The sequence below is a fragment of the Arachis stenosperma genome, chromosome 5 (genome assembly GCF_014773155.1).
Source record: "Arachis stenosperma cultivar V10309 chromosome 5, arast.V10309.gnm1.PFL2, whole genome shotgun sequence".
NCBI classification, from domain to species: Eukaryota; Viridiplantae; Streptophyta; class Magnoliopsida; order Fabales; family Fabaceae; genus Arachis; species Arachis stenosperma.
This window is the reverse complement of record NC_080381.1, coordinates 37,419,925-37,492,013: the sequence shown is the minus strand read 5'-3', so window position 1 is coordinate 37,492,013 and position 72,089 is coordinate 37,419,925. Positions and strand designations below refer to the sequence as shown.

Genomic DNA, 72,089 nt, shown 5'->3' with positions numbered 1-72,089 from the left:
CAATGTTTTCTGTTTTGTATTTTTCTATTTAATTTTGTCATGTCTTGAGTCTCATGGAAAAAGGCAAACAGTGAGGTTTGTATGAAAAAGCCATAGAGCGGAAAAAGGCAGAGAGTGCAAAATTAAAAGAAAAAGCCATAGATGTCTTAGAGTTCCTTTGTACATCTGTGTTGTGTTTCATGATTCTATGGGAATCCCCTTGTAAGTTGGGTTAGCACTTTACAGGTTGTAATCTGGATGATTATAGTGAAATTCCATCATTGTTGTGATGGAGACTGGATGTAGGCTGCACTGCACTTAGCAGTTGAACCAGGATATATCTGGGTGTTATCTTCTCTCTCTTCCTACTTCAATTCTGTTTTTTTTCTGTTCAGATGAAAAATCAAAAATGTCTCGTGTCAAGTGACGAGACAAAATGAAAATGTCTCGTGGCTAGGAACGAGCTAAAAACAGAAAAGCTTCCTCTAAGTCTAAGCAAGCGTCAGCAAGCAAAAAGGGGCTAAGATTCAACCCCCCCTTCTCTTAGCCACTGAAATCATCAATTGGTATCAGAGCTTGTTCTCAAAGAGATCAAGCTTTGCAGCTTGGAGTAAAGATCCTCATGGCAGAAAACAGTGGCGCAAACGTGGTGTCTTACAATCTGGTTGAAGGTCAATCAAGCAACAGACCTCCTCTTTTCAATGGGAAAAACTATACCTATTGGAAGGAGAGGATGAAGATATTTGTACAAGCCGTGGATTACAGACTTTGGAAGATCATCTTGGAAGGTCCTAAATTTTCAACTACCACAAATGCTCAAGGAGTAACCTCTCTTAAACCAGAAGCAAGCTGGACCGAGGAAGATAGGAAGAAGGTGGAGTTAAATGCCAAGGCAACCAATCTGCTCAATTGTGCTATCAGCTTTGAGGAGTACCGACGAGTATCACGATGCACAACGGCAAAGGAAATCTGGGACAAGTTGCAAATCACTCATGAAGGAACCACCCTTGTAAAGAAAACTCGGACTGACATGTTAAACAGGGAATATGAGATGTTTGCAATGAAGGAAGGAGAGTCCATTGATGAACTGTTTGAACGGTTCAATATCATCACTGTTGGCTTAGATGCTCTTGGAATCACACATTCAGAATCTGTGCTAGTGAGAAGAGTGTTGAGATGTCTCACAAAAGAGTGGGAAACAAAAGCTTTAATTATTTCTGAGAGTAGCAACTTAGATTCCATGACACTTGATGATTTGAGAGGAAATTTACTTGCTTTTGAAAACTCCTATTTGAAAAAAGATTCAAAAAAGAAAGGAATTGCCTTTTCTTCTGTAACTAACCCTCTGGATGATGAATCCAGTGATAACTCTTCTGAAAATGAGTTTGTGTTATTTGCAAAAAAATTCAGGAAAATGGCAAAGCTCAAAGGCAAAGGCGGCAGCTCAAGGAGGATAAAGAAAGATCTTAGCAAAGTAACCTGTTTCAATTGCAAGGAAATGGGGCATTTCAAATCTGATTGTCCCAAGTTGAAGAAGGAAGAAAAGCCGAGAAAAGGAAAGAAGAAAGGACTAATGGCTTCATGGGAAGAATTGGAAAATGATTCAGATGATGATGAAGAATCAGAAACCAAGTCTCAACAATGCCTTATGGCAGATCATGTAAATCAGGTAGTCTTTCATAACCCTAACACTGAAGATCTTCATCTTATGATAGACCACCTTTCTGAAAAAATAAGATGCTTTCTGCTGGAAAATTAAGAACTTGAACAACAAATCACCATTCTTCAAGCTGAAAACAGTTTTCTAAAAGAAAAAGTAAGAGAGGCCGAAACTGCTTGTGATCTTATTGAAGAGAATAAGCAGTTAAGAGCCCAAGTTAGAAGTTGTGAAAGTGACCATTCTGTCGTTGCATATGTAAATTGTTTTAAGCAAAATGAAGAGTTGCTTAAAGAGGTTAAAAGACTTAAGGAAGACTTAGCCAAGTTCACCCAAAGTTCTGAAAATTTGAATCAAATCTTGGCTAGTCAAAAACCTCTTTATGATAAAGCTGGGTTGGGTTTTTATAAATCTAAAAAATCACATTTTGAAAACATTGCCTCATCTTCAAATGATACAAAGTATCAAGACCCAACTCACTTTAACAAAACAGCAACTCCAAGATTTTGTAGGCTATGCAATCGAAGTGGACACCTTCCTATCCAATGTTTCTTTGGTGAAAGAATGATTGGTGATAAAGTTTGTAAAGTTGTTTTTGACTACAATGATTTGGGACATAAGAGATGGTTTAACGTGAAAGGATCCAAAAAAATTTGGATACCTAAGGTCACTTGAGCTTATTGTGTAGGTATGCCTAGCATCCAAGAAGAAAGAAAATATGTGGTACATGGATAGCGGATGCTCTAGGCATATGACCGGGAAGACAACCTTCTTCATAAAGCTTGATGAGTATGATGGAGGATTTGTCACGTTCGGTGATGATGCAAAAAGAAAAATAGTGGCTGTTGGGAAAGTGGGTAAAAATCTCTCATCTTGTATAAATGATGTCCTTCTTGTACATGGATTGAAACATAACTTGCTTAGTGTTAGTCAATTGTGTGATTTAGGTTTTGATGTTATCTTTAAGAAGTTTGTTTGCTTGGTTGTTTGTGAGAAAACTGGGGATATTTTATTTGAAGCTAAAAGATGCAACAATGTGTATGGATTAACTCTTGAGGATTTAAAAGAACAAAATGTAACATGCTTTACATCTTTTGAATCTGAAAAATGGCTTTGGCATAGAAAGTTGGGACATGCTAGCATGTACCAAATTTCTAAGCTAGTCAAAAAGAATTTGGTTAGAGGAATTCCAAATATCAAGTTTGACAAGGATCTTACTTGTGATGCATGTCAATTGGGCAAGCAAGTAAAATCCTCTTTTAAATCAAAAGATGGAATCTCAACCAAAAGGCCATTAGAAATGTTGCATATTGATCTTTTTGGTCCTACTAGAACTCAAAGTTTAGGAGGTAAACACTATGGTCTTGTGGTGGTAGATGATTACTCTAGATTTGGTTGGGTACTTTTCCTTGCTCATAAGAATGATGCATTTTCTGCCTTCTCCACCCTTTGTAAGAAAATTCAAAATGAAAAGGATTTGAAAATTGCCCATTTGAGAAGTGATCACGGAAGAGAATTTGAAAATCAAGATTTTGAAAAATTCTGTGATGACTTAGGGATTTCTCATAATTTTTCATGCCCTAGAACCCCCCAACAAAATGGGGTGGTTGAAAGAAGGAATCGAAGCCTTCAAGAAATGACTAGGGTCATGCTATGTGAGAATGAAATTCCCAAATTCTTATGGGCTGAAGCTGTGAACACAGCATGTTATATTTTGAATAGAACAATCATTAGAAAAGGGTTAAAGAAAACTCCTTATGAGCTATGGAAAGGAACCCCTCCAAATCTTAAGTACTTTCATATTTTTGGATGTAAATGCTTTGTACTTAACAATAAAGAAAATCTTGGAAATTTTGATCCAAAATCATATGAAGGAATGTTTGTTGGATATTCCACCACAAGCAAGGCTTATAGAATTTATCTCAAAGAGCATAGGACCATAGAGGAATCCATACACGTCACTTTTTGTGATTCTAACTTAATTCCCAGTACTGTAAAGGATAATGAATCAGATTATGAAGAAGATGGAACAAATAAAGAAAATCCCAAATCTGTGCAAAATAAAGATTCTGTCAGCCCAATTTTGTCTCGTCAGATCGAAGGAGAAACTTCCATTTTGTCTCCTGAGCAGGCACGAGCAACTGAAACAGTGAGACCACCAGAAGATCATCAAAGCTCAACACCTGTCCGAAAGCCTAGAGAATGGAAATCCATGAGGGGTTATCCTCATGATTTCATCATTGGTGATCCCTCTCAAGGTGTAACCACAAGATCTTCCACCAAAAGGCAAACCGAACCTAGCAACTTTGCTCTCTTGTCACAAATGGAGCCCAACAACGTCAAATAAGCTCTTGAAGATCCATCATGGGTCAAGGCCATGCAAGAGGAACTAGCTCAATTTGACAAGAATGGGGTTTGGACATTAGTACCTCATCCGGATGGTAAGAAGGTAACGGGTACTAAGTGGGTATTTAAAAATAAACTTGGTGAGGATGGACAAGTTGTTCGTAACAAGGCTAGATTAGTGGCCCAAGGTTACGATCAAGAAGAGGGAATTGATTTTGATGAGTCTTTTGCTCCGGTAGCTAGAATGGAAGCAATTAGGTTGCTTCTTGCCTATGCTGCCCATAAGGGTTTTAAAATGTTTCAAATGGATGTTAAATGTGCTTTCCTTAATGGCTTTATTGATAGAGAAGTGTATGTGGCTCAACCCCCCGGTTTTGAACATAAAGATTTTCCTAATCATGTGTTTAAACTTTCAAAGGCTCTTTATGGCCTTAGACAAGCTCCAAGAGCTTGGTATGAAAGGCTTAGTGCCTTCTTGTTAGAAAATCATTTTCAAAGGGGAACCACCGACACTACTTTGTTCATTAAAGTTTCTAATGATGACATCCTTCTTGTTCAAGTTTATGTGGATGATATTGTGTTTGGATCAGCCAATGAGACCTTGTGTGAAGAGTTTGGAAAACTCATGACTAGCGAGTTTGAAATGAGTTTAATGGGAGAGCTAACTTTCTTTCTTGGCCTCCAAATTAAGCAAACTCCTAGTGGTACATTTATTCACCAAGGCAAGTATGCAAAAGAATTGATAAAGAAATTTGGCTTAGAGAATTCCAAACCAATGGGAACACCAATGCATCCTAAGACTAAACTTGAAAAGGATGATGATGGCCTTGATGTGGATGAGACACGGTATAGAGGAATGATTGGTTCACTAATGTATCTTACATCCTCTAGACCGGATATTGTTCAAAGTGTGGGTGTATGTTCAAGATTTCAATCTCACCCAAAAGAATCCCATTTAACGGCTGTTAAACGCATCATTAGGTACATTAAGGGAACTTGTAATTATGGATTATGGTATCTGGTGCACGAAATTGTGATCAATACTTTTCCAAACATAAACAATCCCTAGTAATGGCTCCAAAGACTTGGTGCTCAATACCATGGCATAAACACAACTTCGCACAACTAACCAGCAAGTGCACTGGGTCGTCCAAGTAATAAACCTTACGCGAGTAAGGGTCGATCCCACGGAGATTGGTGGTATGAAGCAAGCTATGGTCATCTTGTAAATCTCAGTCAGGCAGACTCAAATGGGTATAGTGATAAGCGAATAAGGCATAAAGATAAAGATAGAGATACTTATGTATATCATTGGTGTAAGAGCTTCAGACAAGTGTATGAAGATGCCTTCCCTTCCGTCTCTCTGCTTTCCTACTGCCTTCATCCAATCCTTCTTACTCCTTTCCATGGCAAGCTCGTGTAAGGTTTCACTGTTGTCAGCAGCTACCTCCCATCCTCTCAGTGAAAATACGTCCCTGATGCTCTGTCACAGCATAGGCTAATCATCTGTCGGTTCTCGTTCAGGCCGGAATAGAATCCATTGATTCTTTTGCGTCTGTCACTAACGCCCTAGCCTGCTAGGAGTTTGAAGCACGTCACAGTCATTCAATCATTGAATCCTACTCAGAATACCACAGACAAGGTTAGACCTTCCGGATTCTCTTGAATGCCGCCATCAGTTCTTGCCTATACCACGAAGACTCTGATCTCACGGAATGGCTGGCTCGTTTGTCAGGCGAGCACTCGGTTGTCAGGCGATCAACCATGCATCGTGTTATCAGGAATCCAAGAGATATTCACTAAGCCTCAGATGCTTGTAGAACAAGAATGGTTGTCAGTCACCTTGTTCATGGGTGAGAATGGTGATGATTCGTGACAATCATCACCTTCATTAAGTTGAAGAACAAGTGATATCTTGGACAAAGAACAAGCGGAATTGAATAGAAGAACAATAGTAATTGCATTAATACTCGAGGTACAGCAGAGCTCCACACCTTAATCTATGGTGTGTAGAAACTCCACCGTTGAAAATACATAAGCATAAGGTCTAGACATGGCCGAATGGCCAGCCTCCCAATGATCTAAGATAGCATAAAATGAAGATAGCTACCAAGATATCTCAATACAATAGTAAAAGGTCCTACTTATAGAAAACTAGTAGCCTAGGGTGTACAGAGATGAGTAAATGACATAAAAATCTACTTCCGGGCCCACTTGGTGTGTGCTTGGGCTGAGCAATGAAGCATTTTCGTGTAGAGACTCTTCTTGGAGTTAAACGCCAGCTTTAGTGCCAGTTTGGGCGTTTAACTCCCAATTAGGTGCCAGTTCCGGCGTTTAACGCTGGAATTTCTGTAGGTGACTTTGAACGCCGGTTTGGGCCATCAAATCTTGGGCAAAGTATGGACTATCATATATTGCTGGAAAGCCCAGGATGTCTACTTTCCAACGCCGTTGAGAGCGCGCCAATTGGGCTTCTGTAGCTCCAGAAAATCCACTTCGAGTGCAGGGAGGTCAGAATCCAACAGCATCTGCAGTCCTTTTGAGTCTCTGGATCAGATTTTTGCTCAGGTCCCTCAATTTCAGCCAGAAAATACCTGAAATCACAGAAAAACACACAAAATCATAGTAAAGTCCAGAAAAGTGAATTTTACTTAAAAACTAATAAAAATATACTAAAAACTCAACTAAAACTACTAAAAACATACTCAAAACAATGCCAAAAAGCATACAAATTATCCGCTCATCACAACACCAAACTTAAATTGTTGCTTGTCCCCAAGCAACTGAAGATAAAATGAGATAAAAAGAAGAGAATATGCAATGAACTCCAAAAACATCTATGAAGATCAGTATTAATTAGATGAGCGGGGCTTTTAGCTTTTTGCCTCTGAATAGTTTTGGCATCTCACTCTATCCTTTGGAATTCAGAATGATTGGCTTCTTTAGGAACTCAGAATCCAGATAGTGTTATTGATTCTCCTAGTTAAGTATGATGATTCTTGAACACAGCTACTTATTGAGTCTTGGCCGTGGCCCAAAGCACTCTGTCTTCCAGTATTACCACCGGATACATACATGCCACAGGCACATAATTGGGTGAACCTTTTCAGATTGTGACTCAGCTTTGCTAAAGTCCCCAAATAGAGGTGTCCAGGGTTCTTAAGCACACTCTTATTGCCTTGGATCACAACTTTATTTCTTTCTTTTTCTCTCTTTTTTTTTCGATTTTTCTCTTTTTTTTTTCGCTTGCTTCCTCTCTTTTTCTTTTTTTTTTTTTTGTATTCACTGCTTTTTCTTGCTTCAATAATCATTTTTAATGATTTTTCAGATCATCAGTAACATGTCTCCTTTTTCATCATTCTTTCAAGAGCCAACATTCATGAACCACAAATTCAAAAGACATATGCACTGTTCAAGCATACATTCAGAGAACAAAAGTGTTGCCACCACATCAAAATAATTAAACTGTTATAAAATTTAAAATTCATGCAATTCTTTTCCTTTTTCAATTAAGAACGATTTTTATTCAAGAAAGGTGATGGATTCATAGGACATTCATAACTTTAGGGCATAGACACTAAGACACTAATGATCATAAGACACAAACATGGATAAACATAAGCACTAAAATTCGAAAAACAGAAGAATAAAGAACAAGGAAATCAAGGAACGGGTCCACCTTAGTGATGGTGGCTCTTCCTTCCTCTTGAAGGTCCTATGGAGTGCTTGAGCTCCTCAATGTCTCTTCCTTGTCTTTGTTGCTCCTCTTTCATGATTCTTTGATCTTCTCTAATTTCATGGAGGAGAATGGAGTGTTCTTGATGCTCCACCCTTAGTTGTCCCATGTTGGAACTCAACTCTCCTAGGGAGGTGTTTAGTTGCTCCCAATAGTCTTGTGGAGGAAAGTGCATCCCTTGAGGCATCTCAGGGATCTCATGATGAGAGGGGTCTCTTGTGTGCTCCATCTTTTTCTTGGTAATGGGCTTATCCTCATCAATGGTGATGTCTCCCTCTATGTCAACTCCAACTAAATAACAGAGGTGACAAATGAGGTGAGGAAAGGCTAACCTTGCTAAGGTAGAAGACTTATCCGCCACCTTGTAGAGTTCTTGGGCTATAACCTCATGAACTTCCACTTCTTCTCCAATCATGATGCTATGGATCATGATGGCCCGGTCTAGAGTAACTTCGGACCGGTTGCTAGTGGGAATGATTGAGCGTTGGATAAACTCCAACCATCCTCTAGCCACGGACTTGAGGTCATGCCTTCTCAATTGAACCGGCTTGCCTCTTGAATTTCTCTTCCATTGTGCGCCCTCTTCACATATGACTGTGAGGACTTGGTCCAACCTTTGATCAAAGTTGACCCTTCTTGTGTAAGGATGTTCATCTCCTTGCATCATAGGCAAGTTGAACGCCACCCTCACACTTTTCGGACTAAAATCCAAGTATTTCCCCCGAACCATAGTAAGATAATTCTTTGGATCCGGGTTCACACTTTGATCATGGTTCTTGGTGATCCATGCATTGGCATAGAACTCTTGAACCATCAAGATTCCGACTTGTTGAATGGGGTTGGTAAGTACTTCCCAACCTCTTCTTTGAATCTCATGTCGGATCTCCGGATATTCACCCTTTTTGAGTGAAAAGGGGACCTCGGGGATCACCTTCTTCAAGGCCACAACTTCATAGAAGTGGTCTTGATGCACCCTTGAGATGAATCTATCCATCTCCCATGACTCGGATGTGGAAGCTTTTGCCTTCCCTTTCCTCTTTCTAGAGGTTTCTCTGGCCTTAGATGCCATAATGGTTATGGAAAAACGAAAAAGCAACGCTTTTACCACACCAAACTTAAAATGGTTGCTCGTCCTCGAGCAAAAGAAGAAAGAAGAGAGTAGAAGAAGAAGAAATGAAGAAGAGGGAGATGGTGGTGTATTCGGCCAAAGAGGGGGAGAAGTGTTGTTTAGGTTGTGTGAAAATGAAGGGGTGAAGAAGGGTTTATATAGGAGAGAGGGGAGATGAGGTTCGGCTATTATGGGTGGGTTTGGGAGGGAAAGTGGTTTGAATTTGAAGGGTGAGGTTGGTGGGGTTTTATGAAGGATGGATGTGAGTGGTGAAGAGAAAGATGGGATTTGATAGGTGAGGGGTTTTTGGGGAAGAGGTGTTGAGGTGATTGGTGAATGGGGGAAGAAGAGAGAGAGTGGTGGTGGGGTTCTGTGGGGTCCACAGATCCTGTGGTGTCAAGGAAAAGTCATCCCTGCACCAAATGGCATCAAAATTCACGTTTTGAGCCATTTCTGGCGTTAAACGCCGGGCTGGTGCCCATTCCTGGCGTTTAACGCCAGGTTCTAGCCCTTTTCTGGCGTTTAACGCCAGTCTGGTGCCCCTTTCTGGCGTTAAACGCCCAGAATGGTGCCAGACTGGGCGTTAAATGCCCAACTGCTACCCTCACTGGCGTTTAAACGCCAGTGAGTTCTTCCTCCAGGGTGTGCTGTTTTTCTTCCTGTTTTTCATTCTGTTTTTGCTTTTTCAATTAATATTGTGACTTCTCATGATCATCAACCTACAAAATAACAAAAAATAACAAAGGAAAATATATAAAATATAACATTGGGTTGCCTCCCAACAAGCGCTTCTTTAATGTCAGTAGCTTGACAGAGGGCTCTCAATGAGCCTCACAGATACTCAGAGCAATGTTGGAACCTCCCAACACCAAACTTAGAGTTTGAATATGGGGGTTCAACACCAAACTTAGAGTTTGGTTGTGGCCTCCCAACACCAAACTTAGAGTTTGACTGTGGGGGCTCTGTTTGTCTCTGATTTGAGAGAAGCTCTTCATGCTTCCTCTCCATGGTGACAGAGGGATATCCTTGAGCCTTAAACATAAAGGATTCTTCATTCACTTGAATGATCATTTCACCTCTATCAACATCAATCACAGCTTTTGCTGTGGCTAGGAAAGGTCTGCCAAGGATGATGGTTTCATCCATGCATTTCCCAGTCTCTAGGACTATGAAATCAGTAGGGAGGTAATGGTCCTCAATCTTAACCAAAACATTCTCTACAAGTCCATAAGCTTGTTTTCTTGAGTTGTCTGCCATCTCTAGTGAGATTTTTGCAGCTTATACCTCAAAGATCCCTAGCTTCTCTATTACAGTGAGAGGCATGAGGTTTACACTTGATCCCAAGTCACACAGAGCCTTCTTGAAGGTCATGGTGCCTATGGTACAAGGTATGGAAAACTTCCCAGGGTCTTGTCTCTTTTGAGGCAATTTCTGCCTAGACAAGTCATCCAGTTCTTTGGTGAGCAAAGGAGGTTCATCCTCCCAAGTCTCATTTCCGAATAACTTGTCATTTAGCTTCATGATTGCTCCAAGGTATTTAGCAACTTGCTCTTCAGTGACATACTCATCCTCTTCAGAGGAAGAATACTCATCAGAGCTCATGAAAGGCAGAAGTAAGTCTAATGGAATCTCTATGGTCTCATTTTGAGCCTTAGATTCCCATGGTTCCTCATTGGGGAACTCAGTGGAGGTTAGTGCACGCCCATTGAGGCCTTCCTCAGTGGCGTCCACTTCCTCTCTTTCCTCTCCAAATTCGGCCATGTTTATGGCTTTGCACTCTCCTTTTGGATTTTCTTCTGTATTGCTTGGGAGAGTACTTGGAGGGAGTTCAGTAACTTTCTTGCTCAGCTGTCCCACTTGTGCCTCCAAATTTCTAATGGAGGACCTTGTTTCATTCATGAAACTTTGAGTGGTTTTGATTAGATCAGAGACCATGGTTGCTAAGTCAGAGGGGTTCTGCTTAGAATTCTCTGTCTGTTGCTGAGAAGGTGATGGAAAGGGTTTGCTATTGTTAAACCTGTTTCTTCCACCATTATCATTGAAACCTTGTTGAGGTCTCTCTTGATTTTTCCATGAGAGATTTGGGTGATTTCTCCATGAAGAGTTATAGGTGTTTCCATAGGGTTCTCCTAGGTAATTCACCTCTTCCATTGAAGGGTTCTCAGGATCATAAGCTTCTTCCTCAGATGAAGCATCCTTAGTACTGTTTGGTGCATTTTGCATTCCAGACAGACTTTGAGAAATCAAATTGACTTGTTGAGTCAATATTTTATTTTGAGCCAAAATGGCGTTCAGAGTGTCAATCTCAAGAACTCCTTTCTTCTGACTAGTCCCATTGTTCACAGGATTTCTTTCAGAAGTGTACATGAATTGGTTATTTGCAACCATTTCAATTAGCTCTTGAGCCTCTGTAGGCGTCTTCTTCAAATGAAGAGATCCTCCAGCAGAGCTATCCAAAGACATCTTGGATAGTTCCGAGAGACCATCATAGAAAATGCCTATGATGCTCCATTCAGAAAGCATGTCAGAAGGACACTTTCTGATTAATTGTTTGTATCTTTCCCAAGCTTCATAGAGGGATTCTCCATCCTTCTGTCTGAAGGTTTGGACTTCCACTCTAAGCTTACTCCATCTTTGTGGTGGAAAGAACTTTGCCAAGAAGGCATTGACTAGCTTTTCCCATGAGTCCAGGCTTTCTTTAGGTTGAGAGTCCAACCATATTCTAGCTCTGTCTCTTACAGCAAAAGGGAATAGCATCAGTCTATAGACCTCAGGGTCTACCCCATTAGTCTTGACTGTGTCACAGATTTGCAAGAATTCAGCTAAGAACTGATGAGGATCTTCCATTGGAAGTCCATGGAACTTGCAATTCTGTTGCATTAGAGAAACTAATTGAGGTTTAAGCTCAAAGTTGTTTGCTCCAATGGCAGGGATAGAGATGCTTCTCCCATAGAAGTCGGGAGTAGGTGCAGTAAAGTCACCCAGCACCTTCCTTGCATTGTTGGCATTGTTGTTGTTTTCGGCTGCCATGTCTTCTTCTTCTTTGAAGAATTCGGTCAGGTCCTCTACAGAGAGTTGTGCTTTGGCTTCTCTTAGCTTTCTCTTCAAGGTCCTTTCGGGTTCAGGGTCAGCTTCAACAAGAATGCCTTTGTCTTTGTTCCTGCTCATATGAAAGAGAAGAGAACAAGAAACCGTGGAATCCTCTATGTCACAGTATAGAGATTCCTTGAGGTGTCAGAGGAAAAAGAAAAATAGAAAGAAGAAGGAGAAGAAGAATTCGAACTTTAATTAGATAAGGTTCGAATTGTGCATTGAGAAGGAGTGGTACTCCATAAATAGAAGGATGTGAGAAGGAGGGGAGTAATTTTCGAAAATTAATTAGAAAGATGTCAAAAACATTTTAAAAATTGATTGATAATTTTCGAAAATTGAAAGTAGAAAAGAAATCAAGTGATTTTTGAAAAAGATTTTGAAATTAGAAATAAAAAAGATTTGATTGAAAACTTTTTTGAAAAAGATGAGGTTAAGAAGATATGATTAGTTTTAAAGAGATGTGATTGAGAAGATATGATTTGAAAACAAATTTAAAAGATATGTTTTGAAAATAATTTTTAAAAGATTTGATTTTGAAAATAATTTTTAAAAGATTTGATTTTGAAAATTAGTGACTTGCCTAACAAGAAAAGATATGATTCAAACATTTAAAACCTCTCTCAACAGAAAAGGCAACATACTTGAAATGTTCAATCAAATCATTAATTGTTAGCAAGAATCTTTGAAAAAGGAAAGAAATTGATTTTGAAAACATTTGATTGAAAAAATTTGATTTGAAAAAGATTTGATTTTGAAAAACTTTGAAAACTTGAAAAAAAAGTTGATTTGAAAACAAAATCTTCCCCCTTTAGCCATCCTGGCGTTAAACGCCCAGAATGGTATCCATTCTGGCGTTTAACGCCCAAAATGCACCCTTTTTGGGCGTTAAACGCCCAACCAGGTACCCTGGCTGGCGTTTAAACGCCAGTCTGTCTTCTTCACTGGGCATTTTTGAATGCTCAGCTTTTTCTGTGTAATTCCTCTGCAGTATGTTCTGAATCTTCAATTCTTGGTATCATTGACTTGAAAAGATACAAATTAAAAATATTTTTGGATTTTTAATAATCAAAATGCAACAAGAATGGAATAACAATGCATGCAAGACACCAGACTTAGCAGTTTGTATACTACTGACACTATATGAGACACAAAAACACTCAAGCCAAAAGAATTCAAAGATCAAAACAAAGAAATACATGCATGGATTCGAAAAATATAACAAAAACATGCATTTGACACCAAACTTAAGATGAGACTCTAGACTCAAACAAGAAATATTTTTGGATTTTATGATTTTATAAATTTTTTTGTGTTTTTCGAAAATTAAGTGAAAAAAAAGATATCAAAATTCTTAATGAGAATTCCAGGAATCAGTGCAATGCTAGTCTAAGACTCCGGTCCAGGAATTAGACATGGCTTCACAGCCAGCCAAGCTTTCAAAGAAAGCTTCGGTCCAAAACACTAGACATGGCCAATGGCCAGCCAAGCCTTAGCAGATCATTGCTCCAATAGCAAGATTGATAGAGATCAACAAGCTATTGTGATGATCAGTTGAAACCTCGGTCCAATAAGATTAGACATGGCTTCTCAGCCAGCCAGATTTCAACAAACCATCATGAAACTCTAGAATTCATCTTCAAGAATTTCGAAAAAAAATAAATGCCTAATCTAAGCAACAAGATGAACCGTCAGTTGTCCATACACAAGAACAATCCCCGGCAACGGCGCCAAAAACTTGGTGCACGAAATTGTGATCAATACTTTTCCAAACATAAACAATCCCTAGTAATGGCTCCAAAGACTTGGTGCTCAATACCATGGCATAAACACAACTTCGCACAACTAACCAGCAAGTGCACTGGGTCGTCCAAGTAATAAACCTTACGCGAGTAAGGGTCGATCCCACGGAGATTGGTGGTATGAAGCAAGCTATGGTCATCTTGTAAATCTCAGTCAGGCAGACTCAAATGGGTATAGTGATAAGCGAATAAGGCATAAAGATAAAGATAGAGATACTTATGTATATCATTGGTGTAAGAGCTTCAGACAAGTGTATGAAGATGCCTTCCCTTCCGTCTCTCTGCTTTCCCACTGCCTTCATCCAATCCTTCTTACTCCTTTCCATGGCAAGCTCGTGTAGGGTTTCACTGTTGTCAGCAGCTACCTCCCATCCTCTCAGTGAAAATACGTCCCTGATGCTCTGTCACAGCATAGGCTAATCATCTGTCGGTTCTCGTTCAGGCCGGAATAGAATCCATTGATTCTTTTGCGTCTGTCACTAACGCCCTAGCCTGCTAGGAGTTTGAAGCACGTCACAGTCATTCAATCATTGAATCCTACTCAGAATACCACAGACAAGGTTAGACCTTCCGGATTCTCTTGAATGCCGCCATCAGTTCTTGCCTATACCACGAAGACTCTGATCTCACAGAATGGCTGGCTCGTTTGTCAGGCGAGTACTCGGTTGTCAGGCGATCAACCATGCATCGTGTTATCAGGAATCCAAGAGATATTCACTAAGCCTCAGATGCTTGTAGAACAAGAATGGTTGTCAGTCACCTTGTTCATGAGTGAGAATGGTGATGATTCGTGACAATCATCACCTTCATTAAGTTGAAGAACAAGTGATATCTTGGACAAAGAACAAGCGGAATTGAATAGAAGAACAATAGTAATTGCATTAATACTCGAGGTACAGCAGAGCTCCACACCTTAATCTATGGTGTGTAGAAACTCCACCGTTGAAAATACATAAGCATAAGGTCTAGGCATGGCCGAATGGCCAGCCTCCCAATGATCTAAGATAGCATAAAATGAAGATAGCTACCAAGATATCTCAATACAATAGTAAAAGGTCCTACTTATAGAAAACTAGTAGCCTAGGGTGTACAGAGATGAGTAAATGACATAAAAATCCACTTCCGGGCCCACTTGGTGTGTGCTTGGGCTGAGCAATGAAGCATTTTCGTGTAGAGACTCTTCTTGGAGTTAAACGCCAGCTTTAGTGCCAGTTTGGGCGTTTAACTCCCAATTAGGTGCCAGTTCCGGCGTTTAACGCTGGAATTTCTGTAGGTGACTTTGAACGCCGGTTTGGGCCATCAAATCTTGAGCAAAGTATAGACTATCATATATTGCTGGAAAGCCCAGGATGTCTACTTTCCAACGCCGTTGAGAGCGCGCCAATTGGGCTTCTGTAGCTCCAGAAAATCCACTTCGAGTGCAGGGAGGTCAGAATCCAACAGCATCTGCAGTCCTTTTGAGTCTCTGGATCAGATTTTTGCTCAGGTCCCTCAATTTCAGCCAGAAAATACCTGAAATCACAGAAAAACACACAAACTCATAGTAAAGTCCAGAAAAGTGAATTTTACTTAAAAACTAATAAAAATATACTAAAAACTCAACTAAAACTACTAAAAACATACTCAAAACAATGCCAAAAAGCATACAAATTATCCGCTCATCAGTATCCCAAATCTGATGACTTTTGTGCAGTAGGTTTTTGTGATGCAGATTATGCGGGAGATCGAGTGGATAGACGAAGCACTTCCGGCATGTGTTGCTTCCTTGGAAGCTCACTCAACATGTGGTCAAGCAAGAAACAAGCCACAGTGGCTCTATCCACAGCTGAAGCTGAATATATATCCGCATCTGCTTGTTGTTCACAATTAATTTGGTTAAAAACCCAATTGGAAGATTACAAATTAAAAATCAATAGTATACCCTTATTTTGTGATAACATGAGTGCAATAAATATTTCCAAAAATCCTGTTCTGCACTCAAGAACAAAGCACATTGAAATCAAATATCATTTAATTAGAGAACATGTGCAAAAGGGTACTATTGATATTCAATTTGTAAAATCTGAAGAACAACTTGCTGATATTTTTACAAAACCCCTCTGTGAAGATAGATTCTGTTTGTTGAGGAAAAGCTTGGGAATGATTGATCTAAATCATATTGAAAAATTGTGAATTTCTGATTCTGTTCAATTTTATCTCGCAGGAATGGACGAGATAAAAATAAATGCATAATGGGAGCGCTATGCTTAAGGGGGAGACTGCGCAGAAATAAATTCCAATGGGCCCCACAAAATTCCTTTGACCCATCTCTGACTGCTTTGTTAGTCATCTCTCTGAAATCAAATCTCAAGGTTGTCCTATCAATATCTAGTTGAAAGAGGGATAATGTCAAATCAAATCCTTCTTTCCCAATTAATCCCTTGATTCAAGGAATCTTCTTTTCAAATCCTTGGGAAACCGCCCTGGTTAATAACCGCACATAATGACCATTAACCACTCCCATCATCTCTCTCCAATCAACATTTAATGCTTCCTTAACCTCCCTCCAATCTTCACCTTCGGCCAACCTTTCTTCTTCCACCCCCATTATCTCTCTACCCATAATGAAAAAGAAAACTGCATCAAGAAAAAGTGGAAGAATCAATCTCTCTCAAAAACCGTTCACTCCACAAATACACACTCATATTCACATTCACTCTACATCTTCTTCCTCTCCTTCTCAATCTGTCAAACAAACACCCACCATGAGAAAGAAGATTGCTCACAAGAGTTCTGGCCGTGGCAAAAATAAGGAGCCTAGCGTTGATGAAGAATCGTCTCAAACCTCACCCGTTCCTTCTCCACCGCCGCAATCACCAAAGAAGGCAACACCACACACATCAGGAAAAAGCTCTCAGAAGCCCAAAGGTTTCGTGTTGCATGAAACCAGGGAACCATCAAATCTTGAGTCACTGGAGTTCAAGAACAAGTTTCACAAGCCACATTCTCACTATGATCCATCCAGATTCCTGACATGTGCATTTTATGAATTCCATCAAGAAATTCTGGAAAAGAGGCATATCTGTCCCTCCTACTTGGTGAATCTTGATCAACTGTCAACCAAAGGAATTATTTTGCAACCCCTGTTTGATAACATCAAGTGGACTCCACTGCTACACACTCACAAAATGGTATACCCAAAATTGGTTAGGCAATTTTATGCGAATCTCAGACTGATTGATGGTACTCTTCACTCTTATGTGAAACGTGTGCATATGACTCTGAACACGGAAACCATCAGTGCTGCCCTTAGGTACACGGACGAGGGACCGAGGGTATACATGAGTGACAAATGGGATGATCATGTTGGGATTACTTACAAGCAGGTTCTCTCCCATATCTGTGCAAACATGTCTGGATTAGATGGTACTGTTCTTACTCATAAAGCTCTTGGACCAACCAACTCATTGCTGCATCGCATCATTACTCACATTTTAACTCCACAAAGTGGTTCTCACAATAGGGTAACTGTATCTGATTCCTTAATAATTTTTGCCCTTGTTACTTCTTCTCCTATTTCATTTGCTTATCTCATGATCAGACATATGTGGGACTGTGTAAGAAGTACCAAAAAGGCTAATTTACCTTATGGAATGTTTCTCACGTGTATTTTTGAGTACTATAAGGTAGATTTAACAAATGAGACTGTGGAGAACAAAATTTCCATGATCAAAGGCGGTGGTGCTGTAAAAGGAACAAAGAGTAAGAAACCAATGCCAATGGACAGTGACCTTGAAAGCCAGTTTGAATCTTCTAAAGCAACCGAGTCAACAAGGGAAATCCTCACCGAATTCTCTAATATGTCCACTCTCATGATTCAATTCCATAGGGCTGCTCGAAAGCTAGCCTATGAAAATGAACGTGCCTGGGGGAGATGTAAAGAGCGAGTGGGTATGATGCTGGAAAACTTGGAAAAGGATCTGGGCGCTGGCAGTGAAGAAGATGTTGCAGACTCTGATTACAATTTGTCTGATGATTAATGACTCTTTTATTTTACTTGATATTGGCTCTATTAGGCTCAATCTGTTTTTTTTTTTGTATGAGCGTAACTTAAAACTCCCTGCTCTGTGATACTTTGATACACTCCTGTTATTTTTTTTGTTGTTACTTTGTTGTTATGGTTATTTTGTGGTGTTCCTCATATTTTGTGCAGGTGCCCCTTGATGACAAAAGGGGGAGAAAAGCTGAAAATTGAAATCTGAAAAACAGGGGATGAAATTTTTCTGTTGAAAATTCATGATCACCCTTGTTAAAAGATATATTTTGATACTTGATGATAGCATTGAAACTGCTCTTGCCTCATTATAATTGATGCTACTGTTTTATAATGCTTTGGAAATGAATGAGTGACTGGTTGTTAATTAACCTTGATGAATATGCATGATTGTATTGAATATTCTGTTTCATCCTGGTTAACATGCTTGATATTTTTGAGTATCAAAACTGCCTTATTTTGCTCTACAAATATTTTTCTTCATGTTGTTTTGCTCTGATATATTAAACAGGAAAATGTTTGGATATTTTTGAAGTTTGAAATTTATTGAGCAGCAAATAAGTTTATGATATCAAATGAGTTTTGATTATCAATTAAAACTGCTCATAGATCAAGCATTTAGCATCATAAAATTTGCTAAATAACATTGTTATTTGAAGCTTGATTAAATGTCACAGGTTTAGTGCTTTCCCTGGTAAAAAAGCCTACATTAAGGGGGAGCCAAGTGATAATTTGAAAGGGGGAGAAATTTAATCTTCAAAGGGAGTACTTGTACTCTAATCTTTAAATTCTTTCCATTTCAATTTTAATAATGTTTGTCATCAAGGGGGAGATTGATGAGTTTGGAAAACTCCAAATTATTATTTGTGATGAACAAACATTATTAAAATATTCAATTGCAAAATTATTAATTCAATTTCAATTAATCAAATGCTAATTGATAATTTTGTGATGCAGGTTTTTAATTGGGCCGAACAAAAACAAAAATGTTGCAAAGCCCAAGTGTGAATTCTGTTCAGCTTTGAATTCAAAAATTATAACCAACAAAGTAGAGCTGAATAATTATTGGGCCAAAATCCAAACTATCATAAGCCCAATTCTTCTTGTATGCTTGGTCCAAAATCTTAAAGAAATGAGCATAATACACTTCTTGAACTAAAACCCATTTCTATTAGTCATGTTACAAGTTTCCAACGGATACAAGCATTATACCATGTGATGGATTCCAAATTTCATTAAATTACCTTTATTGCATGGAAACATGAGAGAGAAATTAGCAGCTGAATTGATTAATTGTCATAAGTGCTGCACGCTACCTTATGGAAGGGAAGTAAAAGCAAACTTTTTTAATTAATTTGTTTAATCACTTTGAATTGCTTTTTCTTCACATTCTCTCTTCTCTCTCATCTCTTTTCTTCTCTCTTCGGTTATTACACAGGAAACAATGGCTTCCATGAAAGCAAAATGGAGCTACCAAAGCAAGGGAAGAACAAGCTACAAGTCCATCACAATGATGGCAAGAAAACAAAAAGTATGTTGTGGCTGAGATAATCACCAAATGTGGTAAGATTTGGTGAGGTAATCTCGGATCCTCCAATCACAAAAAGAAAGAAGAAGATTCGGCCAGTAAGGAAGATCCTTGGAGGCATGGCTTGTCTTTGATTCTGCTCAACCACCACAGGGAGTAGCTAGAGTGGCGAAGTGATGGTTGAAGGCAGAGATTGAAGCAGATGAAGTCATCATCATCATGAAGCATCAAGGGCCAGAAATCCATCTTGGAGAGGAAGCCAAGGATGGAGCGCTCGGATTGATGAAGAGTGATGACCAAGGAAGGACTAGAGGTATTTGCATGTTGGTTTTTGCATGAGTTACCTCTTCTCTCTGTATGGCCAAACCGGTTTTGTTGAAGGAAAAGAAGCTGAGCTCGGGTTTGTGTTTCAACTGTGAAGGCTTCACTTCTCTATAAAAGAGGTGAACAGTCATGGTTTGATTCAAGGAGTAAGATTTGAGAGTGCAAGGCACAGAGTTCTCAGAGCTACCTAAGCTAGCAGTTCTTCTTCTCCTTCAATGTTTTCTGTTTTGTATTTTTCTATTTAATTTTGTCATGTCTTGAGTCTCATGGAAAAAGGCAAACAGTGAGGTTTGTATGAAAAAGCCATAGAGCGGAAAAAGGCAGAGAGTGCAAAATTAAAAGAAAAAGCCATAGATGTCTTAGAGTTCCTTTGTACATCTGTGTTGTGTTTCATGATTCTGTGGGAATCCCCTTGTAAGTTGGGTTAGCACTTTACAGGTTGTAATCTGGATGATTATAGTGAAATTCCATCATTGTTGTGATGGAGACTGGATGTAGGCTGCACTGCACTTAGCAGCTGAACCAGGATATATCTGGGTGTTATCTTCTCTCTCTTCCTACTTCAATTCTGTTTTTTTTTCTGTTCAGATGAAAAATCAAAAATGTCTCGTGTCAAGTGACGAGACAAAATGAAAATGTCTCGTGGCTAGGAACGAGCTAAAAACAGAAAAGCTTCCTCTAAGTCTAAGCAAGCGTCAGCAAGCAAAAAGGGGCTAAGATTCAACCCCCCCTTCTCTTAGCCACTGAAACCATCAGCAAAGAATAGCAAATGAATTGCCTGATACATTTTCTGATACAAAGAGGATAACCAAATCTTATATACCAGTGAAAAATACCCCAATTCGAATTAATGTCCCAGTTGAACAAATTGCCACCGAAGCAAATACACGCCAGAAGCGTGGCAGGCCTTTCGGTTCCAAAGACAAAAATCTTCGAAAGCGAAAAGAGGTAAATAATATTCCTGTTGGAAAAGACATAGTAGAGACACCTGTAGTTGTCCAAAATTCTGATATAATTTTAACGCTAGAAGACGTTCAGGTACCTAAAAATTGTGAAAATGACGAGATCTCGATAAACTATGTCTTTATAGGAGAGAAATGGGATCGAAATAAAATAATTGTCAATGAAATATTTGCATATAATGTGGCATTAAATATTATGCATGAAAGTAAGGATTTTGAGCCAAGATCAGTCGAAGAATGTCGACAAAGGAATGATTGGCCAAAATGAAAAGAAACCATGAAGGCTGAATTAGACTCACTTGCAAAACGTGAAGTCTTTAGACCTATAGTCCGTACACCAGAAAATGTAAAACCTGTTGGATACAGATGGGTATTTGTGAGAAAACGGAATGAAAAATATGAAGTTGTGCGCTACAAAACCCGACTTGTGGCACAAGTTTTTTCAAAGGCCCGGTATAGATTATGAAGAAACGTATTCTCTTGTAGTGGATGCGATAGCATTGCGTTATTTAGTCAGTTTATCTGCATATCATAAACTGCATATGCATTTAATGGATGTGGTAACAGCCTATTTATACGGCTCATTAGATCGGAATATCTATATGAAAGTCCCTGGAGGACTAAAGATATCTAAACCATCCAATGAATATTCGCAAGGGTTATACTCAGTCAAATTGCAAAGATCTTTATATGGCATAAAGCAATCTGGACGAATGTAGTATAATTGTCTTACTGAGTATCTAGCCAAAAATGGATTCAAGAATGATTATATCTGCCCATGCATTTTCATAAAGAAATCTGCATCTGGATTCATTATAATTGTTGTGTACGTTGATTTAAATATCATTGGAACTCCTGAAGAGATTCCAACAATTATAAAAACTTTAAAAGAAGAGTTTGAGATGAAAGATCTTGGAAAGACTAAATTTTGTCTCGGCCTGCTGATCGAACATACAAAAAATGGGATCTTTATTCATCAAACAACATACACAGAAAAGATTTTGAAGAGATTTTATATGGATAAGTCGCATCCATTAAGCACTCCAATGATTGTAAGATCTTTAGATGTGGAAAAGGATCAATTTCGTCCTAAAGAAGAGAATGAAGATATCCTTGGTCCTGAAGTACCATATCTTATTGCCATTGGAGCGCTAATGTATCTTGCTAATAATACACGCCCTGATATATCATTTGCTATGAATTTATTAGCAATGTATAATTCCTCTCCAACCAGAAGACATTGGAACAGAATCAAACAAATCTTTCGATATCTTCGTAGGACGGATGATATGGGATTGTTTTATCCCTTTGGATCCAAGTCACAATTAGTTGGCAATGCAGATGCTGGATACTTGTCTGATCCACATAAAGAAAAATCTCAAACAGGATATCTGTTCACATATGGTGGTACAGCTATATCATTGAGATCCACAAAATAGACGATAGCAGCAACCTCCTCTAATCATGCTGAAATACTCGCGATACATGAAGCTAGTCGCGAGTGTTTTTGACTTAGAAGTTTGATCCAATATATTCTGTCATCATGTGGACTGATTGACCATAAGATAGCTCCAAATGTCCTGTTTGAAGATAATACAGCATGTATTACTCAACTTAAAGGCGGATATATCAAAGGTGATAGAACAAAACATATTTCTCCCAAATTTTTCTTCACTCATGATCTTCAAAATCAAGGGACAATTGATATCCAACAGATCCGCTTAAATGATAATCTGGCAGATTTATTTACAAAGTCACTCCCAAAATCCTCCTTTGAAAAATTGGTACATGAGATTGGGATGCGCCGATTTCGAGACATTAAATGATGTCGGTAAGAGGGGGAGACTGTACTTTTTTTTCTTGGTCAGTTTTTTTCCCATTGGGTTTTTCTTGACAAAGTTTTTAATGAGGCAGTCCCCATCACTAAAGGATATTGTACTCTTTTTCCTTCACTAAGATTTTTTTCCACTGGGTTTTTCTTTAGTAAGGTTTTAACGAGACAATAATCCTAAATGGTCATCCAAAGAGGAAGTGTTGTGATAAGGATACTTTATCACACCTTACGTGAATGCCCATTTTTCATGAGAAATAGTTTCTTAAGAATGACTACATTTAATATGAAGTTGAAAAAGTTACCTCATGTGCGTATATAAATAGAGGTTTAAGCCTCTAACTATTAAATACAGCAATAAAGTATTTCTTTCTCCTCTTTTTACTATAATACTCTTCTCGTACACTGTTAACATTTTTCTCTCCTTTAATATAAATACATCAATTATTCTTATTATAGTAAGATTATTATTGGCTAATATTAATACTTGTGTTTTCTACTTTCACTTTTATTTTATATTTATTATATCTTCTTTATTTATTTTATAACAGATAGTATTCTTTTAATGTAAATGTCATTCACAATATCTAGCTAATTGCTATGTTGTCCGGATTTAAATTACAAATATTTCAGATTTACTAATCATCAAGACAATATAGTAGATTTTAATTAGAAAATATAAGTGAAGTTTTGGAAACATGTTTATTTGTGATATAAGACTCTGATATTTGAGTTTTTAATATCTTAAAATTTGTTTTTTTTTTCTTGAGTAGCTTTAACAAATTGATTAAAGACTCAATGCCGCTCCTACGTATTTTTTATGAAAGAAAATGCGACCTCATAGAAAAATAAAGGGATACTTCGCCCAGCCCCTAAAATTTATATTTTAAGATAATATAAATTTTTTATTAAAAATTCGTTAAATAATAATAAAAATTAATTTTATAAAAATTTTATTGATAATTTTTAGAATTTTAAATCCACACAGATAAATTTATTTTTGAAATTTTTTTCACCGTGATGATTAAGTAAAAAAGGATCATTGTTGCAAATGATGTTTAAAAAAAAAAGTAATTGTGATATGAAAAATTTTCAAAAGAAAAAAATAACATCATATAAGAAAGAAAAAACAGAATGATGATGTTGATGTGTTAGTGTTTGTGTTGATAGTAGTAGAGGAGATAATAATGGTGATAAGATATAGTTGCCCAATAAAAATAGTAGAGATAAAAGTTATAATGATGAGGATGAAAAAAATATTGGAAATAGTAGTGGTTGGTCCTATTCCTAAAAAGAATTTTGTGGGAGTATAAAATTTCTACATATTACGAATGAGATAAAGTTTGTTTTTTGTCCTCAATATTTATAATTTTCTTTAAAAATACTTTTAACGTTTAACTTCATTCTATTTTGTTTCTAATGGTTTCGATTGATGTCAAAATAATCTATGGATGTTAATTTTATCTAAAACGTTAGGATCAAAATTAAATAAATAAAAAATGTTAAAGACAAAATTGAATGAAATTAAACATCAGAAATATTTTTGAAAAAATTATAAACGTTAAAGACAAAAAATACACTTTATGTTTACAAATAAAACCTCCTACAAAACTAATTTTGATAACTATTTGACAAAATTTTTAACAAAAAATTCGTATTATCTCAAAATAAATAATATTAGTTGTCAAAATATTCTATTTCTTAATAAAAAATTATATTGTCTTTGTAAAAATAGATAAAGTTTAAATTGGTTCATTATTCTTAAAGTTCTCTAATAACATTGCTATGAAAGCCTCTTTTTAATAGTAAAAAATAATACTTAAAAACTATCAAAGAGAGGAGCTTAGAGACATTACACTAAAATTCATAAAAGCGGAAAAGCCTACTAATAGTTATTTTTTGATGGTCAGCCCACTAATCATTACTCCTTACAAATTAAAACTCTTAGACCAGGAACAATAACTTTATATCTTTTTTCCTTTCTTCAATAAGCGATATACTTTTGATGTTGACTTAACCTTACTAAAGGTTAAAATCATGATTGTCTTCCAGGTAGTGTCAAGTGGACAAGTTATTATCGAAGTACAAGATTTGGTTGAAAGTGGGAACAACCTCAGCTCAGACTTCTAAACTACTTGTTTTAAAATACCGTGATGCTATATGATCAAATTATTTTGGTAATTAAATTCAACCAAATTAGTTCAATAACTTATGGGAACAATAAATACCAATTGAAGAAAAAAGAGTAGATGCATATGAAGAAAAAAGACTTCGTCAAAATTAGTTAAAAATATAACTTATTCACCAAACATTTTTCTCTCAAATAATCTTTTTCTCCTTTGTACCAAAGATACCTTGTTGGAGTGGGGATTGACAAAGATAATGGATAATTATACAACTTGATCTCGTAGAGATTTTGAATGTGAGTTTTGAGGGGGAAAACAATCTTGTTGGAAGACTCATTTTTCACAGAACCTCAATCAAGTCCAATCTTCTTAGTTGAATTCATAATAATAGAATCCGAGTCCCAATGGCTTCATAAGGAAAAAATAGATTCTCCTTGTTGTCATGATTATTGAAAGAGAAAGAAATTTGGGTCCATAGATACTTTCATTAAGACAAGACAGAATAATGACCACAAGTGGTCCTGTCTCTTCCTTCTATTGGAGTTTGTAATTGTATATAAATATGACAGCCCCCACCCAAAAAAATAGTAATAATAATAATAATAAAAAGGAACCAGACATTACATTATCAAATGACCATCCAATACAGCATACAGGATTAAAAGGGAATTTGTGGCATTGTCAATGATGAATGAGCAATGAGAGGCAAAAAGAAAAATTGTGGCACCAAAACCATGCTTCGACAGGGCATTATCCGTGCATTTTCATAATGCTGCCTCCTTCACCTATTTTCATGACAATATAAATATGTGTAACCAAACAGTAACCAATGATAAAAATAAAAAAATAACAAAGTCATGCTAACATGGAAGTATCTACTAAATTAAAATCAAATATCTGAATTACCATTATTTCAGACAACCCATGTTACAACAATGAGAATCGAAAATTCATACCTCTATTGATTATCAGCTGTAAGCTGTCATAGGAGGATCTGATCAAACCTGCAGAATAACATCGGACACTACTAGTAAACTATTATGCTAATTCAACTGGTTCTAAAATCTATTACCATCTCAAAGCATGGTCCCGTATGGAAGTCAAAACAAATTGCAAATCAATTTGCCTCCAGCCCTCCATAACAAAGATTGAGCAGTTGAGTTCATTGTCCAAACTTAAAAGTAAATTACAGGTGAATAACAAACTTGAAACTGTAACTTTAAAAGATCAAATGGCCATAGAAACAAAGAGTTTAATGAATTTGAGTTAAAAAACTTTAAGAATGATTAACATGGAAGAAAACTTCATGTCTGCAAACGAGTAATGACTATATAGTTTAATTGCTAATATATTTTAATACATTTATAATTATCTCCCTTGGAAATTTTGATTAATCTGCATCGACACTATACCTTCAGCAAATTGATGCTCTTCAAACACCTTTTTTTTCGGCTTTTGAGCTACACCTAGGTAACTGAAGTTATCATGTAACAAAAATCAGGATAATTTCAACTTGAAATTAATGGAAAATTTTACAGAAACATCTAAAAGAAAAATTTGGGGTAAAAAAGATCAAACTTTTGAACCATAAAATTGGTGCTTCTGGGTTTTACTTAGGTTAACTAAAGCAACCAATTGCAAACAATTAAGTCCCAGAAGAAATATATAAAAAATAAAGAGTATATTCTTCAAGGAAAATGCATTGTCCTCTTTGCTGCCATGGTTCAAAGCTATTTCTCATATATCTACCAATATCAAATGAGTTTGTTGACAAAGTTAGATCCAGTGACTTGATTAAACTGTTTAGAAACAAAGGAAATAATATTAAACATAAACCTCTGCCCTTTAAGTCAGCATTCAGTAGGTTCATGAGCCTTCTCTTCCTTGCTCGGAACAATATCTTCCATCCTGGGAAATGGACAGCATTGTTTAATAAGAACGAAATAATTGAAATATTCATATAGAAGCCTAGAAATGCAGGAAAGTCCAACATCTTTGATACATTCATTATTAGGTATCACTTGCATCCATATAGGAATGACGGCCTAGAAACGCAAGTGTCTTATTTTTTTCATTCTGCACTAAATAAGCCTATAAATTCCAACACCAATTTTTAGATTAAGTTAACATGTGTACCAATATGTTATTTTTACCTATTATTTGTAGCCTTCAGATCTGTTGTGCTTGCTTCTTTTTGTGACAAAATTGAGGAGAATAACATTTTGTCCTGAAATAAAAACAAGCATTGTGCTGACACATACATAATGTAGAAATACAACTCAACCTTGAGAACTAATTAGAAGAATAGCTTTTAAAAACAAGAGAGTAAAAATTATTGTTTGAAACTAAAATATCAATCATCCAACCATGCAGACAGGCCCATCTAAAAAGGGTGAAAGAAAAACTAGAGAAAAGTGACAAAGAAATAGTATTCCTATTCATCTTTGTATACTTATGAAACTTACAGTAAACAGATAAAATTTCAAAAAGAGATGACAACTATGTATGTCACAGTAAAATTAGAGTCAAGTCAGAAATTGTATTAAAAATAAAATCCTTCTAGCCAAAAATGGATGAAATCCATTTACCTCTTCATTCATATTCATTATAGTGTCCTGAATCCTCTGTAGGATGTGTTGTAAACTTCCAACTTCATATTGTAATGCCTTAGGATTATGTTCAGAGGAGTTAGAATGTTAAAGGATCTCCAACCAGAAATCATAAACATTGCGGTAAATCGAATGTCAACCTCTTTATCTGAAATTAAGTTTTGTATCTCCACATCCTTTGCTGATAAAGTTTGCTTTATGTTTAGCTGGGTTAAGAGAAGACTTCAACAGAATCTGTTAAGTAAAAGCAAATAAATTTAAATGAAACTTTTGTATTTGATTAAGACAGCTATTCCATTTTGGTATGGATATTTCTTCTATATGAGCTCGATCATTATTGCTAAGTCTTGCCGCATCCAGCTTTGCTTCTAGCTGTGAGATGACTCTATCCTTTCTTCGTAATTCAGCCTCATTGTTTTCCAGTCTATTTCTTAGATCAGTAATATTTTCTGGAGCATCAAAAAAATAGTGTTTCCCAGATAATGAAACTTAGACAGGATGGAAACACATCATGCACCTAAATATATCATTAATAGCATACAACATATTTAAGATATGTAAGATTGATAATGGGGGTTTTAAGTTACCTACAAATTCTTTTTCAAATGTAGAGACCCGGTCCATTTTGTTTCTCAGGCTAGTCACTGCTTACAGGATATTATTGAAAAGGGAGGAAACAAGAGACCCATGAATCTTCTATATCATTTGATCGCATGAATATATACAGTTCCCCAGATAAAAACGCAGGAATGACTATTAGCTGAAAATCTATTTACCAACTTCCTCTTTATCATTTACAAGATTCTGCACTTTGTCCACAATTTGCTTGACATAAAACACCTCCTTCTCTACCGAATCAAATAACAACAAGTGAGAGTTTATTTTCTCTGAAAGAACATTGATCATCCTGTCTTTGGTTTCAATTGAACGTTTCATTTGAGCAGTAGATTCCTGCATAAATTTTTGTTAGACCCAAATACACGATCAGTGTAATTCCTTAATTAGGAGGAGTCCAACTGTTATTAATTTCTCTATAAAGTACAAGCTTTAATTGTCCTGGTAATCTACAGAAACAACCAAAATCCTAATTAACAAATCATATGGTTCAAAATCAAACATATGGATTAGATATGAATACCACAGGAGTTCCATAGAATTGTCACACAAAAAAGGGGGGAAATGGGTTCACTATAGCTATATAGTTATAAACACCGATTCCCCAGTTCTGCTCAAATTCACACATCACATGTTCATCAGATTCTACACAATCTCGCAAACCATGAAAGAAAATTGAGATGATCGAAATTCTCGGTTCCTACTGCTGAATAGCACCATCTCTTCCCCTTTACTGGTTATATTCAATGGTTTATATGGCAATATTTATAACGAATATTAAGAAGACCAAAGCCAATCATACAAAAAATAACCTCATAAGCATGCACGAAATTCTCCCTAGACTGTAGCACGCTATTTAGGGTTCCCTTCAACTCTTTGTGCTTGCTTTCAAGCATCGCATTATCATTCTGTAGGTAATTTACCTGCATTAGAAGCAAAAGTAAATTTCATTTTCCAAAGAGAAACAAGATCTTAAAGATGCAAATATCAAATACCACAAACCTGTCTCTCCAGTTTCTGGCACTCTTCTTTGACCGAAGCTAACTCTTGCTGCAATTCCTGTATCTTCATAGTCAACTCTTCCTCATTCTGCTTCTGCCTCTGATCTCGCTCTCAAACACCGCAAATCAAATAAGCACTTGAAAAAATAACCAAAATTTTCTAAAGAAAAATAGTAAAAGAACAGAAAATGGAAAACCTGGATTTGTTGGCGGTGCTGTTCCGTGGCAGAGCGTTCTCTGTCCTGAAAAAGTTCAAGTTAGTCGAAGAAAACGGAGGGAGTGTCAATGGCGAACGGGTTTTCAGAGAAAGTGTTACCCTGAGATATCGAACTTCGGAAATTAGGGATTGAAGTTGGAGCTTGAACTTTGAGAGCTTCAGAAGTTCCATCACCTATTTTATCCAAAAAGAAAACAAAAATTTCTTTGCTTTTCAGTTTCCATTTTCAATTTTTCATATTTGTCGCTTTTTTATAGGAAATCCCAGCGACGTCGTTTTCTTTCTTCGAGGAATGTAATGCAGGTTGCGGTTGCACTTTTTGGAGGGAAATTTGCAGGGTGGTTTTGTTTTAGCATTGGGGGTACGAAAGCGCCAAAGACGAGTGACACTTGTATTATTATTGATTTTTTGGTACAATCGTATTTGATATATACAAAAATTAACTAATTAAGAGAAAGTATAGAAATTCTCATTCTAATATATAATTTTAATAAAATTATTTATCTAAAGTGAGACTGATATCAATTCATCAATCATTTCCTATGTAAAGTGAAATATAAAAACTTTTCACTCCATATACACATCAAAATTTTAAAAGTATTGGAGTTGCTCTTATCACATTTCATGGATAATGTTTGAAAGTAAATGTGAGATTTATTATTCTCATAATTATTCTCAATTCAATTTAAATTTTATATTATTTTTAATTATTTTATCAAAATAATTATACAAGTAACCAAATTTTATTAATTTTTTGTTAAGTTAATATCGTGTATCTTAAATGAGACCAACTTTATTTTATTTATTAATTTTAATAAAAATTTTAATTCTAAATCAATTTAATTTTTGTAAGTATGAAAAGTCATACACTCTATTAGAGTTGTTCGAACAAACAGTAACAGCTAACAAGTATTTGCGAATTTAATTTGAAGGTACAATGTACAACCCGAAATTGCCAATGTGTTCAAAGATTCATTCCAGCGATGGTCAGATGCTATAGGGATTTTGAACTTCACAGAGACAATATTCAAAGATGCCAACATCAAAGATTGTGTTCATGGACCTTTCTAACAACGAGACGATCGGAGACGAGTTTGGGACAGCACTTTATGAAGGCTCTAGTTTTGGGATCATGGTAATGGACAACTCTAAAACATGGGTGCTTCCAAATGTTAAGACTACACAATATATTAGAATTAATTATCATTTATTAAAATTAGTTAGTATATTTGAATATTTATTATAAAATATTATATCTTTATTATTACGATTTTCTTAACATCTATAAATATCTTTTTATATTATATCATTCTACACAACTTGAATACAATTCAATAATACATAATCACTTGACTTAGAGAGTGTTGTGATGCACCAAATTGGGCATCTTCTCGGGCTTCACACTCCACCAATGACAGCGAATCGGTTATGTTCCCTTATATTGGTGCGTCGCAACAATGGAAGGTGGAGTGACAAAATGGTGTTGTGACTGGTAGGGGATTCATTACGGCATGTTTGTTTCTTGGATTCGCTTCCATGGTTCTGTTCTAAATTCCAGTTATCTTGTGCACTGGAAAATCCATTTCATTATAGGTATGACAAAATGGATAATACTATGGAAACAAAAAAAAATAATAAAAAATTTATCTTATTTAGTATTTATTAATTGTTAACGTAATTAATTAATACTAAATAAAATAAATTTCGGCTGATTTTAGTTAAATTTTTTTTGTTACCCAACATTTTCGTGCAAAATCAATGTGAATCAATTGTATTTTGGAGGTAAAATATTAACAAGACATATAAACAGATATTGTATTTTGGATCAGCTGCATATGAATTTTTATTAAAAAAAATATTTATGGACATTAAACTATTGTACTGTCTTGACATATACTTATTATTTGATTTATGGTGTGGCCTTCAATTTGAAAATTAATTACAATTTTTTTACCAAAAACAATGAGATAAAAGCTCAATTTGGTCTATTTAGCTGAAATTACACTAAATGAGACTTGCTTTTGTCTCTTCCTATCTATAAATTTCCGTTCATTAAACGATAAACGATAAAATTAAGTATCAAATTGAATTTAACACCTTTAGTGTTATGTGAGCTATTAAACTTTTATCGTGACAGTTAATTATACACAAATATATTTTGTTAATGGAATATTTAATAACAAAAAAAATTAATCAAAAATAGTCAAAAACTTGTTTTATTTAATATTTATCAATTATTACAATAATTAATAAATATTAAATAAGATACATTCTCACTGTGTTTTTTTTGTTTCTTTTGTATTACCGTTTTGTTAACCAGACACATAAGTAATTAACTAAATTGGTGATAGGCAAATCAACTTAATTAACAATTATAAAACTCAAGAACCAACCTAAGTATGTTCAAATTAAAGAATCCAAAATTATTATCAAGTGAAAATCATAAAACCAATTGATCCTTATCTCCAAAAACAATCAATGGGATGGAAAATTACTATTGCTTCTGATTATCATAAGTGACACATCGTGGATAGCTATAACGATTGGGTAACTTTGTCTTTCGTATATTTTTTCTACATCACAATAGCATGCGCCATGCAGCATAGCTCAATCTTATTAAACATGTCTCGGTAAAACACACTTTATATTCAAATAATGACATTGTACAGTTATATGTATGAGTTAATAAGGAAGCAGAACTAAACATATAATAAAGTACAGATTGCTTCACATTCAACTCTAAATAATTATAATATATAATAATAAGTAAATTAATTTGACCAAGATTTGATATCCTATTATGCTTTGGAATAGACGAGACTTCCCTTTGGCATATTTTAAACACTATATGATCAAATATTTTTATAATTAACTATGATTTAACAACTTGATCACCATTTAATTTTTCATTTCAATAATGCAGCGTTGATCATGTATGTATAGAGGTATTATTTAGATTAACAAAACAAGCAAGTGCCCCAAGGATTCTAAAATGATCTTATGACTTATAAGCCCCTAAGAAAAAAAAATAACAAATGCGTCCTTAAAAATTTTTTATAAGACTTATAGATCTCATAAGAAAAAAAGTTCTTGAGGAATTGCAATGATGAATTTATAGATTTCGGACAAAAAGATGAATTATATATGTCTAACATTGCAATTCTTCGAGGACTCACTTAATACTTTTTCTTTAAGAAACTTGTAAATCAATATAAAATTTTCTCAAAGAATTACTTAATTATTTTATACTTTTTCTTTAAAAATCTATAAATCCATCACAAAATTCCTCACAGAAGGAAGTTCCAACAGGAGAAAACTAAACAATAAACACAAATTGATCTTCCCTTTTTCCTTCTACTATGGATATATTTGGCAAGAACATAATTGAAGTCTTCTACATCCTTTTGACCGTTCAAAATTTACTGATGTTGTTAATTTATTTTTTTTCCTCTTTTATTTTTTATCTTCTTTCCACTACAGCCATTCAACAATGGTATATGAATCCAAAATAGGTATTAGATATCAAATTTCGAGAAAAGATAATAAAGAGAATAGTAAAAGATAAGTACTTGTTTGGGTGTCATTATTTTGATAAAAAAAATCTTTTTTTAATGAAAAAAATCTTTTTTATTTTTTAGTGTGTTTGGCAAATTTCTAGTAGTAAAAGTAAAAGCACTAGAAAAATAAAAAATAAAAACATCTTTTTTGAGAAACTGTAATTTACATCTTTTTTTAAAAGATCTTTTTTTCTTAAAAAAAAGATGTTTTTCATGTAATAAATAAACAAAAAAGTACTTTTATATTGTTATACCCAAACATAATTGATAGATAAAAAGATCTTTTTGGATGAGATATTCAAATATAAAATTACTTTTACTTTTCCATAAGATCTTTTAAAAAAAGATGACTCAAAAAAATATTTTTTTCTTAGAAACTCATCCAAACAAATTCAAATAAAAAGAAAAATGTTATTTGTAAACCTAAAAAATAGGGTCAAGACCCTCTAAAGTGAATAAGTTAGTAATGTGAAAAAGTAAGAGCTTAATCCTTTTTAAATTAAAATAAAAGAGCTCACACATAATAGAAGTTATTAATTTAATGATAATTAATCCCTCATTATATCACTTTACCAATCTACTCACTTTAGATGATTTAAATTCCAAAAAGAAGATAGGATCTAACCAGCTTTTGGATACAAATAGCATTAAATCGGTCATACCTCATCCAATGTATTTACCAACTTCAACCCCAGGATTTCGGAACTGAATATGGATCCATACATGCCACTAATTCGCAGAAAGGCCTAATAGGCTAATTAATAGAAAGCATTTTCTCATATGTTGCGTTGCATTGCTTAGAAGGTAGAATTCACTATCCAGAAACAGCATTAATAGAGTATTTTTGTCTTCCATTTGATCTTGGTAAATTAAAGTTGAAGTGTTGTTAAGATGTTAACCATTACGCTTTGTTGGTAGAAGAAAAGATCTTTCGGCTCATCATGTGTTGTTCAGCCGTTAGACACATCGTAAAGAATGCATTCATTTCCCGGATAAATAAAAGAGTAAAATATCGTTTTTGTTACCATCATTTGGAATAAATTCTATTGTGTTTCTATCGTTTAAATCGTTATATTTGTATCCCTAACGTTTGTAAAAATAATTTAATGTTATCATGCCCTCAATTATACTATCAAATCATATTGTTTTAACTAAACATCGACTCAAGTGAATCCTTGATCAGTGAAAGCTTATTTCAAGTTAACTACATGTTATTTACAAGTAAGACTTAGCTCTTGTCATAAGAACACAGAGAAGTAAGTCGATTTGTTGCAGAAACTGCAAGCCTGCAACTCAGCTTGTTATTCTAACTAACATCCTAGCCAGACATTGTACAGTATAAAACATCTGCCAATTAATTAGTAGTTCCAAAATATCTGGTCTCTCCGGTAATATCTTTTAAGATATTTTTGTACTAGAACCCTGTAAGTCCACTGTCTGTGCGTCTTGAACTCCAAAAATGCTTCTGCACTCGTATGAAAGTCCCCTTTACCAAAAGCCTCAAACACAAGTGGATCAGTTAATAATTGCGGAGAATGATCCAAGTTCAACTTGTTTAAAGCAAAGTACAGGTTTTTTCCAAGCTTTTTATCCAAGTATGCATCAACTACACAGCCATATATCACCAGATCAGGGATCACTTTCGCATCTACCATATGTTCGATGCTGAGGTGAAGGTCCCAGAACAAAGACATCCTTGAAAAGGCCAGAGCACGAATATTAAAGGTTGTAACGTCGGGCCGGAATCCAGCTTCCACCATTCTGAGAAATTCTCGCTGCAAGCTTTTCATTTTAAAATTGGCAGCATAAGAAAGTAGCATAAGATTCCATAAAAGGTTCCCCACATTTTTCCTGCCTAGACCCACATCTCTTAGGAACTCACCCAAATGATAGAATTTTCTCTCCCTTATATATGCAGAGGCCATGGCCCTGATTGCTTCCTCGTTTATCATAAATCCAGATCTCTTAACGCGTGCATATGCATTCTCCATCTCTTTCAAAGAACCAAAAATACAGTAATACAAAAGGAAAGCATTACCAGTCTTGGAACCAATACGGAAACCCCTCGAAACCATTTCCTTTACAGTTTCTTCCATCAACTCAAGCTGTCCTCCTCTTCCAAAGCATGAGATAGCCAAAGAGTAAACATGAGGTAATATGCCAAAATTTCTCCAACTGACATAATGTAGAATCTCAAGCACGCCATTGAAATTCCTGTGCTTTTCATAACCATCAAACAATTTCGAGATGAATTTAATTGATGGTACAAAAGAACTGTTAACAAGTTGCTCCCATATAGTGTGCGCTTGAGGAATGAAGCCACTCTCTGCATAGTATAACATCTCTGCAGACAAAGTAGACATTTTGGGCAGGCAATCATCAACATTCATATCATGAAAAACAATGTCAGATTTTTTTGCAAAGGAAGAACGGTCTCGATAGCCGTCCAGGCCTTTACACCGCAAGATTACCTGTTCAAATAACATGAGAGGAAAAATGTCAATTGGCATAAAGGGTAGTTCTTTAGTCTTTACATAGTTATGGCCCATCTCTTTGCGTGGCACATACCAATTTGCGGATCCCAATTCGCTGTTCTTTTGCGACCACAGTGACAGATGATTGGTGGCAACAGAAGAAGGCTGATACATTCCAAGAAAGTGAACCAGCAGCCATGGACCAATGAGAGAAAGAGACATGAGATGAAGGATTATGAGGAAGAAGCATACGGCTGATCTGATAGTGAAATTGTGAGAACAGAGAAAGAGTAACCCTGTATAAAATTATCCTATTTAACACTGGATAACTCCAAAAAATTCATATATTGTGTAACAGAAACATGTTGAAATGCAAATAGTTATAGCATTAGCACAAAATGAAGTATTGGCAAATTTGGTTTATACATAGTTCATTGAGGATTTTGTGCTTTATATTATTTCATTCAGTTATTTTTATAACATATTCTTCGTCATATATATTCATCGAAGAACTGAAACAGAAGGCATGTTTACAAAATGAGGTATTTATGATAAAAACTATTGATAACCCATGGGATTTTGGAAAAGGAAAATGGGGTTAATTATTGTTGTATAAAACTGTACTGATTTAGTTGACTTACTTCACTGGTTAACCTTTATAAAAATTTGAAATTATGCTGAAATTTTTGTTAAAACTTTTATATATATTTTAGTTACTATTTTACTATAAAACGATTCTTTCAGTTGAACCACGGTTGCACCGGTTGGACCAATAAACCAGTAACTAGAATAGTTCGATGACCGGTCCGGTTTTAGAACCTTGGTGAAAACCATCTTTTTTTTAAAAAAATCTTTTTTAAAAATATAAATTGTAATTTCTCAAAAATTATATTTTTTATTTTTTTATTACTTTTATTTTTACTATTAAAAATTTGTCAAACAGGCTAAAAAATAAAAAAAAAATCTTTTTTTTTTTTCATTGAAAAAAGATCTTTTTCTATCAATATAATGGTATCTAGGGGTGGCAAGCAAGCTAGCCTACCCCACCAAAAGCCCGCCAACTCCACCCCGCCTAGCGAGGCACTCCCAAATCTCTACCCCTCCCTGCCTAACAACGGATTCGCAGGCCGGCGGGCTAAGCTCGTTTATTCTCTCACTTCGCTTTTTTTTTTTCCGAAAAAAATTACTAAGCCATTAAACATTGGCATAAAAAGTCAATTCACAAACATTTTAATAAACCAATGATTTCTAAATTCATATAATTCTCAATTTCTTATAAATGTAATCTTCAACCAAGCTTTTTGAACAAAATAATCAAACAAGCATTGTACAAATCAAAATAAGCATTGTCCAAAGCATCGAATTAAACATTATCCAAATCTCTAATCAATCAAACATTATCCAAGTTAGAACTTGAGTAAAATACAAACATTCCAAATCAAACTTGTGAATTATGAGCTTGTGAGTAGGGTTAGGGGTGAGATTAGGGGTGTTCGCGGTGCGGTTTGGATCGGTTTTGAGTCAAAAACTCATCCGATCCGAACACTAATTTTATTTGCGGTGCGGTTTGGATTGGATGATGTTTTAAAAAAAATCCGATCCGATCCGATCCAATTTCAAGCGGTTTGGATTGGATTGGATTTGCGGTTTTGTAAATTAAAAAAATTAAATACATATAACAAGTCTTAACATCAAATTTTAAATAATTAACAATGACATAATAAGTCTCAACAATATCTTAAAAAACTAACGATAACATAACATAGAAATAAAATTATAGGTTAGTTAAAATAAATAATAAATAACATTTTGAACATAAACTATTTATTAAATAATAATAATACATGAATAATATAAAAATATATAATAAATTAAACATGTTATAAGTATAATTATAAATATAATAATAAAATAATAATATTATAGTACATTGTGCGGTTTGGATTGGATTGGATCGGTTTTGAAAAGTAGATCCAAAATCCGATCCGATCCAGCGGTTTGTAAAAAATAAAATCCAATCAGATCCAAATTAGTGCGGTTTTAATCGGTTTCGGTTTGGATTGGATTGGATGAGCGGTTTAATTTGGATCGGTTTGGATTTGAACACCCCTAGGTGAGATGGGTAAGAGGGGAGCCTAATGGGAGTGAATTGTATTTATGGATAGGATTATTTGTTCCGAGCTGGGTAGTTGGGTTTATGGATTTAGATAGTTTTCGTTTTAGGCCTTAAAGCAAAAACATAATGGTGGGCCCACTGGACTAGCCCGCCCCACCCCACCGAAGCCTACCAAAGCCCGTGGGTTAGGCAGTGCAGGTTAGGTGGATTTTTCAAAACTCTAGCCTGGCCAGCCTTTTTTCGTGAGTTAAGCGAGCCGGCTTGACGGACTTCAGCCCGTTTGCCACCCCTAATTGTGAGACCTTTTAAATTTTAGCCCAGGTCAAATTCAACAACAGACTAGACGTAGTGCTTGAAAATAAGTTTATAACAAGCTATAGGTCAAACTCAAACTAACTAACTGCCTTACAAGTCTAACCTATATTCTAATCCTTTTTCTTCTCCATTCTCTACAAACACTAATCAAATAGATCAAATTAGTAAGGTGAACAAATAAAACGACACATCATAGAAGTTACAAATTTGATAATTAATTTTTTATTTTGTCATTTTATAATTCCGTCATCCTTTTCCAACCATGTAACACAGACTCACGCTATCTTAGAGTTCTACAAAACACATTTGGAAAATCTTCTCTAAATCACTGGTATAGCTATCGAAATCATGAGTATCAGCATGTAGGTTCCAAATCCTTGGGTCCCTTAGTTATTGTTCTCTTGAGAAATGACCAGGTTTTGCTCATTCCTCGAAAGAAGTTTTTAGCTCGATCTCTTGGTTGGAGATGGATTTATTATTGTACGCAGTTACAGAAAATATGAAGGTAAAAAAGCTAGTATTTAGTTACTTTAAGTTAACAATTTTTAAGATGCAAAATATGAAAGTAAAAAATTAAACTGATAACTAAAAATAATATGACGCCATTGTGCTCTGTCATGTATCATGTCTACAGAGAGACCGTTTACATGTAGATTTCGTTTGACCACCTCATGGATAGTTTTCTTAGGTCTTCCTCTGTCTTTTGCCCTTTGTCCATCTTCCATCTCATCCACCCTCCTGACTGGATGTTCTATCGGTCTTCTTCTCACATGTCCAAACCACCTGAGACGCGATTCAACCATCTTTTCCACAATGGGTGCTACTCCAACTCTCTCCCTTATATCTTCATTCCTTATTTTATCCAATCGCGTATGACCACTCATCCATCTCAACATCTTCATCTCTGCCACACTCAGCTTATGTTCGTGCTCCCCTTTAGTCGCCCAACACTCCGTACCATACAGCATAGTGAAAAATGACAGGGCAGTAGGACCTGATAATATCCCGATTGAAGTTTGGAAGGGTCTTGGAGAAAAAGGCATCAACTGGTTAACCAAACTTTTTAATGAAATTTTAAGGTCAAAGAAGATGTCTGATGAATTGAGAAAGAGTACCTTGGTACCTATCTACAAGAATAAAGGGGATATACAAAGTTGCGAAAACTATAGAGGGATTAAGCTTATGAGTCATACTATGAAGTTATGGAAAAGGGTGATAGAACGAAGGTTGAAAAAAGAGACACAAGTAACAGAGAACCAATTTGGATTTATGCCAGGCAGATCTACCACTAAAGCGATATACCTATTAAGAAGGATGATGGAGAGGTATCGTAGTAATAAAAGTGATTTACATATGGTGTTTATTGATTTGGAAAAAGCGTATGATATGGTACCAAGAGAGATCTTATGGAAGGTTTTAGAAAAGAGGAGAATAAGAATCGCATATATTCGGGCAATTAAAGACATATGATGGGGCCACAACTAGTGTGAAGACTCAAGGTGGTGTGACAGAGAAATTCCCTATTGGTATAAGATTGCACCAGGGATCATCCTTAAGTCCATACCTTTTCACATTAGTCTTGGAAGTACTCACAGAGCACATTCAAGAGCCTGTGCCATGGTGCATGCTTTTTGCCGATGATATCATCATTATGGGAGAGTCAAGGAAAGACCTAAATAAGAAGTTGGAGTTATGGAGAGAAGCTTTAGAAGTGTATGGTCTGCGCATAAGCCGTAGCAAGACGGAATATATGGAAAACCCCAATATAGAGGTGAAGATTGGAAAAAACATCCTACAAAAAGTTAAAAATTTTAAGTATCTTGGGTGCATCATACAGGATAATGGAGAGATTGAACAGGATGTAAATCATAGGATCCAAGCAGGTTGGTCAAAATGGCGGAGTGCATCTGGTTTTATATGCGACAAAAAAGTGCATCTAAAACTTAAAGGTAAATTCTATCGCAGCGCTAAAAATAATAACCAAAAACAATAAATTTTGCTAACCCTATAACATTTCTCATTGTTTTTTATAGACAACAGTTTCTGTTTGCAGATCTTATCAATCCTAAACACCCCACAGAACAACATGGTTGTATAATGTCCACTGTTCTCCTACTGCAAGTTCATTCAGCAACCAAGACATTGTTAACTACTAAACATAATTTAATTTCTAAACTGTGTAACTGACAAAACATGAAATGGAAACTCATTACTTTCAGCAAACTAGAGAAGAAGAAAGAAAAGGAAAAGAAAAAGGAATAAGCCAAACTAGTAGTGCATGGTTGCCAACCAAGACTCTAGAGAGTTAACTCTCGAGTTTACTATTCACATCTACCGTGCTATAGTAACCAAAGCAAGTGAAACAATGAAGGGAACCAAAAAAAATGTCAAAGCTGAAAGGAGAAAAAAAAATGGAACCCAGAATGAAATCAACTATTTAATTGGTGTGACTAATGCCTCAACTATATGTTCGATTCATGCAAGAAAAAGGAAAAGGAAGAATTATCATAAATCTCAAATGTTTACACCAAAGTTCTGAAAAACAGACCGGTCATCGAACCGCTTTAGTTACTGATTCACTAGTTTACTGGTTCAACCATAGTTCAACCGCAATAACCGTTTTATAATAAAATAATAAATAAAATATAAATAAACACACTAAAACATAATTATAATCTAATATAAACTTTAAAATATCACCCAAATTTAAAGCATTACATCAACTAAAGTCATATGATCTTAGTAAATCTGCAACATATTAAATTCTCTCAACAATAAAGCTAGATACAAGAAAGTAGCAAACATTAAAGACCATACGCTATCATGGAACTACATTCTTCTAGTTAACACAGAGGCTAAAGAAAACTTATATCAAGAAACTTGTAGAAATGAATCCCAATTATATATTGTAGTTAAAAGCATGTAGGAACTGATTGTACAGAAATCAGAGTTTCCAACTTAAGAGACTAATTCATGAGCTGTTAGCATACATTGAAACAAGATAAGTAAAGAAAAAGAAAAGTAAAGAAAAAAGAATTTCACATGTGACTTCTTTTATAACAAATAACTCTAAACTAAATTGAATTGAAGGCCCTGGACAAAACCTAGTAAGAATTTGCAAGCTATAATTGGAAGAGAACTCTACTATTAATCAAAATCTTTAAAAGTATCCTACCGTGTATCCTACCAATGCTACAAAATTCATCATCATAGCTTCTGATTAGATTCAGTAAGCAATGCATTCAATAAGATGCAAAAGGAAACTGCAAACAAATATACTGCCCAAATGCAAGATTAAAAAAAAAAAAAAGCTGTTGACAGCTATTTCTATCATAATTTTAGCACTCATACAAAAAAGCTGCTTGAATAATTGGGGTTTACTGCGAGCAAAATTAAATTAGGTTAACAAAGGAGATTAAATTATCTCAAAAAACAAGCAAGATTAAATTGGTCCACTTAAATTCTGCTTCAAATCATTCAGGAAAATGAATATCCTAAACCATACTGATCCAAGCAAGCAAAGAACTGAACAATTAAAAAAAAATAAGAAAGAAAATAGCCATTACCGAATGAGCAGTGAGCAGAGTATGAATCTCAATAAACTAAGCAAGAAGACAGAGAAAACAGGGATAAGAAAGAAATAAAAAACAAAAATAAAATCAAGAAAACATAGATTACCTTCGGTCTGAGAAGTGAGCAGAGTATGAGGGAGAGGGAGCAAGAACGCCGGCGGCGATGTACGACGGACAACCACGGACGATGGGCGACGAACTTCCGAACTGGAGCTGGCGATGCGACACGAAGAAGTTGGCGAATGAGCAGAGGCGTTGGAGAACACAGCAGAGGGGACGGTGGAGGACGACTAAACGATGGTGGGATGACGGCGGTGAGAAGAGCGGCAGCGGCGGTGAATGCTAGGGTTTGTCTCCTCTTTCCTTTCTCAGAGAGGGAACAGGGAAGAGGCGAAGAGCAATGTCTTTCAGAAAGATGAAGGGATGAATGGATGATGGCTCGTGTCACTCTGCGAGTGTAAGGCTTCAATTCCTGTTTTTTTTTTTTAATCCCAAAACGATACTGTTTGAGGCAGCTGAGTGAAAACCGGGCGGGTCCCAGTTCGGTTGGATCGATTGATTTTCATCCAGTTCAACAGTTTCGAAACGGTTTTATATTTATCGGTTTTTTAAGTCGAGCCAAATCATAGAAAAAGTTTGTTCAAAATCAGATCAATCCGACCGATAGGTTCGATCCGATTTTCAAAATCATGGTTTATACCATGTAATTTTAAGGTTCAATAATTCAACCTAACAAATAATAAGTATTATTATTATCAATTTATCATACTTTAAGCAGAGACAGCAACTCTAAGAGTGAAATACACTCACACGAAGAAGGAGGAGAATACAAACTAAGAAGAATGAGAATGAAATAGAAGATGGAGTAAAGAGATTAGGGAGAAAATATGAAGGGTGAGAGAGATAAGTGTTGAAGTGGAGTCATGGACTCATGGGCTTAATAAAATACAAATTTTTGTTTTACGAAGCGTAAAGTTCGTTGTTATTTTTGTTTTTCTTAATATACAAAACTTGTTATTTATTTATTTTGGCATAGAATGAAGTCTAAAAAGTGTAAATTTTAACTTTTAAAATGTGAAATTAAAAGGGGTGTATGGAAGTGGAAAGGATTAGAGGATTTGAAATTTAAAAATAAATTGAGTAAAGAATGTTAGAATTAAATAGGTAGAGATATGGATTGAAATAGGTTAAGAGAAGAATGGAGAAGTAGAGTGTATGTACGGTAGAATTTCTATAGATTTTGGTGGGTCATAATTTACCTTTAAAAGTTTGGTTTGAGATGAGATTTGTGGTGCTAGAAAAATTGAAGAGTTTAGTTTTATGCTTTTCAACTTTCAAGAATTGAGGTTAAATAAATTTTGTAAAAGTTATGATTTTAGAATGTTGATAAATTGAGTGAAAATGTTGCAGCGTTAATAATAGGGGACAGATAGAGAGTATAGGATGTGGACTTATTGTGTCTCATTGATAGGCAAATTGATCAAAATGAAGGAGAGTTGGACTTAACCATCTTTTTCTTCTTTTTATGTGTGTCCTCGATAGAAGATGATTTTAAAGAGTCAGATTTTATTGATTTTTATACTAACTCGAGATCTTTAAGTGTTCTTTATGTGTGCATGTGTATGCCTATATCTGTGTGTTACTTGTATACATTTTTATACACGCATCTAACTCTAATCCACTTAAAACAATAAAAAAAAAAAAGAAATCAAATTGAAGAGAATATTAAAATACGAGAAAGTGAAAGAGAAAGAGTCGCCGAAAGTGGTGCAGCGGCGTAGTGTTGGCAATGAGGAGTTGTAGTGGAGTGAAGAAGTGTGGTTATTGTTAATATTAAGGTGTAGTAAGTGATGCAAAGTGTGCATTAGTGAGGTGAGGAATCAGTGACATGACAGCGGTAGAGTGACTAGGGTTCCATTTGGTTCATGTCTTATAGGCTGTTATTTGTTTACAGAGATAAAGACACTGAGACATGGACACAGAAATATAAAATTATGTTTGGCAGAAGAGACATGAACAGAAGAAACATGGACAGAAACAGTGTGTCTAGAGACACTGAATTAGTGTATTTTGTGTCTATCCTTACAGGAAGGATACAGAGACACTAACAAGAGACACAACTTATTTTTTATTTTTTTATTATTTTTGTTAATTTTTTATAATTATATATTTTTATTATTATATTTTTCATCTCAAATTTTTTGAATGAAAAAAAATGAGAATAAATTAGATTTTCATAATTTATTCTAATTTATAACCAAATAGAATACAAGAATACAAAATTTTGTGTCTCTGTCCATCAATGTCTTGTCTTATCCTGTTTTCATATAAAGACCGAGAAACAACACAAAGATATGAATACTAAGACAAGCATACATACACAAAGGACTTGTTTGGACGAATTTTTAAGAAAATATCTTTTTTTTGAGTTATTTTATTTAAAGATCTTATAAAAAAATAAAAATAATTTTATGTTTGAATAATTCATGTAAAAAGATCTTTTTATATATCAATTATGTTGGGGTATAAATATAAAAGTATTTTTTTGTTTATTTATTACATAAAAACCATCTTTTTTTAAGAAAAAAAATCTTTTAAAAAAATGTAAATCGTAACTTTTGAAAAAAGATATTTTTTACTTTTCTAGTATTTTTATTTTTACTATTAGAAATTTGTCAAACACGCTAAAAAGTAAAAAAATTTAAAAAGTTTTTTTTATCAAAATAATGGCATCCAAATAAACATAAAAACACGATTAAAAAGAATTGTATTTGGCAATTATAATAGACAGAATACACATTATTTTAAAAAATTTATTTTACCCTTAATATATAAAAAAAATCATTAACTTTATATCTATTCCTTCATCTTCTTCCATCAATATGATTCTTATTTCCAGTAAAAGAAAAAAAATTACATAATCAAAACTAATGTATAATTTCATTTTCATAATCCAATGCAAATTTAAACAACAAAACAAAATTTTACATACATATATTATTAGGATTTGTGTCCAGAAATTTGAAGAAAGCAGAGAGAGAAAAAGAAAAGAGAAATAAAATTATGAAGTGCAAAAATGAATATCAAAATAAAATTATAAATTATAAAAATGAATATACTCTACTTCAATAACGTTACTCAACCAATATATATACAACACTTTATGCATACTTAATCAAACTATAATTAATTTACTTACTAATATATATAATACATGAAAAAAATAAATTAAAAATAAAATAAAAATGAATAAAAAAAACAAATCTACACATTAAAAAAAACAAAAATGCTGGCTGTGAAAGTCAACATGTGAAGTTAACATTACGTGATCGATTTTGATTTGGATGCATGGAAGTAATCTTTAACTATGACAATAGATTTGAGAAAACAACTGTTACAGAACCAAATGTATTCTATTTTCTATAATTAACTTACTCATTAACATATATAATACATAAAAAATAAAATTAAAAATAAAATAAAAATGAATAAAAAAGAAACAAGTCTACACATTAGAAGAGAAAAGAATAAAAAAAGATAAGAGTCGGTATGTAATGCTGATTGCGGAAGTCACATGTGAAGTTAACACTATGTGCCCACTATAATTTAGACGCATGAAAATAATCTTTAACTACGGCAACAGATTTGAGGAAACAATTGTTATAGAGCCAGATGTATCCTATTTTCTGTTAAAAGAAGAAAGTTAATTAAGTTTGATTAAGAAATTTAGGATGTTAATGGATTGAACTTTTGATACACGAATAAACCAAGAGTGATATGATCTAACTTCCTTTTTAGAAACTTTCATAAATTAAAATGCCATACCAAAAACATGGTAAGATAAGATGAAATCATGTATGATTAAAAAATTATCTTACCAAAAAAATTTTAATATGTTATAGAACGTTTCACGTTTGAATTAATTACCATGTATGAAGTAATATAAAATAAATATCTATAGTAAGATGTAGTTGTTATTTAAAAAAAAAACAATAACCATTGCTCATTATATGTTTTTTGAATTAGAATTGTTACACATTTAAGTATTTTTTTATTTAAATTTATTTAAATAAGTTCAACACCAAAAAAAATCACTTTCATTAAAAGAGCGTCGTTACATATGTTTTTTCTTCTTCTCTTCCTCCATGCTTCTTTTTTTTTTGTCTCGCACACAGATTCTTTTTCTACTTCTCCTCCTCCTCATTTTCTCCTTCTTTTCCTCTTTCGTTATCATCATCACCAACAATACCAATATTTTACTAACATCTTTATTGGTTCTGATTTTTTCTGGTGCCATCATTAAATAATTTCATTTTATTTTTAGTTTACTTTGGTTCATTTGTGAATTAATTTCGATTCATTTATGTGTTAATTTCGGTTCACTTGTGAATACAAAATTTGGTCAATACTTATCAGCAGCATCAAGTGAATAAACCAACAATTAACTATAAATGAGCCGAAATAAATTAAGAAATGAACCAAAATTATTTAATGATGACAGTAGAGAAAACCAGAACTAATAAAGACGTTTGCAAAATGTTAGTGTTATTAGTGATAGCAATAAAGAAGGAGGAGGAGGAGAAAAAAAAAAGATGAGAAAAAGAAGGAAAGGAAAAAGAAGAAGAAGAAGTCTGCTTGTACTTCATTGGAAGAAGAAGAAATATGAGGAGGAGGAGAAGGAGAAGGAGAAGGAGAAAGAAATGGAGAAGGAGAAAGAGAAGGAGCGCATAATTTGAAAAGTTGTTATAACAACTTGGATAGATTTAGATAATTATTTTATTTGGATATAAAACTTTATTCTTTTTGAATTAGTTATCATTCATTTATAAATTTATTTATTTATTTATTATTGAGTAATAATTTATTATTTTTAAAAAATTATTATTCAAATAAATAAATAAATAAATAATTTTTTATTATTTTAAATTTACTTGAGTAATAATTTATTGCTCTTGAAAGATTATTACTCAAATAAATTACAAAATAAAAAAGACCTTTTTATTATAATAGATTTATTTGAGTCATAACTCAGTAAAAATAATAAATTATTATTTAAATAAATTTATTGTAATAAATATTTAGTTTTCCTTTCTTTTATTTATTTGAGTTATAATTTTTTAAATTATTACTCAAAAATAAATAAATAAATTATTCGCTTAATAAATAAATAAATAGTAATTAATTAAAAAATATATAATGACTAGAGCGAGAGAGTTATTTTTTTGAACAAATAATAAATATATATTATAGTAGATATTTAATGATTTATTGAAGTGCTAGGTAGAGTTAATATAATGGAACTCGAAAGTACCTGTTACAGGAATTTTAATTCAAACAGTAGTTAAATATATGTTAAAATAAATTGAGAAATTAAGGTTTTACTACTGAATTATAATGTGATTATAAGATTAGTAAAATATTTAGTAATAGATTATTATTTATATTTCTGGTGTATTCGTGGTTCATACGAATAACTGCAATATGATTATAAGATTCGTAAATTTTTTGGCATGGCATATCAATCCTGACCCATTAGCATGTCAAAAGTTCAGCCCATTAACGTTTTAAGCTTAATCACCTAATCACACTTAATTAATTGTCTTTTCCCAACAGAAAATGGGATACGTTTGGCTGTGTCATAGTTGTTTCATCAATCCGTTGCCGTGGTTAAAGATTATTTGCACACGTCCAAATCACAGCTCGTCACGGAGTGTTAACTTCACATGTTAATTTTTGCAGTCAGCACCACAGACTTTTCCAAAACATAAAGCAAGAACAAAGAAATGCATCAACGATGATAACATAGGACCTTCGCAAGATGGTGGCTGCGAACAACCTTCTTCAGGCCCACAGTTGTGATAGTGTATCCAACTGAGAGAGAGGAGAAGGGAGGAAAGGAGGGAGAGAAACCTTGTTTCTAGAGGATAAAGGTGAACAATAACAAAGATGAAGAAGAAGAGAAAAGAGAGTCCTTGTTCTTGGAGGAAGAAAGTGCACGGAAAAAAAAGAGAAAAATGAGGAGTTAAACCTCAAAGTAGTCCCTAAAGTTACTCTTGAGCCTCAGAGTGATCCGTGAAGTTAATAATTATGCATATTTATCCCTGAATTTGCACTCCGGGACTCAGGCTCATCTATCTGGCAAATTTCGTCCACCTGGCGCAACCGGAAAGCTGAGTTGGACTCGTTAGTGACACGCTATCAGAAGAACGGCTAGCTGACGTGGCGACATAAAATGTTTTGGTTCAATTTGGTCCCTAATGTGAGGTTAAAAATTCTAATCCCCAATTTTGAAGCTTGACTCTCTTCTCTTCTCTTGTCCATCACAATAGAGCTGACTCTCTTCTCTTTCTTCTCGTGTAGTGTCTTCTCCATCTTCAAAACCACATGGTTATGGCTAGCGCGAGCAACGTAGTTGGGAGCTCGAACAACCCACGATCATTTAGAAGCATCATGAGGAGAATGATTAGAAACAAAGATTTGTGTTTGCCAGAATGGTGTGGGTGCGGGTCGAGACCAGTGTTGTGATGGTCTGTGATGGATTCTAATCCAGGGAGACCGTTTCTGGGATGCCCAAACTATAATGTAAGTGGTTGTTGTTGTTGTTTGCTGTAATTCTGGATATAAACTTGGTTGATTCACTTTTTTGGGTGCAGATTGTAGGTAAGAGGTGGTGTGGGTTATTTCTGTGGGTAAATAAAATTCTAGAAGAAGATGCGGTAACATGTGATGGTAGAACAAGCTCTTCAAATGACAATGAAGAATGGAAGATGAAGATTGCTTAGAAACTTGAAAGATTAGAGTCTGAAGTTAGGATTCTAAAAATGGGAAAGATTTTCCTGTTTGCATGTATGCTGCTGCTGATTACAGTAGTTTTGCTTCTCTTAAAGTTGGATAGGCAACAGGGTCAATTGTATCTAGCAAAAAACAAGTAACATGTGATATGCATATGTTGTTCATGTACTTGTACCTGTCCTTTTATTTGAAAGAAATGCAGATTAAACTGTTTGACATTACTGTGCAACAATAATTTGGAAATTGAATAAACAATATATTATATGCATATTTTTGTTCGTGCACTACTAATGGATTCATCTAATGGAATTAATCTTAATTGCATATTAGAGACCAAAATAGAACAAAAAATCTGACATAGCTCAATTCAAGAAAGTCATAATCCATATTCATAATGTAGAAAACACACCCAAAATAGGCATTATAGAGCCAGAACAATGGTCAACAAGTATATCAAAGTTCTTAACGTATTGCCCTTATAAGTTTTGAACACTAAAATCCCCAACACTAGGATCCTAATTAAGAAAGCATACATTTTCATCAAAATAATATGATCCTAAACATAATAATCCTAGTCTTCATTTTTCGTATCAGGGTGGTCTAAATCCAGGGTTGGGCACAAACTTCTTGAAATTTTCAATCCTTGTAACGGTCCCCTGTGTTGCACCTTGCATAGGATTTGACGAATGATTCCTTGCTAGTTGACTGCTTGCTGGTGGGGTAGCAGTGGGTGGGGTGGTTGCTGTTGGTTTGTTACTTCCTGAAGTTGATTTTTCTTGTTTGGATAATGAAGGTTGTAGTAGGCTTAGAAAAGGGCGGGAAGGGGTTGAATCTGTGCCTTTCTTTGAGTTACTGAACTTAACCCTTTTAAAGCATACTTTCAATTCTGATTCTATTTGAACTCAGCAGCAGAAATTTATGAGACAATTTATTTTTGTCTCATGAATATCAGAAAATAGAATAGTGCAGAGAAGAGAAAAGCTAACATCATCATGTATCTTGGTTCGGTTGCCTTGTACTATGCAACCTACGTCCAGTCTCCACCATAACAGTGGTGGAATTTTCACTAAAGTTAAAGTATTACATACACCAATTCCATAGGATTAACACAATCCTCTCACACTCAAGTTCTAACCTAACTTGACATTGGCTATGCTAATACCTAACTCTTCACTCTTAGTGCTCACCCAACTAAGAAAGGCGTACCTCACTGGTACTAGATACAAGACACAAACTTACCTAAAGAAATCCGAAATAACTCTAGACTTTTCTCTCAAGTGTATCACTCAGCCTCTTTTCACTCATTTGGCTTTTACATGAGTTCTCACAATATTGCCTTTTCACTCAAGAAATTACAGAAAGATAAACATTGAAAAGTAAATTACAATCTGTAAAACATGAAGGAGATTGATTCTTCAATAGCCTTTTTGCTATGTGATAAACCAGATTTACAAGCCTCTGATTTAGTTCTTCAATATTAGCAGAATGCTTCTTTGAAAGAAAGCATTGTCCAAGTAGAGGAACTTCTTCAGGGAACTTCTTCTCAGAACACAACTCACCAAACTCTGGTTATCTCTCCTTACCTTCAAACTGAAGTAATTTTCCTGTTTGTATCTTTCTTTAGCCACGACTAGGGTTCAGCTCCTTGGTTCTTGAACCAGCTGGAAATTAGCCTTTCTCTCTTTCTTCCATCAGCCCAAAAAATCAGGGATTTCGACTTAGAACTAAGCCTCATAGCAAACACAGCAGCAGTAACATTTTTCTCTCTCAATCAGCTTATCAGAATCCAAGCCATTAATCTTGTGCTTTGGCTCCAAGAAACAATCTCATTCATTGATTCACATCAGGAAAAAGCAGACACCACTTTCTTCATTTTTTCCCGAAATGGTATGTGTAGAAGAAGGTAGGTTTTAATCAAGCTATCAACATGCATGTAAATAGAAACAATCTACCTTTATCTTTTGATTAAGTTAGAGGAGGCCTTTACTTTTGGCTTCATTGATTTGACCTTTTCTTCAAGAAGCTTCTTCCCCTTTTCTTCTTTGTGTATTGTCTGAAAGACAAAGCTTGCGACCAGAAACTCTTTTTTTCTTCTAGGATGTGAACCCTAACATAGTCATATTGTCATGCGTGGGTGAGAGAAGAGAAGAACGAGAACAGAGAGTTGGTTCAGTGGAGAAGGGATTAGTTCAGATGCAAATGAACTTTAGTTACTTGGTTAGCCACTAAGTTAGATAAGGAATGAACTTGGATCACCTAATGGGCTTGCTTGTGAATATGGGCTCATTTATTTCCTTGGGCCAATAGCTTTCTTTCTTTTGTTTTATTGCTGACCAAAGCAATAAAAGAGAGTGAAGACATCAATCTTGTATGAGAAGTTTGGTAGGATCAACTTGGGCTTGAATTTTCTTTTTTTACTTCTTAGCCCATTTGGTTTCTTTTCTTAGTGACTTTGGGCTTTGTTGGTTAGATATTCACCAATAAACTGGTTTTTGTTTCCTTCCAATTGGGATGCTGATTCTTTGATTTATGACTTGCAACACTTAACCAAACACATTCAAAACAAATTAATCACCCAATTAAATAATATTTGTCATCATCAATTAAATTAGTTAATTTCTTAACTCAACAGATAACTTCCTTTTGGGAGGGAGTTTTGGTGGCCTCACAGGAGAGGACAAAACCTATTAGTGAAAACATCTAAAATAGTTAGTAAACTGGATAAGAACATGCCTATAATAAAATAAATGTCATCTAATTTTGTGAACCTATTGAGAGTCATCAGTTTCTGCTAAGGTAGTTGACTGAGTTCAAGCTGAATTTCAGTGGGGGATTATGGGACAAGTGTGGCTAGCGCAGCTCAAGAATCATTCAGGTATCTACTACTCCGGTACCTACTATTCTTTCTGAACCTGGGGCTTCGCTTGCTCACCCACTTATCCATGCGTTCTTTGGTAGGTAGCATAGCATCTTTTGGTTTTTCACTTCCAAGAAAGACTTGAGTGAATTAACCATTCACTTACTCTTGTAGACCGCTCTCCTCGCTTTTTTTGTTATTAGAAATCTTTCTTACTTGGGTAGCCGGATCTTGATAATTCGAATGGGCAAAGCTCTTCCTTCCTTTGGTGATGAAGTTGGGCCGTTTTTATTATGTCAATTCTGAGTCAACCATATTCCCATCCTTGGCTTTCAGCCTCCGAGACTTTCCAACCTTTTCGGTAGGAAGGATCACTACAACTTTACTCAAGTCAGGTACTACCCAATGATCAAGTACCGGTTACAGTACAGGATACCACAACTAATTCACGACTCCTCCATCGAGTCATCATTAGCCTGACCTTTACCATCTGGAGCAGATTTGGCCTCACCTTCACCACCATTAGCAGCAGCAATAGCCTCCTCATCAGCAGCTCTCTTTGCACAGTTTCTTTTGGTGTGTCGTGATTCACCACAATAACGACAACAATCTTTTTTATAAATTCTTTTCATCTTGGTCTTCTGCTTCTTACTCCCACTTGGCTCCTCATATGCATCCTTTCTTCTTTTTTTAAGTGGACCTGGCTTCTTTCTAAACTTTAGTGTTTGTAGTCTGTTATATGGTAACTTTTTTCATAGTGCTTGACCTGAAATTGGATTGATATAGAAGGCATATGTGTTATTATATACTTCCATTGGCAACCACTGAGGCACTGATGACAAAACTCATCTGGTCTTTTACCAGCCCTTGCCAATGCAGCACAAGTATGCACATATGGCATCCCTAAACAGCATTAACACAACAACAAAGACAACAATAATAAGCTAACTATAATATCAGATAATAGTAATAATAATAAAGGCAATTTTATGGTGCAAAAAGATTCCTTCTATACAGGTAGAAGACACGTGTAAGAAGATGAAACTATTATGGTGGCACGGTTCTCTAATTATGAGTTGCATAATGTAATGTGTGACTTTATTAAAAGGAGACAAACTCTGTGTTTGTTGCAGGAGTGGGATAAGTAAATAGTAATAATTAATAGAGTCATTATTCTGTATAAGTAAAAATAGTTAAATTATTATTATTATGTTAATACAAGTGTAATTATCCGTGCAATGCACGTGATAAGATTGAAATTATAATTTTAAATTATTTTATAAAATTAATTTAAATTATAATAATTTGATTAATAAAAAAATAATATGTTATGCATTGTTTTTTTTTTAAATTTAGTATTAATTAGATTAACTCTGAAATAGTTATTAATCGATTTTAATAATCTACTTTGTTCAATAAATTAGACATATATACTGAATGTGATCATAAATAATATAGTAATAGTTAAATCTACCAACAAACAAATTGGCTATTATCACACTCTAAAACAAATTAAATATAAAGGCTATTAGCACTCATTTATAAATCTATAAAATCGCACTGTCTTTAATTCGTGCAAGGGTTTATTTATCAAATAAACTTAAAATATAAACAAAAAATATTTATAAAATGGACCTAGCATCACGTGAAAGAATCATGGAAAATAATCAACTTACCTTATCATCTATAAGAACCATTTCTATGTAAGTCGTGTTGTTCTTGTCAAATTTGGATGAGACTTTTCATAACTTTATAATTCTTGTCTTTATTTTTCAAACTTTTTCATTACATAATCTATCATAGGTAATACTGTTGATAGAATCATAGTTAGTATCCCTTAAGTATGAAAAATAATAAAAAGAAGAAGTTCTATGTCTGAGGTACGAATTTTCTAGATGATAAATAATGGTAACAATTCACTATTAATCCTTATATATATATATATATATATATATATATATATATATATATATATATATATATATATATATATATATATAAAACAATGGAGATACTTACTGAATATATATGTTATCGACATTAATTATATGCCAATATTTTTAGAAAAGAGCTAAAAGAGGAGATATATAAATATATATAATATTATTGCTATATAGGAAACATACATAAATTGCTACATTTTTTTTATTATATTATACAACTTAAAATTATACTATCATGTTATTATTAATCCTAGATACTTGCTATAATTATATCAAATTTAATTATGAATCTAAATAAATAAAATAGATAACATTCAATATTATTTTTTTCTTTTATACATTCAATATTACTGTAAATATAAAAAATAAAATAATTAATAAAAAAATATGAGCAGAAAATAAAACATATTAATTAAAATTCAATTTGTTATCTAATTAATCTTATGTCTATACGGTATAACTTTACAAAAATGTTATGAATCACAATCTTTTTTATTCTACAAAAAAAAAAAACACTATATATAGCCTTTAGTAGTACAAAAAATAATTATAAAAAATAATTATTGATATTGATATTAATCATAATTGATTATTAATATTAACGAGCTTGTAATTAGTGGTTAATGTTTTTGTTTTGTGGGCCAAATTTTATATATGTTATTATCATTATGAGTTAGGCCCGAAGTGGAGGAGATTGAAAATTTAGGTCATGAAACGAACATATAAGAATATAGAATTGACATATATTTCCTGTTGTTGAAACTTTCTATCTGAACCTTAGTATCCTCCCAAGAAGTATATATACCCGGAACCAGACCTTTTCTCACGACATGCATCTTGCCTGGAGCCATTTCTCTGAAACGGAACTCACGAAGCTTGAAGACTGTATCGATTTCAAGTGGGTATATGAACTTAGTTTTATAATGCTTATTAATCTCAAAGGAGAATGTGTTAAGATTTTAGAAAGACACCTCATCTATTTTAAATTACTCCTACAAAGACAAATTAAATAAGAAAATAAATATCGGTAAATGTCTTGATTCATATAATTTGAGAAACAAAGTATACGAAAACAACTGAATTCTATTGGCCTTTTCAAATTAGTGCATATCACGTGTTGTAATCTGTAAAGGAAGAAAAGAATTAGAAACATACCATTACAATAACACGACAATATCTATTTTTATTAAATTGATTTAAATTGTTATTGTAAATAATAATATTGTAAAATAACACACAATTATTTTGTTATTTTAAAAATTAAATTTTTATTTATTTTACTTTCCACAAAAAAAATTGAGAATTGCAAATTGCAATTGGAATATAAAAATTTTCTAACACAAAAAATCATGAATTAAAAGTATAATAGGTTTTTATTTATTTTTATGTAGCATTTATGCAAATCAAAATTATTGCCAATATAAAATCAGATAATTTAAAATAAGAATTGTGAGACAGTAACAAATTAAATAGTAAGTCCGATTATAGTTTATATTTTAAGATTTTCTGTTCACTAATAATGTTATATTGATTATTTAAATAATAATAATAATAATAATAATAATAATAATAATAATAATAATAATAATAATAATAATAATTAAAAAATAAATCAATCATTTAAATCTAAAAATCAAAAGCATATGTTAATCCTAAGGTTTAGGTAAAAGGATTCAACATCAGCGAACATATGTCATTTTTTTTTGGTCTTGAACATATGTCAATCTTATATTCTTGTATGTCCGTCCCATGACCCAAATTTCAACCTCCTCCATTTCGGGCTAACTCATATTGGTACTAACATATATAAAACTTGGCCCACAAAACAAAAACCTCAACCACTAATTACAGGCTCATTATATTAACATAATATTATAATAATCATACTTTAATTATTTTTACTTACATAGAATAATGACCCTATTAATTATCACTACTCACCTATCCCACTCCTGTAACAAATACAGAGTTTGTCCCATTTCAATAAAATCACACAATACATTATGCAACTCATAATTAAAGGACCATGCCACCATAATAGTCTCATCTCCTTACACGTGTCTTCTACATGTATAGAAGGAATTTTCCTTCTACACCATAGAATTGCCCTAATAATAATAAGATAACAATAAACAAGTAAAAGAATATTACCACTCAATTTTCAGAAAACTACTTATGCAGAGCCTCTTTTTCAAATCCACAACTATGTTAGTTGGCCAGCCATGAACTTTAAATTTCTCATACTCTGTGTCACCAGACCACATCAGGACCCAACTTTTTGACTCCTTTCTTATCTTTTCTAACTTGCTGCGCTGTATAGGAGGTAGAATCCCAGTGTTTGAATTAACCTTGACTTTGTTCCTAGTGATGGACCTCATTGCGTACATCCTGACTTGTTCAAAGAGTGTAATAATAGGCTTGGCTCTAACTTTTTTTTATCCTAGAGTTGAAGACTTCACAAGCATTGTTGCAGATATTGTCTATTTTAGGTACATTACTGAAGAAAATTTCGCTCCAAGAGTCCCTAGGCCACTTGTTCAAATACTCACAAGTATCCTTATTAACCATTTAACCCTCTCAATCTTTGTTATGGAGACTATTTTTTAGGTAGGAATAGTGGTGTCATTTGGTTCAGAAGTTGGAGTAGATAGTGTTATAGTGAAAATTGGTTCAGCTATGACATTGTTGGTGGGGTTTGGAGTGAGAATAAAGTTTTGTATTACCATCAGCTCCTTGCCTTTAGCTGACACTGATTCTGCTTCTTCACTATACAGAGGTTCCGAAACTCCATGTTCGTAGTCTACATGAATAGCCCTTGTTCTGCTGAGCAAAGTAACATATCTCCAAGAGTTCCTTATCATGTTATAGCCCTTAGACCATTTTGTAAAGGCCTGTTAGGCACCAGCCACCATATTTGAGTTACCTTGTCATAACCAATATTCTTGTGGTAGTCCCGAACAAAACAGACATTCAGTGTGTCTATATCAACTCCCGACAACTCAAAAACCTCTTCACCGTTGTAAGATATACTTCCATTAACCTCTGTTATAAATGATCCTCCGTGGTAAAATATGATGGTAATCAAATGATCACTCATCTGCAATTTTAAAATTTTTTTGTTATATCAGACTCATTAACTTCAACCACATTACCAAGTTGAAAATTCCATAACTAAAACATAACATCCTGTTGTCAACTGTAAATGCAATAAATCCTAGGACAAAAAAAAAGTTTCCATGTTAACGAAAATTTCCTAGTCAATCTATAATTTTATTGGCCTAACCACTAAGAAATTTAATTCTAATCAAACCCTAGCAAGTAGCACAAAACACAAGCATGCATACCGACACATTACACTTGAAGAAAATGTATTCACCCATTATAAATATTAAATTAACAACAAAAATAAAAATAGAGCTTTACCACATATTTATCTCTTCTTTTTACTTACCTGTTTCAGAGAAACCAGCCTTTACAACTCTCTGTCTGATGCAGATAATGAAACCGATTCTCCAAAGTATGGGTTCTCGATGGAAATTGCTTCGGTAACTGCAATCGCACCGATGCTAGTGATTAAAGTAGCAGAGAAGAAGAGACTTCTACTTGTATTGTGTTTGTGTTGTGTTTTGAGAGGGGAAGACAATATGTTAGTATAACATTGATAGAGGGAGGTTTTGAGCATAAAACGACGTCGTTTTACGTCATTTTGGCACCACACCAAATACTACGTCGTTTGCGTTTTGACAACGTGTCACCAACGAGTCCAACTCAGCTTTCCGGTTGCGCCAGGTAGACAAAATTTGCCGAAAGGACGAGTCTGAGTCCCGGAGTGCAACTTCAGGGATAAATATGAGTAATTATTAACTTCAGGAATCACTATGAGACTCGAGGGTAACTTTAGGAGTTACTTTGAGGCTTAACTCGAAAAATGAGGCAAGGATAAAATTGTAAGACCCAAAACCTTTGAAAAGTCTTTTTATGAGTAAGTCTCAAATCATATAGCTATTTATAGCCTTAATTTCAGAAATTATTTCATTAGAGATAATTAAGGCAATTTTTAATTTATTGGATTTGAGACGAGTCATGATTATTATCCAATTTTATAATTATTGGATTATTTTCTATATTTAAATCATATGGTTGGTAGTTGTGAAATAATAAGGATTTTATAAGATTTGGATTAGATAAGTAATATTTTAAATATTATTACTGCTATTTTGAAAAATGAAGAAATTAAATATATTATTTCTAATTTTTGGATTTGGGCATTTTATTGAAAATAATTTGTGAAATTGATGAACAAATAGTATTTTCTATGTACAAATAGTGTTGGATTTAATTTGGGTTTCAATTACTATATTATTCCCAATTTTATGTGAAATTACCAATATGCCCCTAACCCTAATTATTTTGAAAAAGAAATGAAACCCTAAAACCCTACCCGGTAACCCGTTGCTCCCCCATGCCCCAGCAGCCATAACACACACGGTTTTCTTCCTCTCTTTCCAAGAAAAGGGAAGGAGCAGAGGCAGAAAAATGAAATTTAGGGAGAAGGAAGGAGGGTTTGCCGGCGTGGAGGGGGAAGGGGGCTCACCGCACCGCTAGTCGTCCTCACCACAAGCTGCGTTCCACAGCCGCCCGTCGCATCCTCCCTGTGCCGTCCTTCACGCCATCGCCGCCGTTGCTAGCCGAAGGGAGAAGAAGGATCTGTCCGCGCCGTCACCATGCGGTAGCTGAGCTATGCCATCGCCGCCATCTTGCCTCTGCCGGCGAGCACGAAGAGAGAGGGAAATGGGAGTTTGCACAGCAGAGAGGGAGAGCGCGACAGGGGAGACCATCGCCGCCTGGATCGCCGTCGTCGGGCCTCCTTGCCGTCGCCAGTCCTGCTTGTTTTGTCGCCGGGAAACTCGTCGCCGTTGGGGTTGCACCGCCGCTGTTCCTGCTGTGGCTGGTGTCGCACCAGAGAACCATCATCGCAGGTTGAGGCTAACCCTTTTTGCTGTCGTTCATCGTTGCTGCAGCTGACTTGCGGCTGTTGGATCTGATCGGAGAGGTGGGTGGTGATGGCGGTGGATGTTGGTGCTGGTTAGCGCGTCACTGCTGCTGGCTGTTTTGAGCTGCTCTGCCGTCTCTGCCACCGGATAATGTAGCTTAGTCGCCGGAAAAGTTTGCCGGTAAGGATTTAATTGGGGTTTCTGTCCTTTTTGAATTCTGAGAATACTATAGTCACTGCGTGTTGGTTTCAGTTGTCGTGATCGGAATTTGTCGCCGCTGCCGCTTGAGGTGGCTGCCGCTGAACCGGTTCAGAGACCGCCGCTATTTCGGATCAGCCGCTCTTTCTTCGGTTCGGTAAGCGTTTTGTTTGGAAGAGTCCTTTAATCGCTGCTTTATTATCATACACTGACGTTTGGCGGCGTTAATTGCTATACGATTGAGTTTTGGTTGTTGTATGTTGCGATTAGAGTTGTTGAGACTGTTGCGAAAGTGGCTTGGAGCTGAGGTTTTGGTTGCCGGTGATTTCGAGTCGAGGCGGAAAGGATTCTGTGACGCGTTTGGGCTATGGTTTTGTGTTTTGAGGTAGGGGCGCTTTCCAAAAACTATAGTTTACTATTGGAATTATTACATATGGATACTGATGTGAGATATTGTGTATTTAGTGATTGTATCTGCCTTATGTATTATTTGATTGACTCGAATGATTATGGATGTTGGTTTGGCTGAATTTGTTGTGCGGCTTGTGAAATGTAATGTTTGAAGTTGATTCTTTAAAGTTCTGAATCTGAGTTTAATCCGTTGAGGATTGATTTGATTTGAGCCAATTATTTTAATGATGTGGAAAGTCGAATGCACTTTTGAATTCAACTTGGTTTATTTTAATTGATTTGGTTTTGGACAAATGATTTGTTAATGAACCATTTCTTTAAAGCTTTGGAAATGAGTTATATTGATTGATATTGAGTTGATTTTGAAATGATTTCCTTGAGATACGCCACTGAGGCGATTGTTGGATTTAGCTTGCTTTAAATTGATTTCTGGTTTTGAGCTGTTGAAAAGGAATGAGAAATGGTTTAGTTGGGACCCGAACCGGGTGGCAAAAGTCCAAGTTTTAGGGGAGGTTCTGCCGAAATTTCTATAAAATCTTAGTCTTGTTTGAAAGGTTATTTAAAAAGAGTTGGATTTGAGAAATTGTATTATTTGATTTATTAAGAGGATATTTATGTTTTCAAGCTTAATTTATTTGATGAACCTTATACGTTGAGTTCGACTTATTTAGAGCTGAACTATTTTTACCGTTTGAATCACTGAAGGAAAGAATGATGCTCTAATATTGATTTCAATATAAAAAGGAGTTTTTAGTGATTTTAAAGGAATCTAGACTTTTAATTGAGTAATTAAGTTTGAGGCATTTTGGAAGAGTTGGAAAAATGGATTCCAAAAAGAAACCTGAAAGTGGTTTGATTTGAATGAACCGGTTCCGTTTCAAATGAGTTGATTTTTGGACCGGGTTGGAACTTGTGATTTTGTATGATCGGTTTTATAATAAATTCAGTTTTATTTACTTGAACCGAGGATTTATGATTTTGAGAGTTTCAATGAATTTTAAGGAGTTTATATAAGTTGACCTTCCCTAAAGACTTGGGACTCTGCCGAGAAACTTTTGTTATAAAAATCCCATTGTTGGATGGGTGATTTTGAATGCTTTGAAATAAGTCCTTAACTTGCCATGGTTTTGGAAGTTTTGGAAAGAGAACGCCGAGAGTGGCTTTGTTTTAAAAAGGGAATTCACTTTGAGTAAAATTTGGCTTATGAGCCTGAGATGATTTGAGAAATGAGATCCTTTAAAGCCAAGGCTGAAAAGAGTTGAAATTTGATTTCAAAGTGAAATGGCTTGAGAAAAGTGATTTATGGCTTAAATGCCGGTTTTATGAATTTGATGATGTTGAATATGGAAGTGCTGTTTTGTTATGGGCCGAAAAGGCTGTGTATGATTATGAATATTGGCTGGTTCTGGATTGAACCGTGAGCCGGAATAGTTGTGTATGGTATTGTTTTATGGCTGATTGCCGAATGAGTTGTGGGCCGTATGGCTGACTATGAATTATGAATTTAAGCCGGATGGCTGAGATGGATGTTGATCCATGGTTAGAACTGAATGAATATATGCTTGAGATACCTGGGCAGTAGCAAGGGTTGTGGTTCGTCCCGCTTGCTCCGGGTTAATGCTTGAGATACCTGGGTAGTAGCAAGGGTTGTGGTTCGTCCCACTTGCTCCAGGTCAGAGATTGTGACGCCTGGGTAGTAGCCGCAGTAGTGGTTGTTCCACTGGCTCCAGGTTGAGCTGTTAAACACCCGCCTGGGTAGTAGCCGCAGTAGTGGTTGTTCCACTGGCTCTGGGCTGAGCGGGTAGTAGCAAGGAGGTTGTAGCTCAAACCTACTTGCTCCGCAAGGGGTGTTTCTGTCCATGGTTAGCTACCAGGACGTGTCGGGTTGGCTATATAACCGACAGATGATATCATCAGCCACTAGGGACAGGCATGCATCATATGCATCTATGTGACATTGTTTGGGTATGCATATTGTACTTGGTTTGCCTACATGATTAACTGCTAATTGTTCTACTTGCAATAACTGTTTGTTTGTGTCTGCATCTTCCTACTTGTGTTTGCATCTGGAACTCTGTTGGATTGTGGTGGATTAGTTGTGGTTGGATTGTTTGGGCCTAGGGCCGTGGTTGAATGAGATGGACCGATGGTTGATTTCGGTTTTGTGGTTCTGGTTTGGAATAAGATATGAAAGGTTATTTTGGTTCAGTATAGATAAACCTTTTTGAAATGCTTTGATGTTTTGAGAATTGAACAGTTCCTCTTTCAGAAAAGATTTTTGTCCTTACTTTCATTGTAACTGTTGTTTTTGAAAAGAGGCATAAGATGGTTATTAATCACTGGTACGGTTTATCTTCATGTATCCTATTACAGTAATTCCCAAAAACCCTCTACTGAGAACCCTTTCGAGGATGATGTTCTCACCCCTTACATTTTTCCCCTTTCAGGATATGGGCGCAGAAGTTACGAAGAATTTATTTAGTTATTGTTGTGATGTTCTGTATTGTTTTGGATTATTAGTTATTGTACCCTCGCCTTTATCTTGATATATTCTGTAAGAGGGATAGGAATTGTATTGGTTACTGTTTGTAATATCATTTATATATATGTATGTATATATATGGATGTGCTCTTTATGAGTTTCTGTAAGTTGTATGGTATGTATGGATATTCGTTGTATAGCAAAAGTAGTTTTGGGAGCGGTATTGCGGTTTAAAGTTTTAAACAGGCTCATATTTTAGTATCAAATAGCATAAGTGTCATCGTAATGTCCGAGCTATCAGAGTTGCGCAGCCGGAAGCGTGAGCTTTGGTAGTTAGGGTGTTACATTATGGTATCAGAGCAGTTCTTCCTGTAGAGCCTGAGGAATGGACTGACTATGCTTCGATTGCATGCTCTGGGCGTTTGTCATGTATTAGGTCTTGTCGAATGATGAGAATTAGAGCTTTATGCACATGACGATCTATTGATTTAATGCTGTTAGTCTCGCATTGCATAATTCTTGGTATTAAGTTTGGCCGGCTTAATACTAGTGAATTATGTATATGAGAGCACTAATGGGTTATCATAGATGGTATACGAGTTTTGAGTTAAGCGAATCGCGGGTTCTGGGAACGTTGAAACTATTTCTCGAGGCTATTCAGTTGTGTGTTTTGGAATTTGTTCGAGTCGACCTGTTCTTTCATGTCCTAACTTGAAATTCTTGTTTGCTACTCCTCTTGAAAAGTAGTTTGATGTTTCTACTCTATTCCTTTATTCATATGCATTCTTGTTTGATCCTAAGTGCATATGCTTGTTTGAGATCCTTGTTGTATCTATCTTTCTCTGTTTGAGTTCTTTTGATTCACGTATCCTTTGATATAGCTTTGAACTTGTCTTAATGCACTGTGCCTTTTTAAGTCCGGATTTCGAGTCCATTCTTATAGAAATTTGTTGATTCGGTTCTTATCTTATTTGACAGTGATTACAGCCAAGTTTGAGATTTTGAGATTTTGTGAAGATTGCTATTTAATAGATATATACTTTTCTATATATGAGACTTTGAAATTATTTATACGGTTTAACAACTATTTCTTTCTAATATCTTGCCTGTACTTTTACTGGTTTACACAATTGCACTTACTTTAAAAGTAAATTTGACTTTCTAGTAATTTTACTATAGTTCCAATGGACATCTTTATTTGATTGTGTATTTGGATATTTTTTTAAATTCTGGAAAGAAAGGATTTTTTTTTGCTTTTATTCCAGTTGAGTTTCGTTTGATCAATTTCACTTAATTCATTTTAATTTGAGTCTGGTTTAGCATACTACATGGTTTATGTCATTGTTGTTCTTTTGAAAATGTTGGACTCATAGCTTTCTTCTTATGAAAGGACTGATTCCTTCTTAAGCTTTTCACCTCTATGGATGTCATATGTGATTCTGTTTTTAACTAATCTTTTACATCTTGTGAACATTACCATTGATCTTGGTTTGTACTCTCTTGTGAATCTCGCTCTTATGTGAGTCAGCTTGATTTGTTTCAATTTCGTGCATCGTCTATCCTCTCATTGTCCTTACAAGAGTTTTTAATCAAAGATTTATCCTTGGAAAAATTTCTAATGATTGATTGGTCTTTTCCTAAGGCTTAGTATTCTTTTGGATCAATGGAAAGCTTGTTTGATGACTCATGCCTAGTGAATCTTGTTTGAACTACTTTGGTTTAAGATTCTTTCTTGTATGGCTTGACTCCTTCTTAAGTACATCCTAATATTCTTGAATATCCTTTTGGAAATGGTGATTTCAAGTATACTTTTGGAGTCTTGTTTTAAACTTTTAAGGAAGTTTTGAATTCGCTTTGAGTAAATTCTAAACGGAATTTATTTTCTGTTGCTTGATTAAGATTGAAACCATTGTTCAATTTTGACGAAATTAATTTAAAGTTGGCATGCGCTATTTTAAATGAAGTTCTGAAAAGTTTCCTTGCTTAATGGAAATCTGTGCGTTTGTAACACATCACTTGTTTTCTTACCAAATTGTAAGCAAAATTTTATCTCGGAATTTATTTTCTAAAGAGAGTTTAACTTCCTCTTTTGTCCTCGCAATAAATGTTATACACGCTTGTTTGAATATGGATTTTTAGGATTTTTGAACGAGCATTTGATTTCTCTTCCGAGTTTTATGATTGCTTTTGGTTAAGTTGTGCATCTAATTATCTTTCTAAAATATTTGGGGAAATGTTTTAGCTCTTAGCCAAACTTGTGTGCATTTTGTTTTCAAAACTTTACATGGTCTACTTCGACATGAAATTGTATTAAAGCAAAGCCACGTTTATGCTTTTGTTACTCTCTTGAAGAATGGTTGTTGCTTAACTTTTCTTTCAGATTGCGAGATGATTTTCTGTAAGTTTTCGATTCTTTTACAAACAGAGTATTCAGAAGTATTTTAATTATGCTTTTGAGTTCTGTGAGTTTTGTCTTGGGTCTGAGATATTTTTTTTTCTGTAAATCTCATACTTCTTCGACTCAGCTTGAATTTGTTTCAAAATAATGCAATGATTTTCTTCTTATTGATCCTATTGGATTTCCTTGATCCGAGGTTGTCTTCAAAGTTGTCAATTGAATTGAGTCTAGCAAACTTCATTGCTTGAGTATCCTTGTTTATTTGGAATTGGATACATTCTCTCAAATCTTTGAGTACTATCTTTGACATTTGACTCTCCTTTTTAAATCTTGTATCCTTCTGAGTAGACTCGAGAATTGTTTTGATATCACGTGCGACTTGTGGACGTAGTAACGCGATACGTTAGTTCTTTAAGACGTGATGTGTATACGGAAGTTGAAGCGGTAGGTGTGCAACGTATGAGTTGTGGGTGTTTTGTTCCTTGCGAACGGATTTACAGTCGCAAGGCTTGGATTGAGTATGGGATTGTAAAGTGCTTGCTGGAGTTGGAAAGTTGAAACTTTGAGGTTGATATGAGATTAGTATGCGGAGGTTAAGCACGTCGTTTTAACTCCATCCTGCTTGATAGCCTTTGATGCCTTGCCCTTCTACCACATGATTGACCCATGTTATCTTTTACATTGAGCCTACCTTGTAACGTTTGCTTTGCAATCACACTCCTACCTTTACATCCTTATGCTTATGACAATCAAAGTATTTGAAAATCGTATATATGATTATATTTTGAGATATTTTTGCTTCTTCCGTAAATGGGTTCAAGGGTGAACTGTTATGGAATTTCTTTCATTTTGTATCAATTTTCGAGGGCGAAAATTTTTATAAGGTGGGTAGAATGTAAGACCCAAAACCTTTGAAAAGTCTTTTTATGAGTAAGTCTCAAATCATATAGCTATTTATAGCCTTAATTTCAGAAATTATTTCATTAGAGATAATTAAGGCAATTTTTAATTTATTGGATTTGAGACGAGTCATGATTATTATCCAATTTTATAATTATTGGATTATTTTCTATATTTAAATCATATGGTTGGTAGTTGTGAAATAATAAGGATTTTATAAGATTTGGATTAGATAAGTAATATTTTAAATATTATTACTGCTATTTTGAAAAATGAAGAAATTAAATATATTATTTCTAATTTTTGGATTTGGGCATTTTATTGAAAATAATTTGTGAAATTGATGAACAAATAGTATTTTCTATGTACAAATAGTGTTGGATTTAATTTGGGTTTCAATTACTATATTATTCCCAATTTTATGTGAAATTACCAATATGCCCCTAACCCTAATTATTTTGAAAAAGAAATGAAACCCTAAAACCCTACCCGGTAACCCGTTGCTCCCCCATGCCCCAGCAGCCATAACACACACGGTTTTCTTCCTCTCTTTCCAAGAAAAGGGAAGGAGCAGAGGCAGAAAAATGAAATTTAGGGAGAAGGAAGGAGGGTTTGCCGGCGTGGAGGGGGAAGGGGGCTCACCGCACCGCTAGTCGTCCTCACCACAAGCTGCGTTCCACAGCCGCCCGTCGCATCCTCCCTGTGCCGTCCTTCACGCCATCGCCGCCGTTGCTAGCCGAAGGGAGAAGAAGGATCTGTCCGCGCCGTCACCATGCGGTAGCTGAGCTATGCCATCGCCGCCATCTTGCCTCTGCCGGCGAGCACGAAGAGAGAGGGAGATGGGAGTTTGCACAGCAGAGAGGGAGAGCGCGACAGGGGAGACCATCGCCGCCTGGATCGCCGTCGTCGGGCCTCCTTGCCGTCGCCAGTCCTGCTTGTTTTGTCGCCGGGAAACTCGTCGCCGTTGGGGTTGCACCGCCGCTGTTCCTGCTGTGGCTGGTGTCGCACCAGAGAACCATCATCGCAGGTTGAGGCTAACCCTTTTTGCTGTCGTTCATCGTTGCTGCAGCTGACTTGCGGCTGTTGGATCTGATCGGAGAGGTGGGTGGTGATGGCGGTGGATGTTGGTGCTGGTTAGCGCGTTACTGCTGCTGGCTGTTTTGAGCTGCTCTGCCGTCTCTGCCACCGGATAATGTAGCTTAGTCGCCGGAAAAGTTTGCCGATAAGGATTTAATTGGGGTTTCTGTCCTTTTTGAATTCTGAGAATACTATAGTCACTGCGTGTTGGTTTCAGTTGTCGTGATCGGAATTTGTCGCCGCTGCCGCTTGAGGTGGCTGCCGCTGAACCGGTTCAGAGACCGCCGCTATTTCGGATCAGCCGCTCTTTCTTCGGTTCGGTAAGCGTTTTGTTTGGAAGAGTCCTTTAATCGCTGCTTTATTATCATACACTGACGTTTGGCGGCGTTAATTGCTATACGATTGAGTTTTGGTTGTTGTATGTTGCGATTAGAGTTGTTGAGACTGTTGCGAAAGTGGCTTGGAGCTGAGGTTTTGGTTGCCGGTGATTTCGAGTCGAGGCGGAAAGGATTCTGTGACGCGTTTGGGCTATGGTTTTGTGTTTTGAGGTAGGGGCGCTTTCCAAAAACTATAGTTTACTATTGGAATTATTACATATGGATACTGATGTGAGATATTGTGTATTTAGTGATTGTATCTGCCTTATGTATTATTTGATTGACTCGAATGATTATGGATGTTGGTTTGGCTGAATTTGTTGTGCGGCTTGTGAAATGTAATGTTTGAAGTTGATTCTTTAAAGTTCTGAATCTGAGTTTAATCCGTTGAGGATTGATTTGATTTGAGCCAATTATTTTAATGATGTGGAAAGTCGAATGCACTTTTGAATTCAACTTGGTTTATTTTAATTGATTTGGTTTTGGACAAATGATTTGTTAATGAACCATTTCTTTAAAGTTTTGGAAATGAGTTATATTGATTGATATTGAGTTGATTTTGAAATGATTTCCTTGAGATACGCCACTGAGGCGATTGTTGGATTTAGCTTGCTTTAAATTGATTTCTGGTTTTGAGCTGTTGAAAAGGAATGAGAAATGGTTTAGTTGGGACCCGAACCGGGTGGCAAAAGTCCAAGTTTTAGGGGAGGTTCTGCCGAAATTTCTATAAAATCTTAGTCTTGTTTGAAAGGTTATTTAAAAAGAGTTGGATTTGAGAAATTGTATTATTTGATTTATTAAGAGGATATTTATGTTTTCAAGCTTAATTTATTTGATGAACCTTATACGTTGAGTTCGACTTATTTAGAGCTGAACTATTTTTACCGTTTGAATCACTGAAGGAAAGAATGATGCTCTAATATTGATTTCAATATAAAAAGGAGTTTTTAGTGATTTTAAAGGAATCTAGACTTTTAATTGAGTAATTAAGTTTGAGGCATTTTGGAAGAGTTTGAAAAATGGATTCCAAAAAGAAACCTGAAAGTGGTTTGATTTGAATGAACCGGTTCCGTTTCAAATGAGTTGATTTTTGGACCGGGTTGGAACTTGTGATTTTGTATGATCGGTTTTATAATAAATTCAGTTTTATTTACTTGAACCGAGGATTTATGATTTTGAGAGTTTCAATGAATTTTAAGGAGTTTATATAAGTTGACCTTCCCTAAAGACTTGGGACTCTGCCGAGAAACTTTTGTTATAAAAATCCCATTGTTGGATGGGTGATTTTGAATGCTTTGAAATAAGTCCTTAACTTGCCATGGTTTTGGAAGTTTTGGAAAGAGAACGCCGAGAGTGGCTTTGTTTTAAAAAGGGAATTCACTTTGAGTAAAATTTGGCTTATGAGCCTGAGATGATTTGAGAAATGAGATCCTTTAAAGCCAAGGCTGAAAAGAGTTGAAATTTGATTTCAAAGTGAAATGGCTTGAGAAAAGTGATTTATGGCTTAAATGCCGGTTTTATGAATTTGATGATGTTGAATATGGAAGTGCTGTTTGTTATGGGCCGAAAAGGCTGTGTATGATTATGAATATTGGCTGGTTCTGGATTGAACCGTGAGCCGGAATAGTTGTGTATGGTATTGTTTTATGGCTGATTGCCGAATGAGTTGTGGGCCGTATGGCTGACTATGAATTATGAATTTAAGCCGGATGGCTGAGATGGATGTTGATCCATGGTTAGAACTGAATGAATATATGCTTGAGATACCTGGGCAGTAGCAAGGGTTGTGGTTCGTCCCGCTTGCTCCGGGTTAATGCTTGAGATACCTGGGTAGTAGCAAGGGTTGTGGTTCGTCCCACTTGCTCCAGGTCAGAGATTGTGACGCCTGGGTAGTAGCCGCAGTAGTGGTTGTTCCACTGGCTCCAGGTTGAGCTGTTAAACACCCGCCTGGGTAGTAGCCGCAGTAGTGGTTGTTCCACTGGCTCTGGGCTGAGCGGGTAGTAGCAAGGAGGTTGTAGCTCAAACCTACTTGCTCCGCAAGGGGTGTTTCTGTCCATGGTTAGCTACCAGGACGTGTCGGGTTGGCTATATAACCGACAGATGATATCATCAGCCACTAGGGACAGGCATGCATCATATGCATCTATGTGACATTGTTTGGGTATGCATATTGTACTTGGTTTGCCTACATGATTAACTGCTAATTGTTCTACTTGCAATAACTGTTTGTTTGTGTCTGCATCTTCCTACTTGTGTTTGCATCTGGAACTCTGTTGGATTGTGGTGGATTGGTTGTGGTTGGATTGTTTGGGCCTAGGGCCGTGGTTGAATGAGATGGACCGATGGTTGATTTCGGTTTTGTGGTTCTGGTTTGGAATAAGATATGAAAGGTTATTTTGGTTCAGTATAGATAAACCTTTTTGAAATGCTTTGATGTTTTGAGAATTGAACAGTTCCTCTTTCAGAAAAGATTTTTGTCCTTACTTTCATTGTAACTGTTGTTTTTGAAAAGAGGCATAAGATGGTTATTAATCACTGGTACGGTTTATCTTCATGTATCCTATTACAGTAATTCCCAAAAACCCTCTACTGAGAACCCTTTCGAGGATGATGTTCTCACCCCTTACATTTTTCCCCTTTCAGGATATGGGCGCAGAAGTTACGAAGAATTTATTTAGTTATTGTTGTGATGTTCTGTATTGTTTTGGATTATTAGTTATTGTACCCTCGCCTTTATCTTGATATATTCTGTAAGAGGGATAGGAATTGTATTGGTTACTGTTTGTAATATCATTTATATATATGTATGTATATATATATGGATGTGCTCTTTATGAGTTTCTGTAAGTTGTATGGTATGTATGGATATTCGTTGTATAGCAAAAGTAGTTTTGGGAGCGGTATTGCGGTTTAAAGTTTTAAACAGGCTCATATTTTAGTATCAAATAGCATAAGTGTCATCGTAATGTCCGAGCTATCAGAGTTGCGCAGCCGGAAGCGTGAGCTTTGGTAGTTAGGGTGTTACAAAAATAGTATAAAATATAATTTTATTTGTGTTTTAAGTAAAAAATATGTGTCTTACCTTTTTGAAGAGACACAAATTACATATATTTTATGAATATTCATATGTAACTGTATCTCTCTTAATTTTGTGTCTTAATAATCAAACAGCAAACTTTAAATCCTAAACCTTAAATATGTATATTCGTGTCCATGTTTTTATGTCTTGTGTTCAAAAAGACAAAAACAAATGTTACCCAGTATCACGATACGACAGTGACGAGATGAACAGTAAAATGAGGTTGAGTACTTCAAACTTATAAAAAATGTGATGAATAAAATTGAAAAAAAAAATTAAAAATATTTTTAATTTTTTTTAAACATTGTTGACAAAAAATAAATAAATTATACATATATATAAAAGATCATAATCCATCAAACATTTTAATTTTTATCATAAAAACAGTTAATCTCATGCAATAAAAAAAGCAATCAAATTCGTTTATGTATAAAATTAATTTAATTATTTTTAATGTTTAAATTAAAATATTTATTTAAAAATAATTTATAAATTGATAAATAAATAATATTTTTATATATAATTATTATTAAATCAAAATAAATTTTTTAATTATTACATTATTTTTATTTTTATTAAAAATTACCAACCTAACCCTCGTCTTTTTCTCCAAAACAAAATCCTAATTTTACCCACTCATATTTCATCCCACACCCACACCCACACCCACACCCTTCCTTTTCCCTCAGCAGCCGCCGAAATCCTCCTCCCCTCACAACACCCTGACGCACAAACACACACACATGACACCGGCGAAGAAAGAAGATAAGGAAAGGAAGATGAGGACGACGCCGGCGGAGGGGCATCGTCGTCGCCGTCGTTGAGGGAAACTTAGGAAGAAGACGCGACCCAGTAACACGCGAGGAAGGGGGAGAAGCTTTCGCCGCCGTCACGCCTTGCTGCTACCGGCTCCGTCGCGTCTGTCGTCGCCATTGGTTGAGTTCGTCGCCGTCGTTGTCGCTGGTCTGGAAGGAAGAGAGGGAGACGGTGCTGTTCAGTGGGGGAGGAAGAACTGCGACGACGAAGGGGAGCAGGAGTCTGTCGCCGTCCCACACCGCCGTTGAAGTTAGCCTCGTCGCCGTCGAACTCGTCAGAAGCTGCTACCGTCGTCGTTTTGGTCTGACCGAAGAAGAGGAGGTGACGGTGGTGGATGTTGGCGCTGCTGCTTGCGACAACAAGCGGCTTCGTCGCCGCTGAGCTCTTTGCCTCCGTCCTGCTCGTCAGAAGTCATCATTGGAGCTGCAGTTGCTCCATTTCTTGGTTCTTCTCTAAGTAGTAAGTTATTTTGTTCCGAAAATCCGTTAAGTCGCTATTCCGTTATATGTTGCTGAGGTTTTTGCGGCGCAATTGTTATGGAGTTGAGTTTCGGTTCTTGCTTGTAATAAAAAATATTAACCACTAATTACAAGCTCGTTAATATTAATAATCAATTATGATTAATATCAATATCAATAATTATTTTTTATAATTATTTTTTGTACTACTAAAGGCTATATATAGTGTTTTTCTTTTTTGTAGAATAAAAAAGATTGTGATTCATAACATTTTTGTAAAGTTATACCGTATAGACATAAGATTAATTAGATAACAAATTGAATTTTAATTAATATGTTTTATTTTCTGCTCATATTTTTTATTAATTATTTTATTTTTTATATTTACAGTAATATTGAATGTAAAAAAGAAAAAAATAATATTGAATGTTATCTGTTTTATTTATTTAGATTCATAATTAAATTTGATATAATTATAGCAAGTATTTAGGATTAATAATAACATGATAGTATAATTTTAAGTTGTATAATATAATAAAAAAATGTAGCAATTTATGTATGCTTCCTATATAGCAATAATATTATATATATTTATATATCTCCTCTTTTAGCTCTTTTCTAAAAATATTGGCATATAATTAATGTCGATAACATATATATTCAGTAAGTATCTCCATTGAAAATATTTGTTAACTATTACCATGTAATCGTGTATAATTAGTGTGTATATATATATATATATATATATATATATATATATATATATAAGGATTAATAGTGAATTGTTACAATTATTTATCATCTAGAAAATTCGTACCTCAGACATAGAACTTCTTCTTTTTATTATTTTTCATACTTAAGGGATACTAACTACGATTCTATCAACAGTATTACCTATGATAGATTATGTAATGAAAAAGTTTGAAAAATAAAGATAAGAATTATAAGGTTATGAAAAGTCTCATCTAAATTTGACAAAAACAACACGACTTACATAGAAATGGTTCTTATGGATGATAAGGTAAGTTGATTATTTTCCATGATTCTTTCAGGTGATGCTAGGTCCATTTTATAAATATTTTTTGTTTATATTTTAAGTTTATTTGATAAATAAACCCTTGCACGAATTAAAGACAGTGCGATTTTATAGATTTATAAATGAGTGCTAATAGCCTTTATATTTAATTTGTTTTAGAGTGTGATAATAGCCAATATGTTTGTTGGTAGATTTAACTATTATTATATTATTTATGATCACATTCAGTATATATGTCTGATTTATTGAACAAAGTGGATTACTAAAATCGATTAATAACTATTTCAGAGTTAATTTAATTAATACTAAATTTAAAAAAAAACAATGCATAACATATTATTTTTTTATTAATCAAATTATTATAATTTAAATTAATTTTAAAAAATAATTTAAAATTATAATTTCAATCTTATCACGTGCATTGCACGGATAATTACACTTGTATTAACATAATAATAATAATTTAACTATTTTTACTTATACAGAATAATGACTCTATTAATTATTACTATTTACTTATCCCACTCCTGCAACAAACACAGAGTTTGTCTCCTTTTAATAAAGTCACACATCATATTATGCAACTCTTAATTAGAGAACCATGCCACCATAATAGTTTCATCTTCTTACACGTGTCTTCTACCTGTATAGAAGGAATCTTTTTGCACCATAAAATTGCCTTTATTATTATTACTATTATCTGATATTATAGTTAGCTTATTATTGTTGTCTTTGTTGTTGTGTTAATGCTGTTTAGGGATGCCATATGTGCATACTTGTGCTGCATTGGCAAGGGCTGGTAAAAGACCAGATGAGTTTTGTCATCAGTGGTTGCCAATGGAAGTATATAATAACACATATGCCTTCTATATCAATCCAATTTCAGGTCAAGCACTATGGAAAAAGTTACCATATAACAGACTACAAACACTAAAGTTTAGAAAGAAGCCAGGTCCACTTAAAAAAAGAAGAAAGGATGCATATGAGGAGCCAAGTGGGAGTAAGAAGCAGAAGACTAAGATGAAAAGAATTTATAAAAAAGATTGTTGTCGTTATTGTGGTGAATCACGACACACCAAAAGAAACTCTGCAAAGAGAGCTGCTGATGAGGAGGCTATTGCTGCTGTTAATGGTGGTGAAGGTGAGGCCAAATCTGCTCTAGATGGTAAAGGTCAGGCTAATGATGACTCGATGGAGGAGTCGTGAATTAGTTGTGGTATCCTGTACTGTAACCGGTACTTGATCATTGGGTAGTACCCGACCTGAGTAAAGT

The 72,089-nt window shown here is 34.9% G+C and overlaps 2 protein-coding genes, 2 long non-coding RNA genes and 1 other non-coding gene across 5 annotated transcripts; 3 read left to right on the top strand and 2 right to left on the bottom strand.

Moving 5' to 3' along the window:
- The first annotated feature begins 11,343 nt into the window (after nucleotides 1-11,343).
- Nucleotides 11,344-11,451, top strand: LOC130983525 (small nucleolar RNA R71). Its single transcript, XR_009087510.1, has one exon. It is a non-coding gene; the product is annotated as a small nucleolar RNA R71 (small nucleolar RNA).
- A 13,607-nt stretch (nucleotides 11,452-25,058) lies between these two features.
- On the bottom strand, nucleotides 25,059-29,174 carry LOC130983135 (uncharacterized). Its single transcript, XM_057907313.1, has 14 exons — nucleotides 29,064-29,174; nucleotides 28,945-28,989; nucleotides 28,749-28,847; nucleotides 28,559-28,669; nucleotides 27,908-28,082; nucleotides 27,719-27,775; nucleotides 27,444-27,580; nucleotides 27,272-27,331; nucleotides 27,111-27,188; nucleotides 26,676-26,749; nucleotides 26,359-26,430; nucleotides 25,935-25,996; nucleotides 25,479-25,526; nucleotides 25,059-25,307 (listed from the first exon to the last, which is right to left on the bottom strand). Exons 1-11 carry the CDS (start codon nucleotides 29,133-29,135, stop codon nucleotides 26,373-26,375), a joined length of 966 nt encoding a protein of 321 aa, XP_057763296.1. The 5' UTR covers nucleotides 29,136-29,174; the 3' UTR covers nucleotides 25,059-25,307; nucleotides 25,479-25,526; nucleotides 25,935-25,996; nucleotides 26,359-26,372.
- Nucleotides 29,175-33,646: 4,472 nt separating this feature from the next.
- LOC130980709 (uncharacterized) lies at nucleotides 33,647-56,295 on the bottom strand. The gene is made up of 13 exons (XM_057904361.1): nucleotides 56,291-56,295; nucleotides 56,042-56,139; nucleotides 55,743-55,804; nucleotides 55,514-55,687; nucleotides 55,314-55,481; nucleotides 53,705-53,714; nucleotides 53,396-53,473; nucleotides 51,457-51,550; nucleotides 51,129-51,358; nucleotides 50,960-51,045; nucleotides 41,105-41,470; nucleotides 35,090-35,254; nucleotides 33,647-34,992 (listed from the first exon to the last, which is right to left on the bottom strand). The coding sequence occupies exons 1-13, from the start codon at nucleotides 56,293-56,295 to the stop codon at nucleotides 33,880-33,882; spliced, it is 2,649 nt and encodes an 882-aa protein (XP_057760344.1). The 3' UTR covers nucleotides 33,647-33,879.
- Nucleotides 56,296-56,911: 616 nt separating this feature from the next.
- On the top strand, nucleotides 56,912-61,620 carry LOC130983288 (uncharacterized). The gene is made up of 4 exons (XR_009087308.1): nucleotides 56,912-57,764; nucleotides 57,837-57,939; nucleotides 58,053-58,167; nucleotides 60,641-61,620. It is a non-coding gene; the product is annotated as an uncharacterized LOC130983288 (long non-coding RNA).
- A 2,716-nt stretch (nucleotides 61,621-64,336) lies between these two features.
- On the top strand, nucleotides 64,337-68,807 carry LOC130979660 (uncharacterized). Its single transcript, XR_009086705.1, has 3 exons — nucleotides 64,337-65,370; nucleotides 65,484-65,598; nucleotides 68,071-68,807. It is a non-coding gene; the product is annotated as an uncharacterized LOC130979660 (long non-coding RNA).
- The last annotated feature ends 3,282 nt before the right edge of the window (nucleotides 68,808-72,089 follow it).

Excerpts from the sequence above, each read along its gene's own strand:
- LOC130983135 (XM_057907313.1), bottom strand. The coding sequence starts at position 29,135 with ATGGAACTTCTGAAGCTCTCAAAGTTCAAGCTCCAACTTCAATCCCTA. Across the intron at positions 28,670-28,748 it reads GCCAGAAACTGGAGAGACAG|GTAAATTACCTACAGAATGA; the intron begins GTTTGTGGTATT and ends CTTCTAATGCAG. Across the intron at positions 27,581-27,718 it reads ATTTGAAAAAGAATTTGTAG|AAAATATTACTGATCTAAGA; the intron begins GTAACTTAAAAC and ends TTGATGCTCCAG.
- LOC130980709 (XM_057904361.1), bottom strand. Across the intron at positions 51,551-53,395 it reads GAGAAAAGGTCTGGTTCCGG|GGATGCCATATGTGCATACT; the intron begins GTATATATACTT and ends AATGCTGTTTAG. Across the intron at positions 51,046-51,128 it reads ATCTGCTCCAGATGGTAAAG|TACCTGACTTGAGTAAAGTT; the intron begins GTCAGGCTAATG and ends ATCATTGGGTAG.